The 72,089-nt window shown below is 43.4% G+C and overlaps 1 protein-coding gene across 1 annotated transcript; it reads right to left on the bottom strand.

Moving 5' to 3' along the window:
• Positions 1–26,863: 26,863 nt before the first annotated feature.
• Positions 26,864–64,713, bottom strand: CPA3 (carboxypeptidase A3). The gene is made up of 11 exons (XM_055128409.1): positions 64,606–64,713; positions 64,439–64,514; positions 58,960–59,084; positions 45,831–45,933; positions 45,578–45,679; positions 43,295–43,396; positions 39,850–39,960; positions 38,692–38,782; positions 36,532–36,734; positions 33,318–33,402; positions 26,864–27,497 (listed from the first exon to the last, which is right to left on the bottom strand). The coding sequence occupies exons 1-11, from the start codon at positions 64,671–64,673 to the stop codon at positions 27,310–27,312; spliced, it is 1,254 nt and encodes a 417-aa protein (XP_054984384.1). The 5' UTR covers positions 64,674–64,713; the 3' UTR covers positions 26,864–27,309.
• Between the last annotated feature and the right edge of the window lie 7,376 nt (positions 64,714–72,089).

Below are 72,089 nucleotides of genomic sequence, written 5' to 3'. Positions count from 1 at the left end.
CCTGAGCACCGCCAGGGGTGATTCCTGAGCCAGGAGTGACCCCTGTGCATTGATGGGTATGACCCAAAAAGCAAAAAAAAAAAAAAAAAAAAAAAAAAAAGAAACCGAGTAATTTTGCATTGTAATATTAAGTAGATCTCAGGTGTGGGCTATAGGAAATCAGTGCTCCCCCCCAACCCTTTCTACTTCACACATTGCTCATGACAATATAAATCACGACATCACAAGAACAATTAGACCATATATTGTGCAAGAAAAGTTCCTCATACTCTATCTTAGCTAAGATTCACAATTAGAGACACACAAATGCTCTTTGGAATATGACTCGTCACGGCCAGCTTACTTGTGCAGTGTCTTCCTATGTGTTTTTGTTTTTTGGGTCACACCAAAGCGGTGCTCTGGGCTTACTCCTGGTTCTGTGCTCAGGAATCAGTCTTGATGGAACTCAAGGGATGCTGGGATTTGAACCTCTGTCAGTTGTATGCAAGGCAAGCGCCTTACACTCTGCGTTATTTCTTCAGTTTCTCCAACATACTCACCATAGAGTACAGTGCAAGTGGTGGCACGCTAAACATGTATTCAAATGAATAAACTGTTGTATCAGCATGAGTTCATATAGAAAATCATGCTAAATGGAAAAAAAGTCGCAGAAGGATTTTCTGAGCTAAACTAGGATTTGGAGAAATCCTAAACACTGCACGTTATCTAATGGGGTATTCCTTGGGGTGATCACTTATGTAGTAAAATAAATAAAAATATTGGCGGATGTAATTCCGAGCAGAGAAATAAGCAAGGGTTTGGGGAAGCTGCATACAAAATTTCAACGGTCTCTTGAATGATCTTTTAGTGAAACGGGAGCTGGCTCGGGCAGGGTGGAAGAGGCGGGGCAGAGCGGTGCCCTCTAGGAGAGCCCGGGATTTGGGGTTGGCAGAGTGGCCGCAGTTCGGAGCCAGGGCAGATGGAGGGGAGGGCCAGAACGTCCCCCTACCTTCTTCTCAGCCATCAGGTTTTCTTTCCGCCCCGTGCCAGCACAGTCATGGGTCAGCGGCTTTATCTCGCAGTCCAGTTTGGGGGCTTGGCACAGACTGTCCTTTCTCCCAGATCTGGGTGATTCATGGCGAGCACTAGTTTCCATTGCCTGAGGATGCCGCCCGCTGTAAGTCCTTTTCAAGCAGTGATTATCAAGGGGGTTCACAGAGCCCCACGGTGGTGACCAGGTTATCCCAGGGAGCCCAATGGGAGGCCATGGCTAAGCCTAGAGAACCACTCGGTAAAGCAGTAGCTGGTGCCTGTCCGAGGAGGGTATTCGGGGGGCACCTTGGACGTACTGCTGGAGATGAACGCCCTGCCTTCTCCCCTTGCCTCCTACCTGTTTCTCCATCCTTTATATTTATTCTTTAAAAATGTCAGCTCACCATGCTGCCAGACCCATGCCAGACGGTTTCATTCAGGGCACCCCGGAGCGGGTCAGACCCCTCCCCGCCCCAAGGCGCCCAGCCCAGGCAGCTGAAAGCCTCCAGAACTCAACTGCTGCCATGCTCACGGCCGCTCTCCATGTTTGGGTTGAGCCTCACCCATGAGTGAATCTGCAGAAAACCCAGGTATTCGGGAGTTTGTGACTGAGAACTCTGGGTTCAACGGGACCGGGAATGGAGATCCTCCACCCATATCCCCCTGTCTCTGGCAACTCAGCAGTCACGCCTATAAGCCACCTCTGGCTGGCCCCAGGCAATCTCGTCATCAGCCGCCATCCAGATCGCATGTCCTTCTCTCCTGGAAGGGAGCATGATATGACACATGCCCGAACCATGCCAAAAATAAATAAAAATCCCAACTCATAATTTCATCCTTAATTTGTTTCTGCTTGAGTGTTCTCCCTTGCTTGAACATACCATCTCTTGCTTGCTGGTCTCTCTCTGTCTCTTTGCTTGCTTGTTTTTTTTTTCTTTCAAGTACTAATTTTCTCCCGAACTTGCATTTCTTCTGCCCACTTGCAACGTTCGAAGTAAGTTTCACATCCTCCTAATTAAGTTCAGTAACGACTATCTTGCTTCATTAAATTTTTTTTCTTCTGCTTGACTCCTCACTGTATTTTCCCCTTTACCACATTTTGATGTGTTTTCTCCTTGAAAATTATTCTGCTGATTTAAAAGTGCTCAGCTTAGATATGGTTTGCTTCTCATGGTACGAACATCCACTCGTTGCCCTTCGCAAATAGCTGCTGCTTTTGGCTTTTGGCTGCCCACCCCCGAACGGTAAAATTTGACATTGTTAGGTAGTGCGTTTGGGGGGAGGGGTAAAACTCCCTCTGTCACATGATCAGAAACGCTGTCTGGCACGTGATCAGCTCGCTGTGGGGGAGGGGAGAGCCTGGAGCAAGGGCGGAAGTGGCAGGAGGTGGGAGTCTAGGCTCCACTTGGAGGAACAGGAGAGGGAAGGCAGCTCTCTGCTCCCCAGGGAAGGCAGCTGTGGGACCTTCTCTCAGAAGCTCGAGGGTCACTCCCCACACCCTTATCTGCTTTCCCTCACTCTCACTCAGGGGCTTCCGCCAGTGATTTTCCTTTATTGAATTTCTTTTTCTTTATAGAGGTGGATCGATAGCACAGACTGGACTGGAGTGATAGCACAGTGGGTAGGGCGTTTGCCTTGCATGCGGCTGACCCGGGTTCGATTCCTCCGTCCCTCGCAGAGAGCCCTGCAAGCTACTGAGAGTCTGCCGCCCACATGGCTGAGCCTGGCAAGCTATCCCTGGTGTATTCGATATGCCAAAAACAGTAACAACAAGTCTCACAATGGAGACCTTACTGGTGCCCGCTCGAGCAAATCGATGAACAACAGGAGGAAAGTGATACAGTGCTACTTTTTTTTTTTCCTTTTTGGGTCACACCCGGCGATGCACAGGAGATACTCCTGCCTCTGCACTCAGGACTGACTCCTGGTGGTGCTTGGGGGACCATATGGGATGCTGGGGATCGAACCCAGGTCAGCCTTGTGCAGGGCAAATGCCCTCCCGCTGTGCTATCGCTCCAGCCCCTGGTGAAGGGATTTGTGGTGGAACAGTCTATGTCTTTAATTCCATCGCGAACAATCTGGGAACTTTGTAACACAGTGATTCAATAAAATAAACTTATTTTAAAAAGTGACCACCCATGCTGTGCTGTCCGTTATTAGTAGTCTTGGAAATAAAAGATCAATAAAGGGGTGGGCTCTCCAGGGGGGCAAGGTACTTGTCTTTTTTCTGGCCAACACCAGCTTGGTCCTTGGCACTGCATGGGAGAGACCCCGAGCACAGAGTTGGGAGTAGCCCCTGAGCCTCACGGGGTGTGGCCCAAGCACCACTGACCCCACCCTGCCCCTCACAGCCCCCAAGACCAAATGGAGCCTGGTGCACGTTCCCAGTTCCATATGGGGTCCCACTGCCAGCTCTTGCTCTCCCCCTCAAGCTACACTAGTTTTGTCGTCATTGTCCGTTCGTTCATTTTTACTTTCTTTCTGTCAGTTCTGTTCCCGTAAACCACACACATGGATGAAATCACCCGATACTCATCTTGTCCCTCCTGACTTATTTCTGCCTTGCAGGATCCCCTCAAGTTCCCACTGTGTGGTTACACATGTGATCTTTTCGAAGAAATTTTTGAAGAATCAAATTTAAAAATTTATTTATTTCTCAGGGCGTCCCCCAGCAGTGGTGGGGAGCCTGGGGGTCGCTCTCAGAGGTCGTTGGCCTGGGGGCAGGCTTAGGGCCACCAGGACCGGGTCTGAGGAGGGGTGGGAGCTTGAGCCTCCCACATGCCAGGCAGGTGCCACCCCTTTGGGCCGTATCCGGGCCCCTTCACCTTTCTGTTTTATGTTTTTGCTTTTTTAGGTCATACCCAGTGGTGCTTGGGGTTACTCCTGGCTCTGCACTCAGGAATTACTCCTGGCGGTGCTCGGGGGACCATATGGGATGCTGGGAATCGAACCTGGGTTGGCACGTGCAGGGGAAATGCCCTACCCGCTGTGCTATCTCAGCCCCACCTTTGTGTTTTAAAGCTGAATGTATTTCAATATACACATATTCCATCTTTACTTCTCATCCTAGTTGTTTTCCTAGTTTAGCTACTGCAGTAACACTAGTGGATGTAACTTTCACGTTGATATTTTCCTGGCCTCTGGATGGATGCCCAGAGGTGGGATGGCTGGTCAGATGGCAGCCCGGGTGCCAGTGTCCTTCGGGTCCTCCGGACTGGTTCCAGAGTCACTGAACCAGTTTACTTAAGTTCCCTTACTGTTGGTTTAAGTCCCCCCTTTGTTTCCAGCACAGAGTGACATTTAGTTTTATCTCATGATTTTATTTTTATAAAAGGTGTCTAGAGTGTGAATATAAATGTAGAATGGAAAACAGTGTTTTCAAGTTCGATGTCTATATTCACTTCTAATCTTTAGTCACACAATCTAAAGCCAAATGTTCCCTCCTTTTCCCCTCCTTCCCTCCCTCCCTCCCTTCCTTCTTTCCTCCCTACCTCCTTCTCTCCCTCCCTAGCTCCCTCCCTTCCTTTCCCCCTCCTTTCTTCCCTCCCTCCCTCACTTCCTTCTTTCCTCTGTCCCTCCTTCCCTCCCTCCCTAGCTTCCTCCCTCCCTAGCTCCCTCTCTCCCTAGCTCCCTCCTTCCCTAGCTCCCTTCCTTCCTTCCTTCCTTCCTTCCTTCCTTCCTTCCTTCCTTCCTTCCTTCCTTCCTTCCTTCCTTCCTTCCTTCCTTCCTTCCTTCCTCCCTCCCTCCCTCCCTCCCTCCCTTCCCTCCTTCCCTCCCTCCTTCCTTCCTTCCTTCCTTCCTCCCTCCCTCCTTCCCTCCTTCCTTCCTTCCTTCCTTCCTTCCTTCCTTCCTTCCTTCCTTCCTTCCTTCCTTCCTTCCTTCCTTCCTTCCTCCCTCCCTCCCTCCCTCCCTTCCCTCCTTCCCTCCTTCCTTCCTTCCTTCCTTCCTTCCTTCCTTCCTTCCTTCCTTCCTTCCTTCCTTCCTTCCTTCCTTCCTCCCTCCCTCCCTCCCTCCCTCCCTCCCTCCCTCCCTCCCTCCCTCCCTTCCTTCCTTCCTTCCTTCCTTCCTTCCTTCCTTCCTTCCTTCCTTCCTTCCTTCCTCTCCCCCCTCTTTCTCTCCTTCCTTTTTTGTTTTTGGGCCACACCCAGTGGTTCTCAGTGCTTGCTACTTGTTCTGCACACAGGACTCACTCCTGGCAGTGCTCGTGGGCCAAATGGGACAGTGGAGATTGACCCCCAGGCCAGCCACATGTGAGGCAAATTCCATCCCTACTGTAGGATATATCGCTATGGCCCCTAAAGCCAAATACTTTCTATGTTGATAATTTTTCCACCTTGTTTTATTTGAATATAATTTTTCCATTTTGTTCTTTTCATTTCTTTTAATAGAGTTCTACTGTTTATTTTTAATTATTAGATAATTTATAGAAAATTTTATACCAAAATTAACAATGTATTCCTATTGTAGAATGCTTAAATTCTTTCCAATTTTCACTGATAGAAAGGGGTATAACATCTTTTAAAATTTTTTTCTTTTGATTTATTGGTTTGTACTTTAGCCAGAGATTACAAAGTTCATGGATGCAAACACATTATGACTCTTGATAAGTATTGCCAAATTGCTCTTCAAAGAGTGATGCTATTCTTTGAATGTTTTTCTATGCACTTATTCCGATGTATACTTAATTGTATATACACAAACTTGTATATCACTTAAGACAAATGCTCTTCTGTCTTTTTACACTACTCTGATTACAATTTTTAAAGATACATTAAATTAAAATGGTGATAGACCATCTTCTTTTTTTAAAACCACTATTACTTCTAAATAGCCCTGTAAAATTCTCTTAATTCTAATTCTAATTTAAGTAATTAGGAATATAAATATAAATTAAGACAAGGGCAACATTACCCCCTCAGATTCTAGTAACACAGAGAGCATATACTACTTATATACTTGGACATCTTAGGTTTTCCAGAAAATGAGTTCTTTTAGATGTCCCTAAAAGGCACAACTTTTAAAGAAAGTGAAACCTGGGAACAATGTCCTAGGAGTTGGGTGTATTATAACCTTCAGAACTGCTGCACACCTGCTATTCCTTCGCCTTATGTGTTGTATGAAATGTGCTTATTCAGGGTTGGGAGGGGAGCCCAGGGGCCATGAATGCCTGATTTATATGACTCTCAGCAGGCCGTACCAGTCACCCCACCTCTAGAACCCGGGAGTCTAGCCCCAGAGGCTCCTGGAACTGCTTTGCAAGTCCCCTGTGTCCCCAGAATTGCTGGGCCCAGTTGAATGTCTCAGCTGGCTGAACACTGGTGACAGTGGTCCCAGCGGGCTTCTGAGCACTGCTTGGGAGCCCCTCACCCTTAAAGTGCCACTGTCACTGTCATTTCATTTTAGGAGCCATGCTTAGCACCTTGCTCCCCCTGAGTGTCCGTGAAATACTGCAGACCGGAAATCCTTCACATGGAAAGCTCCCTCTTCGCCGGGAGACCACGCTCAGGGCTCCGGCGTGGTGGGGGTCCCCCAGGGCTCGCTCTGGGCCTGGCTGCCTTCTTGCCGAATCCTTGGCACCCCCTCCCCGTCTCCGCTGTGGGAACATTAGAAGGGGCCCGGTCTCCTGAGCCTCTCTCAGTGCTGTCACAGGGTGGGGTCATGACGTGACCCTCAGTGGGCAGCGTGGGGGTGGACAGAGGCCGGGCCACACCTCCGGGCACATCTCTCAGACTCCCCGGCCGAGCTTCTGCTCACGAGACACTTCTCTGACATCTCCCAAGCGGGAGCCCAGGGACAGGAGAGGCAGGACAGGGGTCGGCCAGGCGCCTTCCAAGGTGCCAACCCCCGTGGGCTCCCCGCGCCCTTTCCCCCAAACACTGGGGTCGCTTGAACACAAAACCAGGAATAACCCCAAAAGTACCACTGGGGGCGGCCCAACAGCCCCCAATGTCCCATAAAAATAAAATAAGCAAAATATGCTATTGAATGACTTTGAAAAAATGTAAGGAAACCAGGAGAAGCCGTTGTCATGACAGCCCAGGGCTTCACGGTGATTTCGGGATATCTTAAACTGTGAGTCACGTGACTGGTGGGTGTCACGTGATTAGGTCATAGGACTAGGTCATCGGCAGAGGCTTCCTGGGTTTTGATTATTTTTTAGATTTCGTTTTAACAGGAATTCTATCTTAGGGGCCAGGAGATGGCACAGTGGTTAGGGCCAGTGCCTGACAGGCGGCTGACCCCGGGTCAGCCCCTGGCAGGACATAGTCTGGGAGCACTGCTGGTGTGACCCGGGAGGACTCCAAGCACAGCCCGGGTGCCCCGGCGATTCCCCTGCACCCCAGGACCAGACAGCATCGCATGCTCAGACCCTTGCATGGAACTGAGCACTGGGCAGAGAGTCACTGGTGGGGACACCCCTCCCCCTCCAACAAAACCTGTTTTTATTTCTCTTTATATTCTCACGTGATTATTGCCACAACTTGGTAGGGGCGTGATTTAGCTCATGTGCCCGTATTTTAGATGAAACGAAATTGAGGGGATTTGCCAGGTCACCTGGGTCGAACTGATGGAGTCCTCCCTCAGCCTTCCCGCCCGCCCTCTCGGGTTTTGCTAAGCCCCCTCCCCCCTCGTTTTTGCAATACTTCTAGACGATGTGGCTGGAGCGATGTGGCTGGACTTAGCGTGTGCCAGGGATCCAAACCAGTCTGCCGGGCTCAGGCAGCAGAGCGACAGGTCACTCGGCGTCCAGGCGCAGCACCTGGGCTTGAACGCACGGCCTCGCGCGCCAGGCAGGCCCTTCGCCAACGAGCCATCACGGACCATCTCTTTCCTTTTCTTTTCTTTTCGGTGCGGGGAGGGCACTCTAAGGGAGTGCTCTGAGACTAAACTTGGCTCAGTGCCTGGGGGTCACCCCCGGTGTTGCTCAGGGAGCAAAAGAGGGTGAGCTGAATGCAGGCGCAGCACCTAAGGCCCGGCCAGCTCCCCGGCCCCTGAGCACTGCCGACAGAATCCCATCATTAGCGTGAAGCTGCTGAGAGCTATTCACCGGCTGGACTAGGTGTTCTTCTGATCTTATGTCGGCTCGATTCTATTCTCAGAGTCCTTGAAGGGGTGCCAGGTGTGAAGGATTGTGTCGGTTCAATTCTTCCATGGGGCCCTTTGGCATTCTGTACATCTCAACTGGCGTCCCTCCCACTTCATGATCCGGCAATGCGTTAGCTGCTAATCAAGCTCAGGGGTAGAAGAGAGCTCCTATGTCTTTATTTGTAGACTTCCTTCCTTCCTTCCTTCCTTCCTTCCTTCCTTCCTTCCTTCCTTCCTTCCTTCCTTCCTTCCTTCCTTCCTTCCTTCCTTCCTTCCTTCCTTCCTTCCTTCCTTCCTTCCTTCCTTCCTTCCTCCCTCCCTCCCTCCCTCCCTCCCTCGCTCTCCCTCTCTCTCTCTTTTTCTTTCTTTCTTTCTTTCTTTCTTTCTTTCTTTCTTTCTTTCTTTCTTTCTTTCTTTCTTTCTTTCTTTCTTTCTTTCTTTCTTTCTTTCTTTCTTTCTTTCTTTCTTCCCTCCTCCCTCCCTCCTTCTTCCTCCCCTCTCCCTCTCTCCCTCCTCCCTCTCTCCTCCTTTCCTTCCTCCCTCCCTCCCTCCCTCCCTCCCTCTCCCTCCCTTCCTCCCTCCTCCCTTCCTCCCTCCTCCCTCCCTCCTTCTTCCTCCCTCTCCCTCTCTCCCTCTCTCCCTCCTCCCTCTCTCTTCCCTTCCTCCCTCCTACCTCCCTCCCTCTTCCCTCTCCCTCTCTCCCTCCTCCCTCTCTCTTCCCTTCCTCCCTCTCCCCTTCTCCCTCCCCCTCCCTCCCTCCCTCCCTTCCTCCCTCCCTTCCTCCCTCCCTCCCTCCCTCCCTTCCTTCCTTCCTTCCTTCCTTCCTTCCTTCCTTCCTTCCTTCCTTCCTTCCTTCCTTCCTTCCTTCCTTCCTTCCTTCCTTCCTTCCTTCCTTCCTTCCCTCCTTCCTGCTTTCTTTTTGAGGGGTCAGGCTTGCCTGTGGCTCCGCACCCAGGGATCATTCCTGGTGGTGCTCTGGAGACCGTATGTGGTGTCGGGGGCCAGACAGGGGTTGTCTGCATAAAGGCAAGGGCTATGTTCCCTCCCGTACCATCCCTCGGCTCCCATTTGGAATTGAAATGGAGAATACAGCCTGTGGGGTGTGTGACTGCAAGAGGGAACTGTCTGTGAGTGATCGCGCTGTATCAGCCAGTCACCGGTCATAATAAACATACCACCCTGCTGTGAGATGCTGTAGGGGAGACTGTCTTTCGGGTGGGTACAGGGTATCTATGGGAGGCCTGTGTGCTTTGCTGTGAACCTAAAGATATTCTGAGAAAAGAAGCTGGTTAAAATGAAATAAAACAGAAACATTACTCTTGGTAGTTTATCATAGTGTCACAGATTTAAGCTGCTTTTTGTGACTGGTGTCGTGATAGCATCTCTTGCTTTTTTCCCCCCCTTTTGACTAGACCCAGTGGTGTTCAGGGGCTACTTGAGTGGTACTCAGGAGACCATGCAATGCCAGGGAAGGATCTGGGGCACATTCGTGCCAAGCATATATTCTGGCCTGTTGAGTTCTCTCTCTGGCACCCATGCCATTTCTTTAGAACCATTTGCAGCACATCGCTGGAGTTTTTTAAAAAAGCATTTTCAGTTTCACTAAATAGTTTTACTAATTTCTTCCATCAAATCATTTGTTGTTGGCAGTTAAGTCACTTCTGTTTGCACTCAGCAAAATGTTTATAATAAATTGCATCTTAGGCCATTAACAATAATCCTGGGTGGTACATGAGTTAGTCACACAATCCTCTCTTTAATCTCTTCTGGTTGAGTTGGCGATTTCTCCTGCCTTCTTTTCCCTTTCTTTGTTCCTGGGAAGACAGACTAGAACAAAGCATGCAGGTGTAGGAAAGCACCAAAAATCACAACAAGGTTGGGATAGTTTCCCAGGCAAAAAAATTTAGGTAGGCTGGAGCGACAGCACAGCAGTAGGGTGTCCTCCTTTCACGTGGCCGACCCGTGTTCGATTCCTCCGCCCCTCTCAGAGAGCCCGGCAAGTTACCGAGAGTATCACACCCACACGGCAGAGCCTGGCAAGCTACCAGTGGCGTATTGGATATGCCAAAAACAATAACAATAAGTCTCATAATGAGAGACATTACTGGTGCCTGCTCAAACAAATTGATGAGCAACGGGATGACAGTGACAGTGACAATATTATCTGGACAAGCGAAAATGCACCCAGGGAAGAATAGAACGAAATAATTCAGGGTCTTCTAGATGTAGAGGACAACACAGGCAAAAATAGAATATTGTCAAGACTTTATACTTTTTTCTTTCTTTTTGGGTCACAACCGGCGATGCACAGGGGTTACTCCTGGCTCTGCACTCAGGAACCACCCCTGGCAGTGCTTAGGGGACCATACAGGATGCTGGGAATCGAACTCTGGTTGACCGCGTGCAAGACAAACGCCCTATCCACTGTTCTATTGCTCTAGCCCCAAGACTTTATACTTTAAAGGTGCCTGCTGATTGCCTATGTGAAAAATTCTTGTCTCTGCTCTTCAAGTACCCACTGAATTTCACTGTGTTTTCCTACCTCTCCTTAATGTCAACTTAAACAATAACTCACATGTTGGGAACGAGACTGGGGGGAGCGGTATTGTATGGAATCAATGGCCAGGGTGTTAGCTCACTTATGGCAACTCAAGCCGATCCCAAGGCTCCATGTATGTTTGTCTCAGTCTCTGCGACTTACCCCCCCCCCCCCCCCACTGGATGGAGGTTGAAGGTGCCAATCCTATTGTTTTTAGGCTTAAAGGCAGAGGGCATCCTTAGGAAGTTACTTCTGGAAGCAGATGGCCTTTGAGTGGCATAAACTTAGCTCCAGAGCACATTCTGAGCCCCACACCTGACTTTTTTTTTTTTTTTTTTTTTTTTTTGCTTTTTGGGTCACACCCAGCAATGCACAGGATTTACTCCTGGCTCTGCACTCAGGAATTACTCCTGGTGGTGCTCAGGGGACCATATGGGGTACTGGGAATCGAACCCGGATCGGCCATGTGCAAGGCAAACGCCTTACCCGTTGTGCTATCGCTCCAGCCACCCCACACCTGATTTTCCAAGCTTCTCAGAGGGTAGAAAAGCGAAGGGTGGCCTTATTATTTTGAATCTAAGGAAATAACAGTGAAGACGACGGAGAGATGGAGACTGGGAAATGGTTCTCATGTTGTTGTTGTTGTTGTTTCCTTTCCATGTGACTGGTTGGAACAAAATGCACACAGTGGAGATCTTTTTCAGTTGTTCTCTAAGTCTATTTGCATTTTTGCCTTTGCTCGGGTGGATGCTCTGTGTCTGTCCCAAATATCCTTTCTTTACATTCCCTGAGTCACTCCGACTCCCTCTCCACACTAAGGAAATCAATAATCTGGCGGCCTCAGCTTGAAGCCAGACCTTAGTGAATCTGTTGACATTTGTCAGAATCAGATCTCATTTTTGCTCCACCTGAATGTTGCCATCCCAGGAGGCCCTGCTGGAACAGCCCGCCAGCATGGGTGTCAACCTTCCTTACATCCTGGGTGTGCTCACACCTTGGGAAATAAAAAGGAAGTTCAAGCAGAAGTACTTTGACTGGAAGTTCAGAGGCATGGACAGGGATACCATATTTCACCATATAGCTTTTGCAGATTTTATGACTTTTATTTTTGCCAAAAAGTGAGTTGCGACTATTATGTAAAACTTAAAAAAAAGAGGGATTCTAAACACCAACCCTTTTTTTTTGGTGGCATTTGGGCCATATTGGGCAGTGCCAGAGGCTATTCCTGGTTCTGTGCTCAGGAGTGGATCCTGATGGTGCCCGAGGGACCACATAAGGGGCCAGGGATCAAACTAGAGTTCGTCATGTCTAAGGCAAGTGCTTTAGCTCCTGTACTATCTCTTTGGCCTCCATAAGCCAATTTTTTGGAATGCAAAATACAGGGTGGAAGGATCATGTGACAGTGATGATTATGTGTCGAGATATGATATCCCTATGCGAGGCGTTGTGGGCAGAAAAAAGTCTGTGCCTCTGGGAGCACAGTCTGCTGTGGAAGTCGATGTGGAGGTCTCCTGTTCAGCAGGGAGAACCTTTCATGGGGCTGAGAAGGGGACGCAGCCGAATGAACAGACACAGAGCCCGGAGGAGGGAGAAAAGGCGTTTATTCTATGGCAGTTACAGTATTTATACCTCCCTGCTGGGAGGAGGTGGTATAGTGTGCATGCCGGGACCCCCAATAGAAATGCAGGGTGTGGCATTGGCATTAGCTAGTGATAGACAAATGCTGATAAGATAAAATCAGTAAGATTAGGAGTGGCAACCTTTGCTAGGTGTGGCATGGGGTTAGCTAGTGATAAACAAATAGTGACAGGATAAGATCAGTAAGGTAAAATGGCTCCCTACAGTCTGGGAGCACTGAGCAGTGGGGAGCTTACAGAGACCCAAAGTTTTTTTAAAGATCATGTGTGTATGTGTGTGTGTGTATGTGTATATGTGTGTGTGTGGGGGGAGGGTTCACAGTTGAGCAGGAGTTTGAGCATTGGTGAGGCAGCATCTAGGCGCGCTTCTGGGACACATGGCTTTTGGGAACTGAGACTCCTGAATAAACGCCAGTGAGAAAGTGTGCTTGTGGTTCTCTTCAGTGACCACATCATCCCGTCAGTGAGGCGTCAATCAAGTGCAAGAGTAGGAGGCCCGAGTGCGGGTTTGAACCACGCAGCCAGGTTCAAACACTGTCTGCAGAGGCGGTGGGTGGCTGACACCCAGCGGTGTCCCTGGAGAGGTGCGAGGACTTCCCTGTGATCGACAGGCTTAGGTCCTGCCCTGCTGGCAGCTCTGGGGAAGAAGCAGGAGCAGTGGACCGCAAGGGGCGGGGCCGGCTCCCGGGTTGGCCACACTCACAGCTGCCCGCGGGCTTGCCCTCACTCAAGTCACTCCGCAGGTGCCAGGATTTACTGGACAGCTGTGCCTGGTGCTGGGAATGATTGCAACAAGAGGTGGCTGTCCCTGGCTGGCTGGACCAGCTCTGGGGCCTGCATTCTGGAAAAGTCTTGTCCCCTCTTTTTCACCCAGGGAAGTGCAGGTATTAGAAACAAAGTCAGTGATGGTCCATTTTCTTTTCTTTTTTTTTTTTTTTTGCTTTTTGGGTCACACCTAGCGATGCACAAGGGTTACTCCTGGCTCTGCACTCAGGAATCATCCCTGGTGGTGCTCAGGGGACCATATGGGATGCTGGGAATCGAACCCGGGTCGTCGGTGTGCAAAGCAAGCGCCCTCCCCGCTGTGCTATCGCTCCAGCCCCAGTGATGGTCCCTTTTCGAGACAAAGTGTTGACGTGGCAAATGTCAGCATGCATGCATACATCATGACTTGCTAACAGTGTTCGAACAAACAGGATAGTAAGAGGAGGTGAGTGTAGACCCTGTGGCAGGCAGGTAAAGCACAGACCCCAGGAGAGCCTTCTCACCACAGAGAACCAACCCAGATCACTAATACAACTCCAACCAGTCCCAAGGACTTCATGCATTCAAATTATCCAGTAGCGACTAGGGGACCTCCTGGAAGATCATCCACTCGACAGTGCTCAGCTAGTGAGGCAGAGGGATAGGACGTGTGTTCTCACCACTTTGGGTTGTCTTGCTCACGGTCTTGCAAGGCTGTCATCAATAGCCCCCACAGCAACCTCTTGCTCATCTTGTGTCTCGGCGCCTACATGTGTTGATTCAGGTGGGATCTTTCTCACACAGGGAGGGAAGGGGGGCTGACACCTTCCTGTTGACTCATTCCTGCGGAGCCAAGTTTATAAACTCTCCGTGGTTAGTCAGAAAACATTTGAGTTCGGTCCCAGAGGCCCGGAATGTGGCAGCAGAAGGACGTGTGCTCTCCCCTGGAAGGTGTCCTGCTTGGCTCTGCCTTCAAGTCCACAGCCTGCCCCTTGGGTGCCAACTGGCCATTTTCTTAGACATTATTTCCTCCTTTTTCACTTACCTGTCTCATTGCGTTGTCGGGAGAGAAACTAAAACTATGATGTAAAGCATCAGACACACAGCTCCGTCTGCACGCAGTCCAACATACCAGTTCTGATATCCGGAAAAAAAAAATCTTTTGATTCCAACAAAGGAATTTCAAAGGTGGAATTATAGTCTTATTTTCTAAATGCGGTTGTTTGCAGTCACTGTTTTATTCACTTTATAGGGGGAAAAATATGTCATACAGAGGAGATAGCCGCCTTGGTATAAAGGCATCTGATGAAATGCAGCTAATTAAACACATAATTTGGTACAGACAGTGTACCCAACATATTTTGGCACATAAAATATTTACTCTGATAGACTGAAGCTGCTCATCTGAACTGGGTCTGAGCTGTTATTGAGACTGAGTGTTTTTAATCTAGCAAACGATAATGACTTCATCACTTCTGACTTCGTGTGTCTGGCTTCAGCCCGGAATGAGATTTTATTGCTGTGCTCTTCGCTTTTGGTAAGAATGTTTGATAGACGATCGCAGTTGTGATCCCGGTTTTGGAAAGAACATTAAATACTTGCTAATTTATATTTATATTCAAAACTCTAAATCGAGCTGAGCATAAGTCTCCTAATTATGAATTTCACCCCCTATTTTCAGTTTTATGTGAAAGCAAAGAACTTTGGAGCAGCACAAAAGTAGATCAGCTCAGTTTTTTAGCAAAAAGCTTGAAGTTTTGCTCTCTCCTCTCAGCATCGAGAGGATGCGTTGCATCAGAAAGAGGGCAGAGCTTTGTCCGCGGTATATTTGGAGGAAAAAGACCCCGGACCTTTGTTTGAAGGAGATCTGTTTGGGTTTATTTCACTTTCAAATGTATTTGTTGTATTCAATTCCACTTCTAGAATATTTACACTTGCTACAGTTCAACTCTAGTTTCCTTTCGCAAGTCTTGGTGTGGCCTTCAAGGTTTGGGCTTCATTTGTCACTTCTCACATGAGGATCATGGCATGGGACGCTCCAGATTCCTGTGAACAGTTTTCCTGCTGCACACATCGCAGGCTCTGGAGCAGGCTTTCTGCACAGATGGAGCAATGAATATAGACCCAAGTGGCGCGAAGACCCTGCCTTCTTTATTATTATTATTGTTTTTTTTTATTGAATCACCGTGAGATACAGTTACAAAGCTTTCATGTTTGCATATCAGTCATACAATGATCAAACATCCATCCCTCCACAAGTGCATGTTTTCCACCATCAACGTCCCTAGTATCCTCCATCCCTTCACCCCAACCCTCCTCCTGTCTCTATGGCAGACAGTTTCACCCATACTCTCTCTCTATTTGGGGGCATTATGGTTTGCAATACAGATACTGAGAGGCTATCATGTTTGGTCCTTTATCTACTTCAGCACACATCTCCCATCCCGACTGATCCCTCCCTCCAACCATCACTGACTTAGTGATCCCTTCTCTGTCCCAGCTGCCTTCTCTCCCTCAGCTCATGAGGCAGGTTACTGACCATGGAGCAATATTTCTGGCCCCTGTCTCTACTGTCCTTGGGTGTCAGTCTCATATTATGCTATTTTATATTCCACAAATGAGTGCAGTACTTCTATGTCTGTCCCTCTATTTCTGACTTATTTCATTTAGCTTTCACTTAGCATGATACTCTCCATGACCATCCACTTATAAGCAAATTTCATGACTTCATCTTTTCTAATGGCTGCATAGTATTCCATTGTGTTGATGTACCAGTTTTTCTTTAACCAGTCATCTGTTCTCAGGCACTTGGGTTGTTTCCAGATTCTGGCTATTATGAACAGCGCTGCAATAAGCATACAGGTGCAAATGTCATTTCTACTGTGCTTTTCTGCTCCCTCGGGGTATATTTCTAGAAGTGAAGACCCTGGCTTCTAACAGGCTCCCTGTTGAGTGAGGCATGGAGACCCTGCCTTCTAACAGGTGGACTTGGCACAGGTGGGTGTGGCCATGTGGGCATGGCAAGAGACTCTGAAGTGAGCGTGGCAGGGGTCAGCACTGTGCTGAGAACCAGTGGGACTCAGGAGGCCAGTATGAAGGTGATTCTTTAAGTAGAAAGAGCTTTGTGCACTGAGTGACATTTTTGAATGCTTGCCCCTGAAATACCGGTTCTATTAGTTTTTGGCTCTATGACATTAAACTGACCTGGACTATGTAGTTAGCGCCCTTTGGGCATCTATCCAAACGGGAGTGATGGCGATGGCATTTCCCACCCAGGGATCGCTGAAAGAACACCAGGAAGAAGCGTTTCGCACTTAATAGCAGGGTGAGAGTTACTAGTGAATATTTAGACAAGTAGATTTAATCTAAAGAAAATGGTTCCTAGAATATCTAAAAGGAAGAGGAAGGAATCTCAATATTTCTTTGGTTTTGCTTGAGAAGCATTTCACTGTAACCAGCAGCCCCTACTCTGCTTAGATTTTCACACTGACACTCTTGCTTTTTGGGAACCCCCTCCCTTTTGAGCAAGACAGGTCACCCCTAGGTGCTTTATTTTTTTACATTTTATTTTTTATTGCTTTTTGGGTCACACCCAGCGATGCTCATGGGTTATCCTGGCTCTGCACTCAGGAATTTCTCCTGGCGGTTCTCGGGGGACCATATGGGATGCCAGGGATTGAACCTGGGTGGGTCGAGTGTAAGGCAAATGTCCTACCCAATGTACTATTGCTCTGGCCCACCCTTAGGTGCTTTATTCTCTGTGTTCAATCATCACAGTGGCATCCTGACTCTGTCCCCATCCCTGAATGTCACAGATGCCCGGTGGATGCTCAGGCTCAAGCCTCCATTCTCAACTGTCCATGAGCATCCAGAAAATATCTGTTTTTCCTCAGATGATGGTCCTGTGTTCACATTTTTCTCTTTCAGAATGCTTCTGAGAAGCACGCTCATTTTAGACCAGGAAAAAGAACACTAACCTCTAGATGGCTACTGTTATAAAAATCATTCAGTAAATCAAAATATATTAGATACTCCAAGGTCTGAGGTTTGATCCCACTGGGATCAAAGATTAGCTTGTCGTAGATAAAAATATACCAACACCATTGGGTTGGGGAGAGGACCAGGGGCGGAACATTTATTTTATTTAGTTATTGACTAATTGACTATTGATAACAGAGTTTTGGGGGCTCAGTGCTCCAACAACAAACCCACCACCAGTGTCAGCATCCTTCCGCCAATGACCCAAGGCTCCCTGCTTACACTAATGTTCAGTCTTGTTTTGATGCATATAGTGAACCTCTCCTCTACCTCACTGGAACATCCAGGACTCAAGGAAGAATATTGAAATAATCCCAGGATATAGAAGTTTGGGGACGAGACTAAGGGAAAATATGATTTTATTTTTATCTTAAAAAGAATCCCTTGATGATGATGAAGAGCCACATGTCTCATGAGTGTAAACACGTGCTTCAACACAGAGCCTTCTCTCCAGCTCCAGGAATCTGATTTTCTTCTGTGTTTCTTCTGGCCCCTCTTCCCTCCAGTGTTCTATCTAAGTGATCAGACACGTGTTCCTCCCCTTCTCTCCTTTCCTTTACTTTTGTGAAAAAAAAAAAAAAAGGAAATAGGTACAATTGATCCTTGTCAAGTGGCAACAGCAAGGGATGCTTGAACTGGGGGGAGTCCGCAGGCCCCAAAATACCCCGGCTGACTTTCATCACAGCTGAGGAGTCCTACCAGCTGGAGTGCTCCCCTTCATCTTCAGGAGACAAATGCTGTTAGCTCCAAAAAATACTTCTGTGGATCCTTTGCTCAGTTTTACCAGTACAAAAAGCTAGCTCACCATCAAAGAGATTTTGACCAGGGTTTCTGAAGTTGAATTTCCTCAGTTAAATGTAGCCTAATGAATCTGGGTCTGGGCGGAAGTCACAGTTAGCTTATGATCTAGGAGATGATTTGGATAGACCACTCAGCACGAAACTTAAATGAGTGAGGCAAGAAACTGGTAAATGTATAATTTATAAACATATAAATAAATTAATACTAATTACTTTAAAATCTATAGAAAATGGTTGTGAGCTTCACAATGGTTAGAGCCCATGTCTAGGTTGTGCCTAACCAGAGTTCAATCCCCGGCATCACATGGTCCCCCAAACATTGCTGGGTACAGCTCAGGGGGGATCCCAGCCCGGGAGGTTTCCAGCATCTCAGGGCTCAGGAATCTCTGGGTCCTTGTGTTGAACCACTGATGGGTTGGTCAAGGATCTCTGGGGACCCCAGGTGATTCCAGAGAACCACTCCCCTTCCCCCTCACACCTCCCCCCCAAATCTGTAGGAAAAAGTCAGAATTTCACAGCATGGATTCTTTCATATATTTGCATTTTTATAGAAGATAGGAATTGGAAATAGTAACTCTGTGTCACTACTCTATTAGCCTAATTTTAGTTGAAGTTATATCCCACCTTTGCAAGTCAGCTACACTGTTCAATAAAGATCACTTCAGTTACTGGGAAAATCCATGCTCAAGGAGACAGTGAAGGAGAATTTGGTTTATTCTATACTCGTGGTTCTCAAAGTATGGTTGTTAGAGCAGCAGCACTGATATGACCTAGAACGTCTTGAGGATAAAGTATTTTGGGGCCAGAGAGATTGTAGGACAGGTGGGGCACTTGCTTTGCACATGACCAAACTGGGTTCGATCCCTGACACCCCACATGGTATCCTGAGCACTACCAGGAGTAATTCCTGAGTGCAGAGCCAGGAGCAAGCCCCGAGCCTTGCCAGGTGTGGACCCCGCAAATCACAGCAGCAACAAAGTCTTGTGCTCTGCCCTATCTCTTTATTTTAGGAACTCTGGGTCAGGATTCTACAATAAGCTGCATCAGTTCCCCAGGTGATTCTGAGGAACTCCCCATCTAGTTCCAGGTCATTCATTAGGGTACATTATGGGTCTATGATGGCGTCATTTTAGCAGGGTTTAAGAGTTAGGAAGTACATTGATGACTCATAAACAAGGTAGTATTTTCTGCTCTCTCCCTCTGGAGAGGTGATACCCATTTATTTATATGAAATATAAGTCACAGCATTTTGAATCATGGTGTCTAAAATGTGAAATGGGGTAATAATAGCACCCTCAACTTGCTCTTCTAAAGTTGTTATGATCCAAGAAGGCCATGGATGGTAAGACAATCTTCTAAATTATACAGTGTCACGCCAAAGGCACTTTTCCTGTGCTCATCACTGCTATAATGATCGCCATTCTTTAAGCTGTCCCTCATCTCGTAATGGTTGTCCTGTTAAACTTTAATTGCTTCTCAAAATTTCAGTGTTTTCAAAGTAGAATTTTCAGAAATGAATCAAGGACATCAAGGACTTTTAAAATAAAACAATGCCCCATGGTGCCCCGGCCCCGTACTTGCAGTTTATTTTATATGTGAAATTATACTTTTGTATTTTTCTTTTGTTTCATGAGCCACCTTTTAAGCATTTACTCCATAATGTGCAATGAATCGATAGCAGACTTCAGTGATACCATGGCAATAATAACGCATTTGAAACATTAAGTGTCAAATTTCCCTCACATATATCAAAAATTGTTTTACGTTTTCCTGGTTTAACCTCTCCTGACACCGGTGAACTTAAGGTTTGTAATTGAAGGATAAGTGAGCAAAAAAGCAGTTCAAGTGATGATTTATCCATTTCCATTCCTATTTTCTGGACGGAGACCTTTTATGCTAAGTTCATGTGAGAGCAAATTTTTATGACAAAATTATAACCCTCAGATAGATGTTCTCAGGCAGACTGAGATCTGTCCTGGTATAATGGGTTTTTGTGACAATGAAATGCGAGATAGTCTCCCAAAAGCTCTGCCTAAGGAATTTCTGACAGTAGCCGATATGCTGCCGAAAATTTCAAGATGCCATTATGACTCATTTCTACTCGTTATAGAAAAATGGCTTGGTATTTTAATCATGAAATACGATTGTGTTGGAAAGGAGAAAGAAGTAAAAAGGCATAATCTTTGAAATATTGCCATGTATTCATATTAGCTGAACTATTTAGTAAATGCTATTGCTTTTAACGTGCTTCTGCAGAATCCACAACCTTATGATATGGAGAGTTGCATTTGCGTGTTACTCCTAATTTGAGATCCATTTGTAATTTTCTGCACATCTCCAGCTGATTGAAAAGGAGGCATCATGTACCCGAAATGCACCCATCTTCTGTGGAAAATGTTGATTCAGGTCATTCATTTTTAATTGAATTATTTTATTTTGTTATTTTTTTGAAGCAAGATCATTTTAATGAAAAGTTATTTAGAAGTATGTGAGGGGAGAGAAAGGGAGAAATTTGTGTTTCAGAGAACACAGGCTTCTCCAGAGGAAATAGGCAAGCGAAGAGACAAACATGCAAAATATGTGTCCAATAGAGAACATGGGCTTGAAATGAACAAGCCTAATTGAATTAATTTAAAAGAATTTAAAAGATAGATGAACATATATTAGAAAATTATGAGTTCCCTATTTATTTTTCATATATTCAGATACATTTTGGATGTTAATTCCTCATACATGGCTTGCAACTATTTTCTGCCACTTCCTGGTTTGCTTTTTCTCTTATTCTTCTCCTGCAATGAAGTGGTTTAGTTTACCACTCACTGGTAGACTCAGGACTTAAGCTCACACTCCCTGAAGCCTAGTCTGGGTATTGCACTTAATACTATGTGATCATCTAAGATTTCCCACCAGGGCGCATCTGAAGCTACTACATTACTCGTGAGAGACCCAGGTACCTTTTATAGTCATAGATGATAGCTCATCATCAGACTTCATAGTTGTTTGGAAGTGGAACCTTTATCTGACCATGGGCCTCTGTAGGAGACTTCCTAAAGTGAGGGAAGATGGGACTAGAGGGGCTAGCCAGCTGTTTCTCAGAGCCAGGTGGTCTGACATAGTTTTTGGATGACTTTACTTCTTTTAAATTTTATTTTTTAAACTAGAAATTAAGCTTCATATGACCCCGCAATACCACTTCTGGGAATATATCCTGAGGGTGCAAAAAACACAGTAGAAATTACATTGGCACCTGTAAGTTTATTGCAGCACTGTTCACAATAGCACTGGAAACAACCTGAGTGCAAGAGGACAGATGACTGGTTAAAAAAACTTTGGTACATCTATACAGTGGAATACTATGCATCTGCTAGGAAAGATGAAGTCATGAATTTTGCTTATAAGTGGATGGTCATGGAGAGTATCATGCTAAGTGAAATGAGTCAGAAGGAGAGGGACAGATATAGAAGGACTGCACTGATTTGTGGAATATAAAATAACAATATGAGACTGACACCCAAGGATAGTAGAGACAAGGACCAGGAATATTGCTCCGTAGTTGGAACCCTGCCTCATGAGCTGAGGGAGAAGGCAGCTGGAATGGAGAAGGGATCATTAAGTCAATGGTTGGTGGGATCAGTCGGGATGGGAGATGTGTGCTGAAAGTAGATAAAGGACCAAACGTGATGGCCTATCAGTATCTGTATTGCAAACCATAATGCCCCAAAATAAAGAGAGAATATGGGGGGAGTTTTCTACTATAGAGGCAGGGGGAGGGATGGGATGGGGGTGGGGCATGCTGGGGACATTCATTGGTGGTGGAAAATGTGCACTTGTGAAGGACGGGTGTTTGATCATTGTATGACAGAAACATGAAAGTTCAAACATGAAAGCTTTGTAACTGTATCTCATGGTGATTCAATAAAAATTTTATTTTTTACTTATACATACTTGACTTCGAATATGATGTAAACTCAAGGTATATGTCTCCATTAGACATATTCATCTATTGCAATATAGCATTAGTTAGCACCTTTATCACCTCATGATTAGCCATACTTTTAGTGATAAAGTAATTAATATCTAGTCTTTTAGCACACTATAGTATTGTCTAAAATCAGTCTGTTGTGCATTAGTCGATTGTTTATTTATGCTCAAATCATGCTCAAATAGGATTGATTACAGCTTTTGCTGCAGCAAGAGTGCAGCAAGAGGGGCTGGAGTAATAACATAGCGGGTAGGGCACTTGCCTTGCACGCAGCCGACCCAGGTTCGATTCCCAGCATCCCATATGGTCCCCTGAGCACCACTAGGAGTAATTCCTGAGTGAAGAGCCAGGAGTAACCCCTGTGCATCGCCAGGTGTGACCCAAAAAGCAAAAAAAAAAAAAAAAAAAAAGAAAGAAAACGAAAAAAGAGTGCAAGAGTCTCTTGCCCGCACACCTGGCTGTCTTCCCCGGGGCCCCTCAGAGGGGATGGGCTCCAGCTTCCCTCCCCGCCCTGAGCAGCGCTCCCGGTGGCCGAAGACTACCAGAACCTAGCTACAGCCATGCTCGAGGCCCCTCTCCACATGTTTGGACAGGTCTCACGCATGAAGGTACCGGCAGAGGAACCCAGGTGTGTGTAATCCCATCAACGGCCAACATCCAGAGACTTAAAAGCAGGCTCCCAGAAGCGCGCGGCCGCTTTGTGGCTGTGCAATATCTTGTAGCCTACTTCTCCCTCTGGGAGAAACTGGCAAGTTTCTGAGAGTTTCCTGCCCACATGGGACAGCCTTGCAAGCTTCCCATGGAGTATTCATATGCTAAATCCAGTAACAAGCTGGATCCCATTCCTCTGACCCTGAAAGAGCCCCCAGTGTGACATCCTTGGGAGGGACGAGTGGAGAGAGACTTCTAAGATCTCAGGGAAAGGACGAATTGAGTGGTTACTGAGAAATCGATGATTAATGGGATTTCATGATTCACGATTCGTGACAGCTTTTGCTGAATAGTGCTTATATCCTGGGGAGTTACATTTCTGATAACATTATGATACTTTACTATAGATTTTCTAACCAATGCTTTTTCCTCTTTCTTCTTGTTCTTTATCCTTCTCCTCTTCCTCCTCCTCCTCTTCTTAATCCTCCTCCATCTCCTCCTCTTCCTCTTTCTCCTCCTCCTCCTCTTCCTCCTCCTCCCATTCCATCTTCTCCTCTCCTTTCTCCTCCACCAGGCTCTGCTGTGCTTAGACCCTATTCTGGCTCAGAACTTGGGTTTCAGTTTTTGAGGGAGGAGAACCATATGTGGTGGCAGGGGTCAAACCCAGGTCAGTGCTTTGTCTGTTGTAATATCTCTCTGACCCACCGCATCTCCTTTATTTTAGAAAAATGGTTGCATTTACTATCACTGTCACTGTCATGCCGTTGCTCGTCGATTTGCTTGAGAGGGCACCAGTACTTGTTGTTACTTGTTGTTACTGTTTTTGGCATATCAAATATGCCACAGGGAGCTTGCCAGGCTCTGCCTTGTGGGTGGGATACTCTCGGTAGCTTGCTGGGCTCTCCGAGAGGGACAGAGGAATTGAACCGGGGTCGGCTGCGTGCAAGGCAAACGCCCTACCTGCTGGGCTATAGGGCTACCACATTTACTATATGGAAGACAAAATTATTCTAAGCAGTGAGCGGGAGAAAACATGAGAAGAGAGAGAATGTGAGAAGAGAGGACTTGGGTATTCAGTGACACACATTTCTCAGAGAATTTCTTATTTATTTCCTTATCTAAGAAAATCAGGTACAGCAGTTTGTCATGAATAAGAAATCGAGGGGGACTGGAGTGATAGTACAGCGGATAGGGCCCTTGTCATGCACACAGCCCAACTGGGTTTGATCCCCAGAATCCCATATGGTCCCCCAAGCACTGCCAGGAGTGATTCCTGAGTGCAGAGCCAGGAGTAAGCTCTGTGCACTGCCAAGTGTGACTCCAAGACCAAAAAAAAAAAAAAGTATTGATAATAAGCCTTAAAGTTTAGCCAGCCAATGAGCACTTCAGTTTTGGAATGTGTCTAGAGTACAGGACAGAGGAGGCTGTCTTGAATAAGGCATTTAAAAATCAGTTTGGGGCTGCCGAGATGTGACCCCGGGGGCCGCACGCGCGTGCGGCTCCTCCACAGCTGCACGAGCGTGAATGCAGACCCAGCTGAACCAACTTCAACATGGACTGCTCCTTGCAGATTGTCTCCAGCCAGAGAACTAAGCCGCGACCCCATGCCCGCCTAGGAGGGGAAAGGTATTTCTCTCTCTCGCCTGTCCCTTCCCGGGGATGAAGGGCGTGGGGACCGCCATATTATGACGACCACAGATGGGGTTTACCAGCTTGCAATGATCCGGAAGAAATCTCCCTGGACTTAGTTGTTAAAGTACAGAAATACAGACCTCATTTCTCTTCACAACAGGTCTGACTCTAGTGGGGTGCTCCTAATAATGGTGAGGTTTGTGTTGAAATATTGAATGTAACCAAAGTAAATAGAAAGTAAAGTGAAATTTATCAGTTACAAGGCGGGGGGGGGTGTGGGGGTGGGCGGGATGGGAGGTGTACTGTGGTTTTTTTTTTTTCCTTCGGTGGTGGGATATGGGCACTGGTGAAGGGATGGTTGTTTCAGCATTTTATGACTAAGACTTAAGCCTGACATCATTGTAATTTTCCACATGGTGATTCAATAAAATAAAATTTAAAAAATAAAAAAAATCAGTTTGGAGTCATAGTGCTCTCTCTTTGAAGATTTTTTTTTTTGCGTTAGCAAAATTATTAACACAAACAGTTGGTAAGATGTGTGTCTCAGTCACGATATCATTGCTGTAGAATAATACGACCTCAAGCTACAAAATTATCCTCCTTGTGTAATTTTTTAAAAATTTTATTATTATTATTAAAAAAATTATTATTAGTGAATCACCATGAGGTACAGTTACAAACTTATGAACTTTCATGTTTGCATTTGGTTTACATCCCTCCACCAGTGCCCATTCTTCCTTGCGTAAATTTGATAGTAAGAACACTGGAAAAGGAAGGATGATTTTCTGGTGAGATGCATCATGCCAAGCATATTTTAAGGTTCGATAGAATTAAATTTTGGGGGTCATTTTGGTTTTCAGTCGCACATGGTTGTTCTCAGGGTGACTCCAGACTCAGAACTTGAAAACAGCAAAACTTTTAAGTTGGTGACAAAGACCTCGGCTGGTCAATGACAAGTCACAGGGGAGAGTCACTGCACTTCCTTAGACCTCTCTGGAAAGAAAGTGAAGTTTTGAACAATTGAATGGAGATGTTTTCTTCATATATTTATTTTCTCAATTCATGTGAAATAAGACACAAACACACACACACACAAACAATATCCTGACATGCCATTCAAAGGTTAGTCAGTTAAGATAAGAAACTATTTCATGAGGAATTTTGATATGTTAGTCACTATTTTTTTTTAATGTGTGTGAGTAAAAGAAATATTAAACTACATTGTAGTTCAAGTTCCAGTAAAATGTGTGCTCAATGTAGTAGCTTCTGTAATCTAAATAATGGATAAACACGGGACAATATTCAGTGGTAAATGTTAAAGTTTGACTTCCTTTCAGTTCTTTCTGAGTTTAGCACATATGTACAGATGACTGTATACTTCCCATATGGCACTTGTAATGAAGCAAATTTACATTCCCATGTTAAAATGCTAGTTTGAATGCTAAATATTATTGTTTATTTTATAAAATGTTTGAATATTATATTTTTAACAAAGAGTTTGATTTTGTAACCATAATTTTATTTGTTCATTTTTTTGCTTTTTGGGTCACACCCAGTGATACACAGGGGTTACTCCTGGCTCTGCACTCAGGAATAACTCCTGGCGGTGCTCAGGGGACCATATGGGATGCTAGGAATTGAACCCGGGTCGGCTGCATGCAAGACAAACACCCTACCCACAGTGCTATCGTTCCAGCCCCCTGTAACCATAATTTTATCCTTTATACTCTTGACTCTCACATTCTCTTCTTCCACTTGTAAAGCCTTTTTTTTTCCGGTGGGGAGAGGGAGGGATTCTGGTAGTGGTTTCCCCTACTCGATTTTATCTGGGAAGCATTTGCCTACCAGAAAAATCTTCCATGGTAGATTTGAGGGCGTTCTTTGTTTCACAGAACTCTAAAAGCATTCATGAGAAGCCTCCCAGATAATTTTTTTTTTGACGTGGTTTCTCAGGATCTTTTAGAATGCTAGAAGTTTTCATCTAGAATGTTCTGAGAGATATCAAAAGAAGTCAAGGAATTCTGGCGTTCTCCCTCTGTTGGCATCTGTGCACTGTATTTCTAGACTTGAAAAGCCCACTGTGGTCATAGGGGGAGGTCCTGTGAATCCCCGTTGGGGAAAAGGTATCCTATAATACTATCTACCCCACAATATGGGCTATACGTAGTCTGGGAGTGGCAAGTTACCACTGCCTCCTGACTAATGTGAAACTCTCTTATCAACTGCTGATAACATTTCTGTCCATTGTGAGCATAGGGCTTACGTGACGGCTATGTTCGAGTTTGCTCAGAGGTGCTTTGGCAGGTACCTTACTCTCCTTATAGCAGAGAGAGCAGGCTAAATCAGACTATTTTGAATTTAATATTCCACCTGTTGTTGGGAACTGGATTGGTTGTTTAAAGTACTGAATTGCATCTCTATGTAAACTACTTCACTTTTCCTTGCAAGGATTACTTTTTGCCATGAACAAGATATAAGCCCTGAAAACTTTTATTAAAATACGTGTGTAGGAAAGATTGTGTTTTTGAAAATTCAAGCGATTTTTTAAACTATATTATTGACTATGATAAGCATTAGTGTTTGACTATGAATGCTAATGGTAATACTTGGAAAATATTAAAAGAGAAGAGACATTTTTAAAGCATGAGAATGCATTTTATTTTTATTCCCATCAGTAGATGAAATGATGAACCTACATCATAAAAATGCTGGGGAAACAGTATTTTCTCTCCCCACCCCTCACCCTGCAACTTCTTGTATATATCATCTTCCTAACTGCTCGACATAGTATGTATTAGCTTTAAACTTTAACGAGAGCAAAGAAAGGTAGTCAAAAGCTTTTCATTAAAAATATTTGCTGGGGCTGGAGCAATAGCACAGCGGGTGGGCATTTGCCTTGCACGTGGCTGACCCGGGTTCGATTCCCAGCATCCCATATGGTCCCCCGAGCACAACTAGGAGTAATTCCCGAGTTCATGAGCCAGGAGTAATCCCTGTGCATCACCAGGTGTGACCCCCCAAAAAATATTTCGCTGAGGCCTTGCCAAGAGTAGATAAAAAACAATAAAAAATAGGTAGGAGTTAAATGAGCAAAAATGGCATGGCAACCCTTCTAGGGCTAACTGAAGATTACTTTTTGGACAAAGGGGCAAAGAAGGGTTAATTCGCTCTCAAGCTGTGGGAAATCATTTAGCAAGTATTCTTGAGGACAAATTTGGCAATAAATTTGACAGCTAACATGGTCTCCTTACAAGTTGACTTTATCTGAGATTCTGGAAGCAAAAATCCGTATTTGCCTTTATCTCGGAGCTCGAAGGCAAATGTGTGTTTGATGCCCAGGTCATAAGCCCAGTCTAAGGAAGAACCTGTTGTTTTGTCTGTAAAACATAAGCAATAAATATCTAATTAGAAACAAATGCCAACATTTTTCTTGAAATGGAAATTCACTGGTATAAAATTATCAGTAAAAATAATTACGTGCACAGTTCATTGTGGTAATGAATGGGAGTAGTGGTCTGTACAGCATAGAACAAAAAGTAATCATGGCCTTGGGACTCACCATACATCTTAAATATATGCTATATCTTCAAAATTACATTTTTCTTGGGCCGGCCATTGAACTGACTTTGCTTCTTGGGCACACAGAGTGGCAGAGAGAGGAGGTCTGAGTAAGTGCTAGCAGTCAAGGAAGGAAGCGAAGACAGATCACTAGAATCGATGCATGCAAGTAAAGCAAAAGTACATTATCTCTGGTATATCAATTTTTTTTTTGCTAATCACATTGCTAGCGTTAAACTGATTTGTCATTAGAAAAACCAACCAAGGAAGCTTAAACTAGTTATGAGGATGTACCTAATCGGACTTTTTCCTGTCAGCGTTTATGAACTGTTGCTAAGAACACTATTATTTAATTTAAAAAGATTGAAAATATAAACCCATATCCATGGGTTATGAAACTTAAGATTTAGACAAGAGCATGTTGATACTATGAAATGATCTAGAAAAACCTTCTTACCAAGATGCATTTTTTAAAATTTTCTTTCTTTCTTTCTTTCTTTCTTTCTTTCTTTCTTTCTTTCTTTCTTTCTTTCTTTCTTTCTTTCTTTCTTTCTCTCTCTCTCTCTCTCTCTCTCTCTCTCTTTCTTTCTTTCTTTCTTTCTTTCTTTCTTTCTTTCTTTCTTTCTTTCTTTCTTTCTTTCTTTCTTTCTTTCTTTCTTTCTTTCTCTTCCTTCCTTCCTTCCTTCCTTCCTTCCTTCCTTCCTTCCTTCCTTCCTTCCTTCCTTCCTTCCTTCCTTCCTTCCTTCCTTCCTTCCTTCCTTCCTCCCTTCTTCCTTCCTCCCTCCCTCCCTCCCTCCCTCCCTCCCTCCCTCCCTCCCTCCCTCCTTCTCTCTCTCTCTCTCTCTCTCTCTCTTTCACCATGAGCTACAGTTACAAGCTTTCATGTTTGAGTTTCAGTCATACAATGATCAAACACCCATCCCTCCACCAGTGCACATTCTCTACCACCAATGTCCCCAGTATATATCCCCCCTTTCCAACTCTCCCCCTGCCTCCATGGCAGACATTTCCCTACTCTCTACTTTTGGGCATTATGGTTTGCAATACAGATACTGAGAGGCCATCACTTTTGGTCCTTTATCTACTTTCAGCACACATCTCCCATCCCAAATGATTCCTCCAACCATCAATGACTTAGTGATCCCTTCTCTATTCCAGCTACCTTCTCCCCCAGCTCATGAGACAGGCTTCCAACTATGGGGAAATATTCCTGGCCTATGTATTCACTGTCCTTGGGGTGTCAGTCTCATATTATGTTATTTTATAGTCCACAAATGAGTGCAGCAAGACACATTGTTTAAGACCTGTATGCTTGACAGGCTAATACTGTCTCTACTAGCATGATCAGTGGGCTAAAACGATTACCTGCTAAACGATTACCTGCTAAAATGGTTAGCTGGGTCCAGTAGATTCTATGGTTCCCACTGTTACTCAACTCGGCTGTTTAATTTCCAGGATTGCCTACATAACTGCCACTCGCCCACCTCCCCAAGTCAATTAATCTGTGAAAAGCAAAAACTTCCACTTGACCAGCTCAAATACAAATGAAAGACTCCCCCAAATTCTGGCAAATGGATCTTTATCTTTCAAGGCCTCTCCTGGGTCAGTCTGACCAGTAGGCCCCCATTTTTTCAGTTCTCTGACTCTCCTCTGCCTAACCTATCTTGCTTTTCTGGTAAATTCTCCCACCCAGCAGGGACTGTGTTGAGCCCTTCTCTATTCCTTTCAAACTATCCATATATTTATATTAGTTTGATTTGTATCATAGAGGAAACTCTTTGCTGCACAAATCATTTGTGGAGTAGAAGTAAGTTCTTGAATACAGAACAAGTTTTACAGACAAAAACATTTCAGGCTGAAATATCAGAGTGCAAAGTCCTAAGGGAAAAAGGAAAAGGAGGAAAAGGAAAGGAACGTTTTGATAGGAAGATGGAAGAGATAATGTTAAGCATTCAAGCAAGAAATATTAAAGGGCCGGAATGATAGCACTGCTGCAGTCATTCCTAAGTATTAAATATTAAAGGGCCGGAATGACTGCACTGCTGCAGTCATTCCTAAGTGCAGAGCCAGGAGTAAGTGCAGAGTCAGGAGTAACCCCTGAGCAACGCCACGTGTGGCCTCTAAATCAACCCCCCCTCCAAAAAAGAAATATTTATTAAAACTTTAATATTAACAATGCTTGTTCCTTGTCACCGAGGAGGGTGAATCAGAGTACAAAGATAAGAAAATGCTACTGAAGGTTTTGGGAATGGAGTCAAAGACATTAATCAGGAGAGAGGGCAGAATATGTAAGGGTGGGGAAGGAACCAGAGCTTACGAAGACATAAGGGGAAAAGCTCTTAGGAGGAGGATGCATTTCATCTCAATGATACTGGCTTTCACCTATAATATGGAGGTGGTATTTGAGGAGAGCCTTGACAAAAGGCTAGTGTTTTTCCAGATGGTGATGGAAGAAAGCAATCTAGTGAGTGAACTGCAAGGTAAGTCAAGACTGGAGGATTTTTCAGGCTGGTGAGGTCACAGCCATCCAGAAGACTGGAATCAAGAGTGGTGTGTTCCTGGAATGAAACAACTCAGAATAGCAGGTAAACCAGGACAAGGTGTTTCAGTTTTGTTTGTGAGGCCACAGCAGTCACTTTGGTTCTGTTCATCATTAAGGCCAGGGTTAATTTGGACAGGAGAGAGCAGAGAGCAATTGAGAGGTGTTATGAGTTGAAAGACTGAACTAGTGCAAAGTCATCATGCTGGGAGCAGAATGGAAGATGCTAGGGCAGAAATATCGCCATGGAGGAGTCACAGAATTTGATCAGCGTGACTGAGGTTTCAATCTAGATGGCTGGGGAAAATAGGATAATTGTTAATAAAGTCAGCGCTCAGGCTGGTGGGGACAGAAGGAAAGGGTGCAGGTGATCAGCAGAATATGTTTGGCCTCATTCAGACACTCAATAGAAGGAACGTGGGGTGAATTTTGAAATCTTGGCAGAAGCATTAGGTTAAAAATTGGCTCGTGCACCTTTAGGATCATTAGATGTTGTCATTTTGTCATTATTAATGTTCCTTGTCTGAAGTGAAGTTATTTGAGCCCACATTGATATTTTCTGGTATTTAATATGGCTAGGCTTTATTTGGTTGATACTTATACAACTCATCTTTCTTGTTCTTTCAATTTCAACCTCTCTGTTATCTCTGGAGTGAGTTCCTGGTAGACTTTAGATTGTTGAATCATGTGTTTGTCCTTTTATTTGTGCTCAGGGTTTGCTCCCAGCAATATTTGGGTCGTTCCAATCACTATTAAGTATGGGGGGCTGACCTCAAGCTTCTTGCATGCAGAGCCTGAAGGCTGAGATATGCTATTTTATTTATTATTTTAAAGTTACGTTTTTTTACAAAGCATTTCTTGATTGGATTTAAATCATACAGCATTCCAACACCCATCCCTCCACCAGTGTACATTTCCCAGCACCAGTGTCCCCAGGTTCCCTCCCATCACCCCCCTGCCCCCTGCCTGCCTCTAAGGCAGGTGCTTTGCTTCTCTGACATATGTTTTTTACGATCCTCTACTAATGTCTTCCAACTAAATATGTTTTAGGAAAGTTGTTGCTATGACTGAAAGATGTAATCTTATTATTTGATTTTTTATGTTTCCTGTTTTTTCTTTTCTTTATCTCACTTGTATTGCCTTCTTGACTGCATAACCATTTTTAGGGGTAGCACTGTAGCACTGTAGCATTGTTGTCCTGTTGCTCATCGATTTGCTCGAGCAGGCACCAGTCACATCTTCATGGTGAGACTTGTTGTTACTGTTTTTGGCATATCGAATATGCCACGGGTAGCCTGCCAGACTCTGCCGTGCAGGTGGGATACTCTTGGTAGCTTGCCGGGCTCTCCGAGAGGGACAGAGAAATAGAACCTGGGTAGGCCGTGTGCAAAGCAAATGCCCTACCTGCTGTACCTTTAAAATTTATCATTTTTATTATACCACTTTATGATATAGTTTTCTAACTGATTGCTCCAGATATTACAATATCTATTCATGATAATCTGATTATTGTGACTATATCTTCAGGTGTTTTATTGTGTTAGTTGAGACATTGATATCTTACTTGCCTTTATGTTTTCTTTTGTCTTCTCCCTGTTCTGTTCTGTTTTGGGGACCCCCCACTGTGCTCTGGGACTGCTTCCAGCTTGGAGCGTGACAGTTATTCCTGAAGGTTCTGGGTATCCTATTTTCAAACCTAGTCATGCCAATTTATCAGGGCTGGAGAGATAGCACAGCGGGTAGGGCATTTGCCTTGCATGCGGCCGACTGGGGTACAATTCCTCTTCCCTCTCGGAAAGCCTGGTAAGCTACCGAAAATATCTCTCTTGCATGGCAGAGTCTGACAAGCTACCCGTGACATATTCAATATGCCAAAAACAGTAACAACAAATCTCACAATGGAGACATTACTGGTGCCCGCTCGAGCAAATCGATGAGCAATGGGATGACAGTGACAGTGAAGTTCATGTCGATTAATTAATATTTGGCCTTTAGTTGCTTTTAAGTCTTGCACTGCAGTTAAATGACTGCAACAGAGGTCGTTTACTGTTTGGTCGGTTTCAGAAGCTGGCTGATTCTTGGGAGTGAGAATCAGAGACTCAGAGATCAGGAAACCAAGGCCCCAAATCAAAATCAATCAATACAAAATGAACCAAGTCTAAAAGGAGCAGAGTGGAAGAAGTGGTAAGAAGACGAAGCAAAAGCAACAGAGGTTGAACCCGGTGACTTCACCTCCTACTCCAGCATTTCAGCTGAGTTTAGGGGGAGGGACCCGGTGGGTGAGCAGACATGGTTCTACGGGATCAGTGTTGCTGACGTGGTTTCCTATTTTCCCTCCAGGAGCTATGGAAGATACTGTGCTTGCATGGGAACAAGGCCAAGGAGGAAAGAGTCCAAGTAGTTAAAAACAACTTAAGTAGTTTTTAGAGTCCAAGTTGGTAGAAAACTTAAGTACTTAAGTAGTTAAAATAACGAAAACCAAACCAACCTTCTGGACCCCATTCTAATTGGTATTAGTTCCTTTGAGGATTAAGCATTGTTGAAGAGCAGGTAGGTAGATGAATTAAACTGTAAATCTGTTTGGACTTAATTACTTCTATTGAGTTTGCAACTAGTGAAATGTCCAGTATTGGTTTCTAGAATAATCTCATCCCTTCCCCCTCCCCAGTGACCTGACTTTGACCCTTACATTTATACCATGATTTTGAATTTCCTGTGTAAAAATTGGAGTTTAAATGAACTATTCTGGATGTGCTTTCACCCTTGTGCCTGTTATACCATCCTCTTACATCACTGTCACGGTCACTGTCATCCCGTTGCTCATCGATTTGTTCGAGTGGGCACCAGTCACGTCTCTCATTCTGAGACTTGTTGTTACTGTTTTTGGCATATCCAATATGCCACGGGGAGCTTGTCAGGCTCTGCCGTGCAGGCGTGATACTCTCGGTAGCTTGCCGGGCTCTCCAAGAGGGGTGGGGGAATCAAACACGGGTGAAAGGCGAATGCCCTACCACTGTGCTATCGCTCCAGCCCTTCTCTTACATATTTATAAAAAAAAGAATTGGAGAAACTCAGCCAGTAAATATAATGGAAAACTTACAAATTGTTGATGCTATTGGGCCATAGATATAGCTGGTTCCGTATCGAGTGGCTAGAGCTTCAGTACCAATCTTTGCTACTTTGTCCTGGAGAGAAAAGAGCCATTACAGAGGAATGATGAAATATTACTTATAACATTATTTTTTTGTTGTTGTTGGGGAGAAGAGGGGGAAAACTAATAACACTAATTTATTAAATTGGATTTAATAAAATTGTACTAAATGTCAAATAAACTATCTTATTGCTTATTTGACATTTGAAGACCAAAATAAATTATTGAACGAGAAATTAATTTTCACTGAGACAACATAGCGATTCTTTTTAAGGTGAAGCAATAGTATATAGTAACACCTCATTTTGCATTTATTTATTTTTAATTTTTTTAATTTATGTATTTATTTTTGCTTTTGGCGATGCTCAGGGGTTACTCCTGTCTCATGCACTCAGGAATTACTCCTGGCAGTGCTCGGGAGGCCATGTGGGATGCTGGGAATCGAACCTGGTTAGGCCGAGTGCAAGGCAAATGCCCTACCCTCTGTGCTATCGCTCCAGCCCCAGCATTTCTTTCTTTTGCATTCTCCCCCCTCTTCCCTCCTGTCTCCTCCACCGTTCTTTCTAGAAATCATACTCTTTTTCTATCAGATTTTTCTTTTTTGAGCTTCAAATAATTGTCTTTCCAAAGTCAGTGTCTCTGATTTTCTCTTTCCTGTTTTATCATTACAGGATTTGCTCACTTGGGATCTGAGCATCTTAAGGGTTAAGAAGGGTGGTTGTCTCCCATTTAGAAACAATACCAGAGGGTCTATATGGATAAAGACTGGAAATATGGTGGGGATGTGATGACAAGGGATTCGCATTCACTGTTGGTGGCACCACCACGGGGTTCAGTCTCTCTGGAAAAATAGCTTGTAGCCACCCTAATATATTGTGAATATAACTTTTATATCACCCCAGGGAGATACCCCAAGAACAGAAAAATATCAATTCAAAAAGACGTGTACATCTGTAGTCATCTCAGCACCTCTTAAACTTGCCAACACTGGAAACCAGCGAGTGTCCAGTAATAGATGAATGGACCAGGAAAGAGTGGTCTGTAGATAGACCAATCAGCTCTAAGAAACGGTGAAATTCTGGAGCCTTCTGCAACTAGCATGGGATTGGAGGGTGTGATGCTAGGTGGTGACGTGAGTCGGAAGGAAAAGATAAATACCAGACAGCTTGGATCGTTTGTGGAGTATAAAGAAACAAAGGGATCGAATAATCTCCAGTTGAAACAAACCCTGGGATATGATCGATAGAACTGGGTCCTAGTGGGCTGGGGGTGAGGGCAGGGAAAGGGACTGTGGGATGATGGTGGAGGCATCTTGAAACACGTGTGGAGGAACTGGTGTAAGGGCCTCATAACTGTAATGACTTCAATATTATTGAATTTCTTTGTTTCTGGTTGTTCACACCCTGCAGTGCTCTGAGATTACTCCTGGCAATGCTCAGAGTGACTGTAGGTGAGTGTTCGTGAACTTCAGTACGCTGCATGCAAAGTAAGCACCTTCACTGTCACTGTCATCCCATTGCTCATCGATTTGCTCGAGCGGGCACCAGTAACGTCTCCATTGTGAGACTTCTTGTTACTGTTTTTGGCATGCTGACTATGCCACGGGGAGCTTGTCAAGCTCTGCCTTGTGGGCGAGATACTCTCGGTAGCTTGCCGGGCTCTCCGAGAGGGACAGAGAAATTGAACCTGGGTGGGCCGCATGCAAGGCAAGCACCCTACCCCACTGTGCTATCACTCCACCCCAAGCACCTTACCAGATAAACTATATTTTCCAACTCTTCAATACTCTTGTAAACTATGATATCTCAATTAAAGTATCAATGGTTTCTCAATCAGAAGTAAAAATTCAAAAAAATTTGTTAACTTAGAGTCCCTTTTCCAGAATGGCATATGAGGCTCTCTTATGATCCTTAGTGTTTTCTTTCCTGTTATGAGAATGGTTATTGGCATAAACTTTAATGAATTATAGTTACTAACAAGTTTGAAGTCTAAGTGAAGATTCTTTTAGGCCTTTATATATAATATATAAACAAATGATTTTTCTCAATTTGTTTAGTTTGTGTGTATTAACTCTTTACTCAAAATAGTTTGTTGTATATATTTGTCTATAATTTTATTGACAAATATTATGTTTTTATAGACTTTCTTTTCCTAAAGGCAGATTAAAATCAAATTGCTTCATCTTTGCATAAATTGATCAAATTCATGGATGTAGATTCTGAACTCGATTGGTTAAATAAATGAGCCATATATTACTTGTCTATTTTCTTTGTAGTATAATTATAGATGGTTTTAATGACTGGTTCAAACCTCAGCTCAACTTCAAATTAAATGCTGTTGTGTGGAATACAATTGACTGAAGTCAGAATGACAATGTGACCTTTTATTTCTTAAAAAACTGATTTTATGAAGCATTATTTGAATTACAGCTTTTACTGACTGTGTTGTTGTATTTGTCAACCACCAAGTGATGAATGTTAAACTTTTTCTGTTTTCTTTTCTTCTGCAGTAATTAAAACTATTTCCTTTGTATCCATCCATTCAGCCTGTCAGTTATTCTGAATTATTGAAACCCACATGTGGACGTTTGTCTCTCTCCCTTTTTTTTTTTTTAAATAAAACTAAGATAATAAAATTAGCTCCAAGGTAAAGAAAAGAATATTAGGGGTAATAGTCCCAGAAAACCAGTTCATTCTTATGGAGGTTTTTCAAACATAAAGTTCTTCCTTTAGACAGTAAAATAATTAATTTCATTTCCAAATGGATCAGGAAGCTAAGATTAAATTTATTTAATTAAATCTTAAGAACTATCAAAGAGATCCTGAAAAATGTCTTTAAAGTAGATACCTTTGCTCTAGGTTTTGCCATATATATAACCACGGTAAATGCTTAGCTACATCATAATCTGTGTAGTAACAGAATTTTAGCTCAGTCATATATCACTATTAGCATAATCATTTTGCATTAAAGATCTTATTGCCTCTGTACTTTTATCAAATGAAAAGTTAATCTGAAGATGATTTAAACTCTAATAAAGTGAATTTCTTCCCTTATTTTCTGAAGCATTAAAATGTGAAGTTCTCTCAGCATAACCCAAGTAGTTCATAAGGAACCAATTGAAAATGGGTGGCAAGGCATGAACCGTAGATTCCCCGCAACGTACCAGTTCCTTGTGGGTTGAGGGCAGTTCTTTGGTGTATCCGTAGGGATACATTAGCATTTGGGAGTAGGCATGGAAGGTGATGTAGGCCTTGATAGATTGCTGGTGTTTTCGGATGAAATCAGTGACGGCTTTTGTCTCTCTCTCCGATTCCGGTGCGGGCCCCCGATACACAGGAAAACAGGGGTTTTTGGTGACAGGAAAAGCTGCAGAGAACAAGGGTACATGAGAACCCCCCCCAGCTTGCATCGGCACAGTCCCTGCCTCTTCTCAGGGGGATTCCCGGAATGTTTAGAACGAGTGAGCCAGACTTAGAGTGACTGTAGGTAACTTGTAGGATAACATAGCTTCAGGTAGTTTAGGTTTATTGGGTTACTCCCATTATAGTGCTCCCACTCCTCTGTGTTTATTTGTAACTTCTTTCTTAGTGTTCTGTTGACTTGCAAATATTGTTTTTCTCTTCTCCTTGAGTCCTTTGCATAGTTTATTCAGAGCAATGTCCTTTTTGTATGGACATAGGAAGACTTAGCAAATGCTATGCTTTTGTAACCTGGGAGTCATTTGACTCTACATGATATTTTCCTCCTGGGCATCTGTTCTCTCGACCTAAGCCTCAGCTGCCCTTACTTCCTAGCACCCCCAAAGGCAGGGTCCCGACGAGGGACGAGACGGAACCAGGGCAAGTGGTGAGTTGTGTGCTACTCTGGCATCGAGATGGGCCTGGCCAAAGTGCCTAATGCTTAACTATAAGTTAAGAGCTTGGTCATGGACAAATGCTGTCATGATCCAAACAGTGATAACTAGATTCGGACCCTGCTAGGGTGAGGAATGATTAATCTGGTCTGAGTGCTGTGGTCTGAGTCTGTGGCAAGATGTTGCCAGGAGAGCTGCCTTGCAAGCCTCAATGTATCTCTTGCTCTGTCCATACAAAAATAACTAGTATTAAGATGTTAATAAGTGTTTGGACTAAAGAAAGGAAAAAAACCTTAAGAGTCAGGAAGGGCTTTGGAATGCCCTGCCCTCAGGAAGGGCTTTCTTATGTTGATTTTGCTCCCTGGCTGGGTGTAGCCTAGAGGGCAAGGTGGGAGAGACAAGTAGGAGGAGAGATGAGAGAGAGGCTAAAGTAGATCCAGAGAGAGGATGGAGCTGGGAGTGCGGGAGATGAGAAAGATGGAAGATTGAATAACGGTAACTAATCAGCAACCAGCTTGGTCCTCATTCTTCCTTCTGTCCTTGGCCAACGACTGTCCTGATCCAGCCCATACACAGCAGTTCCAGAGCACCGAACGTGGGTGGTGAGACAGAGCCGCCCAGAGAGCCCGCGAGTGCGCGTGCCCCTCGGCGTGCCTTAGTTTTTTACAGTAACTGGGTCACACAAGTCACTGCACGGCAGGCTGAGCCCTGCCAAGGTATCCTAGCTTGGCTGGCTTCCCCCTTCTAAGACTTCCCACATCACAGGAGTCACACCCAGCAGTCTGGAGTCATCTTGTTCACAGCCCAGTTGAACCTGGGCACTACTCGTGGGATGGGTGAGCATCACCTTCCCCGAGCCTGCGTCTCTCTGACCTGCCTCAGAAGGCAGCTCTCCCCACTTTGTTATCCTATTCATCACGGCAGAACAGGACTAAGAGCTGGGGTAGTAGTTAAAGAAAATTAGGCAAGGACCACCTGCATGAGTAGGACTCGTGTAATTTCTCCTGACTGGTGTGCAGGAAAATGTGCGTCAGCTGACTGTGTTTGCTCTGCTACATAGGGCATTTCCATCAGCAGGTTCTCTGTCCTAGGTATTTCTTCTCCCAAACCAGTTGAAGAATCACTTGTAGTTTGGGTTTAACCAATGGTGCTTCTCCTATTTATAAGACCAGGAAGAGGAGGAAGGGAAACCGAGATCTCACTCCAGATTATATGACGTTCTGTGCACCTGGGGTGTGACAACGTTGATATAACAAGTAAAGATGCTTGGATCCTCTTCCCATAAAACAGATCATTCAGAATCCCTCTGTGGTAGTGGTGCATGATTTTTTTTTTTTTGCAGGTAAGAGAAGTAACGTTCACTCAACTGAGATCAATCTTTGCTTCCTCAAATAAGTAGGTGGCTTAGCAAAATGCAGTGGCTAAACATGCTTTATCGCACTGTTTCTTGAAATCAAGTTTGTTACTCACCATCCCAGGAAGCATTGAAGTTCCTATTGAGGTCTGTACCGATGCAGTCTGAGTTCTTGTTCTTGGAGCGATTTTTCCTCCACATGCGATCCTGCAGTATTGAATGATGGAAGTGATTACGGTAGATACACTCACTTTTTTCAGCTTGATCATTTGTATTTTCTCAGCACGTATCTACAGCCTTTTTTTTTAAAGTCTAGTTACCTTAGGGCCCTTTATTATAAATAAAAAGTGCCTTTTAAAATTATAATTTGCACTAACTTCAGAAATTTAGTTTTTCATTAATACTCTAGGACCTTAATGAAAAAATTCTATACTTTAGAAAAAAACTGCTGGTTAGTTTTCAGCATTAAAAATAATCAACAATACTCTGAAATTGCCTGTAATTCAGTTGCTAACTTTATTACACCTTTCACTATTTAGAAATTCAGATATAATAAAGCTCAAAGAGTTGGAGCATAATTTTCATAGAATAATTTGCTATTCAATGTCTGTGTGGATGTTCATTATTAATCTTATTTATAAAACAATAAGGGGACAATAAAGGTTCCTGTTTAATAATAGATAACTGTATTAAATTTTCTGGATATAATTATTTTACCTTAAACTCTGCCCCAAATTGATAGGACACAATGACATTTCCTTTAGAATCACTGTTTATAGTCACTTTTAATTACTTGTATTTATTTATTTGTTTTTGTTTTTTGGGGGCCACATCTAATGGTGCTCAGGAGCCTTACTCCTGGTCTGTGCTCAGAGGTTAGTCATTCTTAGCATTCCTTCAGGGATGATAAGTAATGCCAGGGATCAAACCCAGGTTGTCCAATGCAAGGCAAGCTTCCTATCTGCTGTATTCTTTCTCTGGCCCATACCAATTTTTATTTATAATTTTTGTTTAATTAGCTATGTTCTATCATATCATATAAAATTACTACTTTACTTCATCTTTTTACCCCAATACTAGCTTTAGCAACAAAAATGTCATTTGATTTCAGGGACACACAGCAACCAGGTAGTCATGTTTGCCTTTGGCTGAAATTCAGATTATAAAACAATATACTCATCTGAGTTGGAATTTGCTGATTATCCAAACTTATCACACGATGATCAGTGGGCATAAAGTCAATAAATATGATCTATTTCTGAATGAAAACCTACCTGTGTCCATGACCAAATGTATCCATCAACGTTGAACACAGGAAGAACATAAAAATTCATTCGATCTAGGAGTTTGGTCATAATTTTGTTCTTCCCATAAGATTTGGCTGCCTGTAGGCATAGAAAGAAAAAACTTAAGCTATTGTTGAAGTTCTGTTACCATATAAAAAGCTTTGGTTGAAATGAAAAGCTGTTCTTATCCTACAGTTCTTTATTTTGACCAAGGCTAACAATTCGAAACATATTTTTTTCTAAATTGTACAAATGTTACTGACCAATGTAGATGACAGAAAGATATGACAATTTTTTTTCTTATTTTTTTTGCTTTTTTGGGTCACACCCGGCGATGCTCAGGGGTTACTCCTAGGTCTGCATTCAGGAATTACCCCTAATGGTGCTCAGGGGACCATATGGGATGCTAGGAATCGAACCCGGGTCAGCCACATGCAAGCAAATGCTCTACCCACTGTGCTATCACTCCAGCCCCGATATGACACTTCTTTAGACTAGCGAAAGTAATTGAATGAAACGTTCCTTCAATGATCATTGAGACTTAAAGTGCTGTAAACATTACATGGGAAATGTATTTCCTACAATCAATGGTGGTCTGAAAACAGCAGTAAAAATTAGGGAATAATTTGGTTTAATATTGTTAGGCCAATATAGACTGAGTCTGTAAATATTGGGGAAGATTTATAAGTTAGCTCTATGTAAAAATAAGGAAAGAGCTTTCTATTAAAAACTCAAGCTAGGGGCTGGAGCGATAGCACAGCGGGTTGGGCGTTTGCCTTGCACGCGGCCGACCCGGGTTCAATTCCCAGCATCCCATATGGTCTCCTGAGCACCACCAGGAGTAATTCCTGAGTGTAAAGCCAGGAGTAACCCCTGTGCACCACCAGGTGTGACCCAAAAAGCAAAAAAAAAAACCAAAAAACAAAAAACAAAACTCAAGCTATTGAAATGGACCCACCAACATTTTTCTTGCATCAAGCTGAAGCTTCTTAAGTTATTTGAACTTTCTTTCTGGCTGCCTTAAGTCTCTCATCATTCTTGAACACTTTCTTCCGAGTGATCTCGATATTGGAACCAAGAGATTTCTTGTCTGCCCTGGAATGTGTGTTCTTTTATGGGTTGAGTAAGAGGGCTCTGGCCTCTCAGCTGGAAGTGCTAAAACAACTACTGGAATAAATCAGTTCTAGTTGTAAAGCCATTCCCAGTGAAAGTATCCATGGCCAGAAAGCCATTATCATGCACATCTCATCAGTGGTGGATGCAAAAGCTGGCAGGAAGGGGATTTTGAGAGTAGAAATCAAAAATATAGTAGAAATAAAGTAAGAGGGAATAGCTAGACTATAATCAGGATTCATCTTTTATAGAACAGAGTGATTTTTCACTTGAAAAGTAAGTTTAAGTGTGTGTGGCTCAGGGACTATTTCTTTTTCTGTTTTTTACTCCTCTCTAGGTTTTTATTTCCTTATGAAATATTCCATGTCATATAAAAATTTTACTGAATAAATTTGTGTATTTATTTTTGGTTAGACACACCGGTTGAGGACCTTAGAAGGGCAGAAGGGAAACAAAATGTTTTACTTCCCCTACAGCATTAAAAATGTAAACCCTCTGGGTTTAGGTATTGAAGAAACATATAGTAGTCTCCTTTCAAATCACTTTTTTTTTAAATTAATTAATTTATTTTTAGTTAGTGAATCACCGTGAGGGCACATTTACAGATTTATACACTTTTGTGCTCATGATTCCCTCATACAAAGTTCGGGAACCTATCCCTTCACCAGTGCCCATTCTCCACCACCAGTAAACCCAGCATCCCTCCCACCCTCCCCAATCCCATCTCCCCCCACCCCACCCTGCCACTGTGGCAGGGCATTCCCTTCTGTTCTCTCTCTCTAATTAGCTGTTGTGGTTTGCAATAAAGGTGTTGAGTGGCCACTGTGCTCAGTCTCTAGCCCTCATTCAGCCCGCAACTCCCTTCCCCCACATGGCCTTCGACTACATTATAGTTGGTGATCCCTTCTCTGAGTTGCCCTTTCCCCAGAATATGAGGCCAACCTCCAAGCCATGGAGTCAACCTCCTGGTACTTATCAAATCACTTTTGTTCAGGTTTCTAACTTGCGTTTTGGCCATGAACTATTAAATTAATTAATTAATTAATTGTAATGGATTCCCATGAGGTACAGTTACAGACTTACAAACTTTCATGGTTACATTTCAGTCATTCAACGTTCGAGTACCCCTCTCTCCACCAGTACCCATTTCCCACCACCAATGATCCCAGTGTGCCTCCCCCACCCCCATCTCATTCCCCTCCCCACCCAGCCCCGATTCCTGATTCTGTGGTAGGGCATTCCCTTTTGCTCTCTCTCTCTCTCTCTCTCTCTCTCTCTCTCTCTCTCTCTCCTTTTGGGTATTGTGGTATTGTGGTTTGCAATAGAGGTATTGAGTGGCCATCTTGTTTGGCCTATAGTCTATTTTCAGCCCGCATCTCCCATCCCTAGCGGGCCCTCCAAGCACCCTTTACTTGGCGGTCCCTTCTCTAACTGAGTTGCCTTTTCCCTCAGCGTGTGAGGCCGGCTTCCAAGCTGTGGAGCAATCCTCCTTGTACTTATCTCTACTATTCTTGGGTGTTAGTCTCCCTTTCTGTTGCTTTATATTCCACACATGAGTGCAATCTTTCTATACCTATCCCTCTCTTTCTGACTCATTTCACTTAACATGATACTTTCCATGTTGACCCATCTATATGCAAATTTCATGACTTCATCTTTTCTAATAACAGCTGCATAGTATTCCATTGTATAGCTGTACCAAAGTTTCTTTAACCAATCATGTGTTTTCAGGCACTTGGGTTTTTTCCACATTCTGGCTATTGTAAACAGTGCTGCAATGAACATACAAGTGCAGATGTCATTTCAACTATACTTTTTTTTGCCTCTTTGGGATTTATTCCCAGGAGTGGTATTGCTGGGTCAAATGGGAGCTCAATTTCTAAATTTTTGAGAAGCGTCCATATTGTTTTCCCACGTCCAAAAAGAACAAAAGCAACCGGGGTTGGCGTGGATGTGGGGAGAAAGGGACCTTCCTTCACACTTGTAAGTTATATAATAGCAGATGTTCAGATTTTGCACACATAACTCTTGGAGAAACTCTCACGTAGTAGCTGTCCCTGTCTACCCCACCCCTGCCCTCGTCCAAACCCCCAAATTTCCTAATGTCTTATAAAACTGTGACAGTTTAATAAACTGTCAGCTGGAGCCCAACAAGCCCGTGGTACCGAGTGTGAAGCCGAGTCGAGTCCAGAGCGTTTCTTTCCCTCTGGCACAGAGCGTGGTTCGGCTGGTTCGGAGGACCAGCTCTCACGTGCTGCTCAGGGAAATTCCGGGGCCATGACAACCCAGGAGGACTGCGTGAGTGTGCCGGGTCACTTACCTGGTACACAAACCACTGGCAGAAAGCTGGGGAGACCCATTCTCGGGCATGAATGCCACAATCCATGAAGATAGCCTTCTTCTTTTCGTGCTTACTCCCAACCTATTGAAAAGCAAGGTGGAAATGTTGTATAGCTAGAACTCACCCCCATGTGGTCCACTAACTCTGTACCTAAAGCTTTATTCCCCTCATCTCCTGTGTAATGAGTGTGCTTGCAGAGATTCTCAGGGAAGACCATAACATCTGGAGTTTCTATATAACATTATTCATCCCACGGCAGAGCCCGGCAAGCTACCCATGGCGTATTCGATATGCCAAAAACAGTAACAATAAGTCTCACAATGAGAGACATTACTGGTGCCCACTTGAACAAATCGATGAGCAACGGGTTATTCATCCATGGATATTGCATTTTTCAAAATATTAATACTTTTTCTTGCATTAGAGTTTCTTTTAGCTTTTTTTTTTTAAAAAAAATTTTACATTGGACTGCTTTTTATCACTTTATTGCTACCGTGCAGCAAATTGTAATTTTTTCCCCCATACAATTTTCTCTTGATATTCTGGCTTCATGAGCCAGATACGGGTGGCCTGGAGTGAAGCAAAGATACTTTAACTATCTTTCGTTAGGGAGGAGGTACAGTGCCCTGATATTTAGGTTTGTTTTGAGTGGCTGGAGACAATGACGTGATGGTGATTCAAGGTAAGAAACTTCCTCCCAGTTATGCAGAGGGTGCTACCGGAAGCAGTAGCCAGGCTGCTCTTACTTGGGGCCCCCCCGGAGGGGACAGGTGAGAACCTTCCCCGTCCCAAGGGACCCAGCCCTGGCAGCCAGCCGACCTCCACTACCCAACCACCGCCATGCTCCAGGACACTTTCCGGATGCTCCGGCCAAGCTTCACGCATGAATGAAATCCCACGGAACCCAGATAATGCGGAACTTTGTGCTCTTGGACTCTGGACACCATGGGACCTGGAAGCAGAGATCCTCTGCCTGCTATCCCCCAATCTCCCGTGACCCAGGCATCACACCCATAAGCCACACCCTGCCACATCCTGCCGACACTAGATAATCTCATCGACCACCCTCCAGATCCCAATGGCTGCTCCTCCCAGGCGGGAGTATAAAATGAGGCCCCCATAGCCATGCCATCAGACTCCACGCCAGGCTGTTCTCACTCAGGGCACCCCAAGAGGGGGCCAGGTAAGAACCCTCCCTGCCCCAAGGGACCCAGCCCCACGGCCAGCCGACCTCCACTACCCAACCTCTGCCATGCTCCAGGCTGCTTTCTGGAGCTGGAGTGTGGGAGCATTATAAGGCACTTCCTACCCATTTTCCATAATGACCACACCGTATTTGATGGAGTTCAGACAGTAGGCAACAAGTCATAGAGAGTTATATATATGTATATATATATATGTGTGTGTAGATAGATAGATAGATAGATATTTGGCATATCGATTACAGCACGGGGAGTTTGTTACTGACACCTGCTTGAGTAAATTGATGAACAATGGGATGACAGTGATACAGTGATATATATATTTATATATTTAAATATATATATATATTTATATATACATATATAAATATATTTATATATATATTTATATTCCTCTCGGAGAGCCTGGCAAGCTACTCGTGGCGTATTTGATATGCCAAAAACAACAACAACGATAGGTCTCATTCCCCTGACCCTGAAAGATCCTCCAATCGTCGGGAATGATGAGTAAGGAGAGGCTGCTAAAATCTCAGGGCTGGGAGGAATAGAGACGTTACTGGTGCCCGCTCGAGCAAACCGACTAACAAGGGGATGACTGATACAGTGACAGGAAGCAGTGTTTGTACAGAAACCTAGCAGCAGCTGAGTGGCATTATTTGCTTGGCTGTAGAAGGGAATCCCCGTCAATATATGCCTGAAATGTCTCACCCTTCTGGGAGTTAGTGGTCCTGTGATTCTTTAGTTTCTCTTTTTCCTTGTGACATTTATTAGTGTTGCTGAATCTTGATCAATGGGAAATGTTTCATGTACTAGGAATATAATAAACTCTTGCATTATTTTTCTGGGTTAGCCTGCTATGTCTCATAAATGGTTTCTGAAAGAGTTTTCTTGGCTTGGACTAATACCACCTGCCCTTTCTACTCTTGAGTGGCCATCTAGAGCTTAAATACTCCTCAGCAGATAAGACTTTCTATTGTTACACAGTTTCTGTCACAGTATAACTTTCAAAAATCATCATTTCAACGGTAATACAAATCAATAGGCTCTGAATTGTTTGTACCTTTAGAACATAAAGTGGATTGTCTTCAACAGTAGTCCCAATTTTTATGCGTGAGATCATTTTGGGATGTTTATCCAACATCTTTTCCATCCAAGCAACGATCTGAAGAGCAAAACCAATTTTGAGAAACAAGAATAAGAAAAAACTTAATGACACTAAATACTGAGGGTAGATTTTTTTCTTAACGAGAGAAAACTAAATGACACCAAATATTGAAAGTAGTTTTTTGAAGTCCAGGGATTTTACACTGTACCTCGTCCCAGTTATGGTATTTTGTGTAGCTGTGTCTGCCTTTCTTCTCTTCTTTAACATCAAACTGCTTCTCAATCTCTTCCTGCAGATCATCAATCAGGATTCTGTTCAACAGAGAATGAGAAAATACACGTTTACTGGAGAGGGAAAAAATACAGATGTCTCTCATTTTCAGAAATGTTCTCACCCTCCTTCTCTACATAAATTCAGTTTGTCTTATTTTTGGATTCTTTTTTTTTCCTCCCCCACCTCATTTCAGTTTGACTTTTGAGCTCTTCTTTAATTGAGAAAATCAGTTGTCCAACATGGTCACCTCTCATTGTCACACTTTTAATAACTTAAAAAAGTCATTAAAAATTTAAAACTATTGAATGTATCATTAAAATATATATGCTAGAATTTAAAGGGTAAAAAGTCAAGTATTATACCTTATTAATGACATATTTAAATAATATTTTGAATGTACTAGGTTAAATATTATATTCTAAAATTAATTGCTCCTGCTTCCTGGTTACTAAAATATTTGAAATCATATACATGGCTTGCATCATATCATGCTTAGTCAGCACTGATATAGCCACCCCCATCTTCTCTGAAGCATACACATGCCTACACGCATTCCCCACAAGCAGCAATGGATACTGCTATGCACGGACTGACTGTGCGGAATTCCTTATCATTTCATGTTTTTTGAGAGTGGGGAGAAATTAACTACAATGACAATAGTGAGCATGAACTTATTCCTGACCATGTGCTAGGCATGATGGACAATAAATAATTTCATCTGCCCATGAGATTATGATCTTCATTTCAGGGATGGGAAAACCAAGGAACAGTGCTTAGATAGCTGCTGTGTGGGTGGTTATACAGTTGGACATGGCTAGGATAGCTTTGAAGGGGATGAAATTAGATTTGGAGTGTTGGAGAGGCTAACACTGGATGTAAAGGGCTTGCACTCTCTCCTCTTCCCTCTTCATCTTGTCCAGAGTGATCTCATTTCTTTACGTGAGATCTCCAACTCTCATACTGACCCTATTTGCATCTCTAGCTTCCTGAATCCCCTCTGCTCACATGTCTAACTCCCCACCTGACACGTTCACTCCTACATCCACTTGGTTAATCTAGGCCAGGTGCTGTGTGACCTGTTGGATTTTATTTCCTCTTGTCAATTTTCTCACTGTTTTCCCGAGGAGACTTCAAAAGTTTAAATGCTCATAAGATGCATATGGTGGAGTTGGGAATTTGAACACAATCTTGCTCACCTCAAGATTGATGTCTCACAAAAAATCCTAAACAAAACAAGGAACTAGATAGTACAGGATAATAATAAACCCTTGGCCTTGTATTTCAAAACTAATGGTGGGAGTAGGTGAGGGGATGAAGCTCAGGACAAGGGTGACAGAGGGACAGTGGTGGAGGACCCTGGGAACTTAGTGGTGGTGGGGTGCAGCAACTTTGTATATCAACACTGTGAGCTTTAACATTATTTGTAACCAGATTGCCTAAACTACGGTAATCATAAAATAATTATGCCCCCATATGGTTTTTTTTATTATAAACACAAATATTTCATTTTTAGTATCTTCTCATTGGGGTTTCTCTAAAGTCATCTTAGGAACAGTTTTCCCAATCTTGTGTAAGAACAAACCACATCTGACTTAGAACATTTTATATTTATTTATTCATTTGTTGGTCTGTTTGTGTTTTGTGGGCCACACTTAGTGGTTCTCAGGGCTTACTCCTGGATCTGTGGTCAGGGAACGTGCCTGGTGGTGGTCAGGAGACTGTCAGATGTGCTGGGTATTAGACCCGGGCTGGCCGTGTGCAAGGCAATGGTTAGATCCCTGGTTTAACACCCTAAATCTCTGGCTATAGCTACCTTTAATATAGCATAACATGTCTCCTTATACCTGTTTTCAATAGTTTCGAGTAATCCAATCTCTCTCTCTCTTTTTTTTCTTTTCAGGTCACACCCAGTGATGCTCAGGGATTGCTCCTCACTCTGCACTCAGGAATTACTCCTGGTGGTGCTTGGGGGACCACATGGGATGCCAAGGATTGAACCTGGGTCGGCTACGTGCAAGGCAAATGCCCTCCCCTCTGTACTATTGCTCTGGACCCTCCAACCTCTTTTTAATGAGGGTTTTGCCAGAATCATTAAAAATTATGAGAATTATAAGAAAGGGTAGTTTATTAGAATCATATTAAATTACACTTATTTGAGAAGTATTAAATGTTTTATAGCTGTAACTTATTTTTCAGTAAAATTTTGTGTATTTTGATTTTCTATTTATATATCTATCTATATATTTACATTTTTCCACTAAGTGTTTTTTTTTTTCTTTTTGTGTCACACTTATCGATGCACAGGGATCACTCCTGGCTCTGCACTCAGGAATTACTCTTGATGGTGCTCAGGGGACCATATGGGATGCTGGGAATCGAACCCGGGTCAGCTGCGTGCAAGGCAAACGCCCTACTCGCTGTGCTATTGCTCCAGCCCCTCCACTAAGTATTTAAACTAGTTATCATTGGGATATTAAAATCCTTATTTATTTTTATTTATTTATATTTATTTTATTAATTTAAAAGATAACTTGTAGTAACTTTTAGGCTATATTTATATTTTTATAAATAATACCTTTACAGTTTCTGTGTAGTTCTCTCTTCTTCCAAAAATAACATTTTATAATATCCTTGTTTTATTGCAATGACTAAACTCTTTTAACTTTGGAGATATATAATGGTGAGAGAGGTATCACATTTTCTCTTCTGATTTTATTATCTTTTTCAATTTCTTTTGGGTCACACCTGGCGATGCACAGGGGTTACTCCTGGCTTTGCACTCAGGAATTGCTCCTGCGGTGCTCAGGTGACTGTATGAGATGCTGGGAATCAAACCCGGGTCGGCCATGTGCAAGACAAACACCCTACCCGCTGTGCTATTGCTCCAGCCCCTCTCTTCTGATTTTAAATATGAAATCATAAAATGTTCATTGCCATTTTGAGATGAACAAGATAAAACTATTGATACGCTCAATTTTTTTTTCTTTTTGGGTCACACCCGGCGATGCACAGGGGTTCCTCCTGGCTCATGCACTCAGGAATTACTCCTGGAAGTGCTCAGGGGACCATATGGGATGCTGGGAATGGAACCCGGGTTGGCTGCATGCAAGGCAAAGGCCCTAACCCCTGTACTATCGCTCCAGCTCCAAATGTTTGTTTTTTTAAAATATGTGGCTGCATATGAATTTATTAAAACCCTTAATGTTAGCTATTCTGTTACAGCCCTAAGAATTTCATACAGCCAATCTCACAAAGACCCTCATTTCTTTTATTACAAAGCATCTTTAAAAAGTCTGCATACAACGGCCTCCATGCCCAGCCTCTGCCATCTTGATGGGTCCAACTGCACAGCTCCTGAAGTCTGCTCGCCGCCCACCTTTCCATGCAGGTTGATCTTCTGGTTGACAATTCTGAGGCTTTTACAGAACTGGGCTTACATGAGTGAGTGCAGGGTGCTGTCTGGGAAGGGCCCTTGGGACACTGGTGGCAGGAGCAGTGCTGTCTGGTGGTGGTGTGGCTTTGTAATGATATATCAATGCTAAGTATGAGCATTGTGCCTAAATAAAATGGGTTTAAAATAATAAAAGTATGCTTAACTTAGAAAAATACACTGGGCATTGTAATAGTGTCTTGCAGAAGCAAGCATGCTCTCGACAAGTGATAGAAAAAAAAGAAAGAAGATGAAAGTATCTGGCCAGAGGATTTCACAAACACAAGGTCATTGTCCTTTGACGTAGATCCAAGTGACCAAGCAAAATAAAGGGTATTTCCATAGCCATTGAGAGTATTTTTCTTTTATAGCAAAGCCTGGCAATTGCTGTCAATAATAAATAATGTCTTAACCAAAGATAAATACGTACTATCTCCTGTTTTGTAAAGTGGACAACCATGATTTATGATGAAAATATTTAATGAGATCTTAATTTTCTGAAGTTGTGCTTATCTGAATAATTTTCTTCCCTGGATGATATATATGTCATTTCCCATGGACTCTATGACAGAAGGTACTGTCCTACTTTAGAAGCTGAAATACCTCTGCACTGTCCTTTTAGCAGTGATTCCTATGTGGAAAGATGCAGTTAATTTTTTAAAAAACATTCCCAGTAGTCATTCAGCTTACGTGGGTATTTGTTGTGCGTGGTGCTGGGGGTTGAACCCAAGTCATCCGACATACAAAGCCTATGCTTGATCACTGAGCTACACCTACTGTCCCATTCTGGTCACACAGTCTGGTAGCACTCACGTTCTGTGACCCTGGCTGTCCTGTTCACTAAGGACACAGTGAGGTGACAGGAAAAGGTTCTGAGATGAGATCTTATTGGGTTCCCCCTCGAGTGTCACACCTTACTATTACGTGGTCTTGGGTGGGGTTCCTGTCTTTGAGTCTCAGCCTCTTCCTTTTTTATAAAGGGACCAAAACGGCAGCCAGGCTAGTGATGCAGTTGAAATGAAGTGGCATAAGAGAAGGGCTTGCCACACCAGAGGCACCCAGAAATCTCAGTACCACAGTGACACGCGAAGCCGCAAAATCAACAATGATCTCACAGGCTAGTGAAAAAGAGGCTTCAATGATGCGTGGCTGTTTGACTCCGGTATCTCCCATTTCGGATGCTAATGAACTATGACACTGTAGGGCCCAGACTCCTTGTCGGTTTCTTCTTGCTGATTGACTGATCTGAGTTCCCAGGCAGAGCATAAAGGAGGTATGCTCCTAATTAGAGTTTATTTAGCACATGGGACCGGAGCACCGCTCATGAATATTGATTCTCATTAACAGCACAGGCAAGCACATTATTATGCACATTATATTGAATTCACTGTACGCTTGGATTTTGACTTATGATGAATCTGGGATTTTGGAGGGCGGGGACGGGGGGGGGAGGGCGGAAACAACTCAGTGACAACAGTTTTGGAACTGCTGGGGGCGTGAAAATCACAGGGAACCTGGGTGGTCACTCCAGATCGATTAAGTTGCTTTGGGCTCTGAACGGGGGATGTGGCTTTTGCTCCACCTGCTTTCCTAGTGGCAGAATCAGGCAAAAAAAAAAAAAAAAAAGAAATTTTATGGTCCCAGAGGTTGATTCGTAACATAAGGCAGTATTAATTAGTCACAGGAAGCTTGTATCTAAGAATATTTTTAGACTTATACATATCAATTTAGCTCTTGTGGTAACAGCCGCAAAAGAAAACTGTGTGAGCTGAAATACGACCTTTGCACAAATGCAGCTGTGTGAGGACATCAGATCAGTGCCAGATTGTTGCTGATCGGGCCGAGAAATTAAGCCTAAGGCTGGAAATTAAGAACTAGGGCCAGATGTTATTTTCATTGAGCCCTTCCACGCTGCCAGCAGCCAGAGCGAAGCAGATGAAACCAAATTATTTTCTCCCCAATATTATTTTAGCCCTCCACGAATATATGTTTACTTTGTTTAAAAAAAATTCCCAAAGGTAGGCAAGAGGATAAATGTTGCTGAAGAGGGCTAATGTCCCACTGGATCTCGTGTTCCGGAAGGACACACTGTTCAGAATACGATGTCATATCTGATCGTGGAGCTGTCATATGGACTCTCTTAATTGAGTCCTGGCATCACCCCTGTATTCATAGCTTCGGGAGACTCTGAGACATCTGGTGACACACAGAAGTTGGGTTGGAAGCCCACGGTACCCTCACCCCAACATCGAGCTGGGATCCTCATCCCATGGCCTGCTGCAGGAAATGGAATCTCTGGGCTTGACATAGAGTCCCTGTCAACTTCTTCATATGCCATGGCCCTCCTATTTTGACAATTTGAAGGTACCCCCCAACCCCCACCATCTGTTTCTTTTTAGAGAACAAAAAGGAAGGCTGGAAAATGGTGGACCAATGCATGTCCTGGCCATGGATTCTGGGCTCTGTGTGTGTGTGTGTGTGTGTGTGTGTGTGTGTGTGTGTGTGTGTGTACACCTGCTGTAATGGGGAAAGATGTTTCAGGAAGGCAGAATCATGGTTGTGTCTTCAAAATTTGTCTGGACTACTCCTCATGCCTCTGGGTTAGAGGCTACTCAGAAAGCCTGATTTTAGAATTCTCACTTAAAGACATATTTGCACACTTAGGCTCATATTCACAATAACCAAACCCTGAAATTAAAAAAAGTGACCATTTACAGATGACTCGATAAAAAGCTGTTCTCTCGCTCTCCGCTGCTGCATGATCATGGCCCCAGAGGCCAGCTAAACTGCTTTGGGCACCAGCAGCTTCTTGCAGAAATAGTCTCTAGACTGTGAACTGAGCCCCAGCCGCCATCTTATGATGACCACAAAAAGGAGGTACGAGCTTGCAGTGATGCAATTTCTGGCAGAAATTTCCCTGGACTTAGTTACTAAAATACAGAAATCCAAAACCATAGCGGCCGTGCGACCTCATATCTCTTCATTGTCAGCAATGGAAAACAAATATTATCAAATGCTTCCTTTTCTTTTTTTTTTTAAATTTTTTATTGAGTCACCATGTGGAAAGTTACAAAGTTTTCAGGTTTAAATCTCAGTTATACAATGCTCGAATACCCATCCCTTCACCAGTGCTCATATTCCACCACCAAGAATCCCAGTATAGCTCCACCCCGCCCCCTCACACCCCTAACCCCCCCACGCCCCTAGCCCCCCCACCCTGAGCCCCCCCCGCCTGTGTAACTAATAAATTTCACTTTACTTTCACTTTGATTGCATACAATATTTCAACAAAACTCACTATTATTGTTTGGAGAGTCTCTCCCCTAAAGTCAGACCTGCTGAAAAGGACAAATGCTTCCTTTTCAAAAGGTCTGACTTTGGGTGGGGGGAACACTTTGAACAATAATAGTGAGTGTTTTGTTACAATATTGAATGTAGTCAAAGTAAAGAGAAAAGTAAAGTGAAATTTATCAGCTACACAGGCAGGGAAGTGGGGCGCGGGGTGGGAGGGGAGGTATACTGGGGTTTCTGGTGGTGGAATATGTGCACTGGTGAAGGGATGGGTGTTTGAGCATTGTATAACTGATACTTAAGCCTGAAAGCTTTGTAACTTTTCACATGGTGATTCAATAAAAAAATTAAAAAAAAAATAAAAAGCTGTTCTCTCTCTTTCTCTCCCTCTCCCTCTCTTCCATGAAAAGAGTACTCTTCCATGAAAAAAGATTGAAATCATGTATTTTAAGACAAAATGGATGAAACTAGAGGAGATTATGCTAAGTGAAATAAGTCAGGAATTGGAACACAGTCATGGGGTCATTTCATTCATACGTACACTGAATAAATAAAGCAAACGCATGGACATAAAACAAAGCAAACTCCTTGATTTTGGGTGTTAGGACGATGCTGCTTGGATCGTGCTTTGGTGCTTGGAATGTCTTGTGTACCCATTAAAAGTGTAAAGCTAAAACCTTGCAATTTCACAACCAATGATAAATGAGTTAGAAAACAAAACAGTGTGTTGGCGTTCCATAAGATGCCACGGTTCCTGTCAGTCCCTAGTTGAGTTGCTCCGTATTAAACCGAGCACGGATTTCACAGACATACCTCTGTGTTGGGTCATAAAACAGATTTATAAAAACAAAAACCAAACAAAAACAAACAGGATGAAACTGATATCCAAGGCCAGGGAAAATTGGTCATGAGGACTGCTCGATGACTGGAAATTACAAGTGTGTGTGGGGTAGAGGGTAGTTAAGATAGAGGAGGGTCCACTATAACAACATTGGTTGGAAATGATCACTCTGGACAAGATTTGAGTGTTGAAAGTAAGTAAAAAGATATACATGATAAACTTTCAGTATCTGTATTGCAAATCATAATGTCAAAAATGAGAGAGATAGAGAGAGAGACACAGAGAGACACAAAGAGAGAGGAACAGATATATATCTATATAGATATATAGATATATATAGATAGATAGATAGACAGACAGACAGGTAGATAGATAGACAGATAGATAGATAGATAGATAGACAGACAGATAGATAGATAGTTAGATAGATAGATAGATAGATAGATAGATAGATAGATAGATAGATAGATAGATAGATAGAAGAGGTGCTTGGAAGGGAAACTCGGGACACTTGTTTTGTGCTGGGAAATTACACAGGTGGAGGGGTGGGTGTTGGAATATTGTATTACTGAAACCCAATCATGAACAGCTCTGGAAAAACAATAAAGAAAAAACAAAAAAACCACCCCAAAGTAATATACTACATTTATAATTTATTAGGACTCAGAATAGTAATTGAATTACAACAAATTTTAAGTTGTGTTTTAATTAAACATTATATTTAAAGATTAAAAAAGTTTATTCACTAGGAGGGATTGGAGACAGCGAGTTATATACTTATCTCCCTTGACTCTGTGTGTGTCCCTGTATGTCCATGTACGTGTGTTTGTGTTTGTGTGTGTGTGTTTGTGTGTATCTGTGTGTGACCATAGAAACATGTTCATGAGGGTGAGGGGCAAGCTTTCCTCCACTTGATCGATACAAGTAACCAAGCAGAGCTTGATGGCCCTTGGCCACCCCCCAGATAACTTTCTGTTGGACTGCTTTAGAGATGAAGAAAATGGAGATGAGTTACGGGACCAGAGAAATAGGGCAGGAGTTAAAGCATCTGCCTTGCAAGTGACCATCCCTAGTTTGATCCCTGATGCCACATTTGGTTCCCTGAGCACTTCTAGGAGTGATTCATGAGCAGAGTCAGGAGTAGCCATGAATACCACTCGGTGTAGCCCAGCACCCCTTCCCTCCACCTGCCCAGAGCAGAGGGAACTGGCTAGAATCTCAATAAATTGCCAGTGTGAAAAGTCAAATGTACAACGTTTCCAGAAAGCCTACTTCCAGAACTCACTTCTGCCTCTTGCTTGGGCATCTTCCCCAGGTGCAGCAGATGTGGACCTGAGTGATTTCTTTTTGGGCAGAGGAGCCGAAGGCAAAAGGCATGAACTGCCCGACTGGAGTGATTGATTTGAGTACTTATTTGATAGGACTGAGCGGAGACTGGCACTCTGCGTTTGTGTCTGACGGAACGTTATTGGGTAATTAGACATTAATAGGAATCTTGAGTATTGCTGTGTCAGTTTGGTGTAGCTCTATTTTGCATTTTCTACATAATCGTATGTGGATCTTAATAAGGTTTTACTTAATTGTACCAGTTGGGTTTTAATATTATATTAACAATTGTTTTCTGAATTGCCTTTCATTAACAACTCTTTATTTTCTAATTTGAACTTTTGATCAAAGAAAAAGATAATGCTAAAAATTGACTATATGCAATGTAAAAAAATTAGTCACATCATTAAGGTTCTTAACTGCTGAATCTAAATCTACTATCTGCTCCTCTAGGCTCTGTCCAAATGACTGCGATTTCCTGTAGATATTGATTCACCAGTCGGTTTGGGTTTGTCAGTTAATATTTATACTATACAGAGGGCTTTGGTTTTTTTTTGAGTTGGCCTTTTACAAATTTGTAATAGTGTAAATAGAAAGGGAACAAATACACTACTTTAAAATCAAATCTGTCTTAGTAATTTAATTTTCAAAACTGAAAAATATTGCACACAGATGCTTTAAACTAAATAGTGGTTTATATGCACTGTCTAATGAAGGGTATCTAAGTAAATCATTGTGTCAAACCAGCCTCTTAGAGTTTTATTCAGCTTGGTGCCTGGGTCCATCCAGATGTCTCTGTTCTTAGAACCCTCTTCTGCTACTGACTGACACAAAGTAACACATATAATTAATATGCAAATAAAATTATCTATATAATTAGTAGTTGGAGACAGATTTTAAATCGTTCTTGTCTGCACAGATCACTTTACATATTTATATTTCTGAGGAAGGTAACTATCTAATTACGTGGCTTTCCCACAACGGTGGCTAATTTAGGCCAATTTCTAGAAATCAGGTCCTAATTAAATAAAACTCAGTTTTAGGGGTAGTTTAATGCTTCGGTTCTTGATGAAGGTAGTAAGGAAGTATCTTGGCATAAGGCAAAGTGAAAAGCGCACTCTTTGGGAGGGGCTGGGTCTACTCAGTTGGAGTCAGAACTGCTCCCTTAGGGTGTGAGAGAGAGAGAGAGAGGTGTGTGGGCAGGATCCTGAGGTGGACACATGTCAGCTACAGGTTCTACTTTCTTCTGTCACAGTGTCCACACTCAGGTTGGGCTACTAGCTCTCTGTCCACGCTATCTGGATGGTAAGGAAAACATGATACTTCATTTTTCATTCTTCTCTTCAAGCCAAACTACATGAAATTGACCTGTCACTGTCACTGTCACTGTCATCCCGTTGCTCATTGATTTGCTCGAGCGGGCACCAGTAACATCTCCATGTGAGACTTGTTGCTACTGTTTTTGGCATATCAAATACACCACAGGGGGCTTGCCAGGCTCTGCTGTGCGGGCGAGATACTCTCGGTAGCTTGCCGGGCTCTCCGAGAGGGGTAGAGGAATCGAACCTCTGTTGGCTGCGTGCAAGGTGAACGCCCTACCCACTGTGCTATCAGTGACCATCTAAAATTTATTTTAGCCTGGGGCGGTTGCTTTGTAAGTGTTTGTTGACCCCAGGAATCGATTTAGGTTTCAATAAGGGAAATGAAAAGTGTAGAGGGAGGCAGGGAGGTGTTGGAAAACCTGGCGGTGGAAAGAACAGGGAGGGGCTCACCTGGTGGCTGGGAGGGGAAAAGGGCGATTTCTTTTGGATAAACAAATCAAGATGTCATCCGAACCTTGCCATACCTAATTTATAAGGCCCTCTTCATTTCTGCAGTCTTGGAGGTATATTTATGTAGTGTCACTTCTAATTTTATGGTGCAATTATAAAAATCGCGTGCTGATATATTAATTAAAAAAGGGTTAACTGCTGGTTTAATTACTTTTTGTTTTTTGGGGTATCCCCAGTGATTCTCCGGGCTTGTTCTTGGCTTTAGTGCTCAGGGATCATTCTTGGAATCACTCAAGGGGCCACATGTGATGTTGGGGAAGAAACTGCATGCAAGGCAAGACCTTAGTACCTACACTATCTCACCAACCCCTTACTTTTAAATATTTTTTTTCCAATATTCTAACTTCTACATTTGTATCATGAACATCTTGAAATAAAAGTGAAAATGAAACAATGGTCAATAGCCTGCTAGTGTTTCAACCATTAAAGTCATAATATCTTTTGTTCACTTGTCATTTCTTAATTTCAATAGCTTATATTTATTTGTGATATTGTGGCAGTATCAATATTCATTAGACCTCATGATAAGCAGTCAGTCCTGTTCTATAATATGGCTTTCCAGACATCAATAGGATCCTGTAAATCACTCAGGGGGTATTTTGTGTTCTAGCATTAATTTTGACTTACTATTTTGCTTCAGATTGAAATAGAACAAAAAAAGTTTAGTAGTGCTTTGAGGGGGCTGGAGCAATAGCACAGCAGTTAGGAAGATTGCCTTATACACGGCTGATCCGGGTTCGATTCCTCTTCCCCTCTCAGAGAGCCTGGCAAGCTACTGAGAGTATCTCGCCTGCACGGCAGAGCCTGGCAAGCTCCCTGTGGCGTATTTGATATGCCAAAAACAGTAACAAGTCTCACAATGGAGACTTTACTGGTGCCTGCTCAAGCAAATCAATGAGCAATGGGATGACAATGACAGTGACAGTTACAGTGCTTTGAGGATGAGTCTTCATAAAAGGAACTTGGACTGGTGGGATTAAACAGAGCCGCTCAGTTTTAGATCAGGTCACCAAACATTTGAAAGAACAAAATCACATCTTTTATTCAATATTATGAAGTGATTTGTGATAATGTGGTTTTGGATTTCTGTCTTGTTCATGGCACAAAATTAAATTTTGTTTAAGCACAAAATTTCTCTTTGTTTATCTTTAGAGATGTAAGGACCCTGTGGCTGAAGCTTAGAACACTTGTAGAATTCACTTCTCTTGGATTTAGGTCTGAGTTTAATGCTTTGCTTTCACTTTTTCTAAAGAAGAATTTCTCTTACTAAAGAATGATACATCTCACTAATGGAGGGATGGGTGTTGGAACACTGTATGAAACCTAATCATGAACAACTTTGTAAGGGTCTGTCTCACAGTGATTCAAGTAAAAAATTTAAAATATAAAAAATATTTAAAAACACTGTAGCACTGTCGTCCCATTGTTCATTGATTTGCTCGAGTGGGTACCAGTAACACCTCCATTGTGAGACTTGTTGTTACTGTTTTTGGCATATCGAATATGCCACATGTAGCTTGCCAGGCTCTGCCCTGCGGGCAGGATACTCTCGGTAGCTTGCCAGGCTCTCTGAGAGAGACGGAGGAATTGAACCCAGGGTCAGCTGCATGCAAGGCAAACACCCTACTCACTGTGCTATTGCTCCACCCCATTTAAAAACAGAAATTAAAAAGTAGATAACGGAACAAACATGATGACCTCTCAGTGTATGTGTTGCAAGCCATAATGCCCAAAAGTAGAGAGAGAGTATGGGGAATATTGTCTGCCATGGAGGCAGGGGGAGGGTAGGGAAGGGGATATTGGTGGTGGGGAATGTGCACTGGTGGATGGATGGGTGTTTGATCATTGTGTGATTGTAACCAAACATGAAACCTTGTAACCATATCATGGTGATTCAATAAAATTTAATAAAATAGAAATAAAAAATAAAATAAGATAAGAGTGATACATGTTCCCACATTGCTGGCTTTGGGTAAGCCCTGGTTGGGGCATGTCTCCTTTTATGCACTGGGATAATACAGAATACAAGAGTGTGGTACCAGTGGTCACCAGTATGTTTTGGAGTGGGCTACTGCAGGCAATTGCAGATCAGAGGAAGAATTAGAAGGAAGGAGAGTTAAGCAGTTTTGGCCTTATTCTCCCTGGAAGCAACCTCAAGATTTTGTTTGAAAAAAATGTAAGTTTTTAATCTACAGTTAGATTTTATATAAAGTCATAGATTTTATCATAAAGATTAAGTTTTTGTTTCAGGTGGTCTAATGATAAAAACAGTATTTCCCTCTCAATTTCAAGGTGTCCCAAATATTCTCCACTAAACACATTTGAATATTCGATGAGGTCTTACTTGTAATGCATTTCGTTTTGGTCCAAGGCTTTCAGGATGAACTGAGATTCCTTTTCACCAACTTGAAAATCAACCGTCATGTTCGAAGTGATGTAATATGCAGTGTCTGGGTACCAGAAACCAAGCTGTAGGGATGAAGTCAGTGTTAGCGATGGGTGTTTAGTTGCTCACCCACCACATCATAATTAAGAAGTGAGTATGACGCAGACATCATGAGAGGAATTTGGTGCTCAACATGACTAAAGTATGGACTCTTTTTGCAAAGTCATGAGATTTTTGTAGAATATGAAATAACTTCACTATTAAGGAATGGAAAGAAACCATTTCCACTGATGATTATTTTTTTTTCAAGTATCCCTGAGTTTTAAAAATTTGCTGTATACGACCCCATTTTTTTTTTTTTACAAAAGTCTTATGTTAGTACTTATTTTTTTTCCAACTAAAAAGATCTGAAGAGGACTTTTGCTTTATGACAAAAGTGGCAACTGCCTTCAGCATTAGCTCTACGAAAGCACATCTAGAGGTAGTAGACGCCCCCAAGTATTAGTGGGGCCCAGGAAAGTCTTTGCCTGGAATTACTGTTCCAGGTAAAGATCAGTTATGCTTTTCATATATGTAAATGCAATGTTTCTATATTATTTGATATTATTTGGTAGGTTATATTTTTGATTTTGGAATACAAAATTTTTGTTTTTGTAGAAAGAAATGGTAATTGCTTCTTCATTTTTCACCACTTTGACTTATGAAAGATTTAAAGTGAATACTCCATGTTCAGATAGTAAAGAGAAAAATGCATGTCTTCAGAAATCCAAAGGAATGGATAAAAAGTTTTGGTTCATCTCTATGCTTCTACCATTCGGGGTTTGAGTCGAGCTGTTTTATAGTTGACTTAGTCACAACATCTGTCTCTCACTGGGAATATAGATGAACTCTATGACCTTTTCCCCAATCAGACCTCAAAACAGATGCCCCATGTAAACTGTGAAATTACTGGAAATCTTGATTCCAACAGAAAGTTGGATCTTTCGCCATTTTTCTTGTAACATATCTTAGGGCAGCTGACTCTGAGTTTCAGGCCCTTCCCTTAAAAGAGGACTGAGGGACTGAGATGGCATATGCCTTAAGGGGCATGTCTTACATGTGGTCAACCCTGGTGTTATCCTCAGCATGATAATCTGCCCTCCCCGACCCACTACGTGTGTGCACAGTCCTGGATACCTCAGAGTCCCTGAGATGGCGCCAGCCTGAACAGCACCATGTCCTCGGGCTCTTGCACTGAATCACTCTCCCAGAGACTGAGAATCCCCAGGAAGAAATTCCAGGCCTCCTGAGCACTACTGTGAAATGAGCCAGAGTCTGGAACACGCAGACATTTAACAACTGTCTGTTCCTTCTCTTTATTCTCCTAGCTGAGAATTTCAGAAATTTGGCACTTAAGCCCAGGAGGATAGCACTGAGATAAAATAACTAGAGAAGATTCCAATTCTTATAGGTCTTCAGAATTACGCTGCATTGGGAAACCAAATGAAATATGATTCACCAGCTTTGGAGATGTGAAGGAGAGGTTCCATTTATACTAATTACTTGACACTGTAGCATATCCTTGTCTGCCTGACTATTTCATAGTTGAATTCCATGCTAAACCAGATAGTTATGTGGGAATGCATGACTCCAATGACCTAACCAGTATTTACTGGTGTATTTTGCTTAAAAATCCACAGCGTGGCTAGCATACGGAGAATGCAACATGATTGAACTAGGCAGGGGCATATCACTACAATAAGACTTTATCTGTTCTAACAGACTCAGAGAGCTTTCACAAACTTTTACTAGGCAGCTGGCACAAGCTGGATGCGATGGTTATAAGCCTTAATATACGAATTAAGAGAAGGAAAAGGTTAGTGAGGAGAGAAAGTCACTTGTTTCTAACATGCTCATCAATGCCAGTCATGGTCATAAGAAGAATTTTTTTTCCTCCATCTTTTTTCAATTTTTGGTTTTTGGGTCACACCCGGCAATTCTCAGGTGTTATTCTTGGCTCTAAACTCAGGAATTACTCCTGGTAGTGCTCAGGAACCATATGGGATGCTGGGGATCGAACCCAGGTTGGCCACATGCAAGACAGGTCCCTACCCACTGTACTATCACTCTGACCCCACTGTTCTATACTATACTGTACTGTACTGTACCGTCATCCTGTTGTTCATTGATTTGCTTGAGCGGGCACCAGTAATGTCTCCATTGTGAGATTTGTTACTGATTTTGGCATATTGAATATGCCACAGGTAGCTTTCCAGGCTCTGCCATGTGGCAGAATACTCTCGATAACTTGCCAGGCTCTTTGAGAGGGACAGAAGAATCAAACCCAGGTTGGCCACGTGCAAGGCAAACGCCCTACCCTCTGTGCTATCACTCCAGTCTTCTGACCCCCAAGGAGAAATTTTAATTGGGTCATGAGAGTAAATGGACAAAACCTCCTGTAAAAGATTATTCCCAGGCTGGGAGTTGGAGAGTAAGTATGAGTTGGAAGTAATGAAGGAAACATGTTTCTCATGGGAAAAGGTGTATCGTGGTGAAGATGGCACGTAGGAGACAGCAGAGGCTGTCTGTCTGGGAGACACCAACCCCAACAGAAAATGATTTTATAATACAGAGAATGGCCACACCTGTTTCTGAGATGGATCCAAACATCTTTTCAATAGCGCTCACATAGTCTTTACAATAATCATAGAGAGTTGATGTGATTATTGTTCCTGTTTGGCAGAGGGGAAACTGAGGACAGAGATTAAGTCACTTGCCTAAGAGCCCAGGGCTGAGATTTGGACCTCTGAAGACTGTTTCCATTGTAGAGTGCTTTCTAAAGCCACACAGCCTTCAAAAATGAGGAAAATAAACACTCAGACTCACAGAGCAGAAGTAACAGAGAGGTGAGGAAGAGAATGGCTGAAAGGTAAAGAGGATTCAATGGAGTTGACAGAGGGTTGCTGATACTTTGTTATAGGCATAGTGTAGTACCACTTATGCCTGGAACACACACACATCGACAGTTTACTAAATCAGTGTTACTTCATTGAAGAACAAAGCAGAAATGCCATAAGGTCTAATGATACCACTCTTAGGCACATATTTAAAGGATAAGAAAATACTAATTTGAAAGACTATTTGCTCCTCTAAGCTCATAGCAGCACTACTCACAGTTAGCCCAAACATAGTTACAACCTAAATACTAACAACAAATGAACAAAAAAGCTGTGGTACACATTCTCAATGGAATACTACTGTGCCATTAAAAAGATGAACTTATGCCTTTGGGGAATAATATGCATAGGACTTCAAGGGTTGATGCTAAATGAATTAAGGAGGTACAAGATGGTTTCACTCATTTCAAGAAGATAGCACAAATGAATCAGCCCCAAGCATGAAACTTGGTGCAGACTAAGGTCAGAGGGAACGTGGTGGAGAGAGTGGGAAGAAAGCTCTTTCTGGTATTGCAAGCTGTTGGAAATGTGGTGATGAGCCTTAGACACGTGTCCAGGTGCAAAGTTGTTGGGAGCCTGTGCTAGTTAATATTAAGAAAGTTCTTGTCCTGGGGACATGTTGTCTAAAGGCTGGTTTATTAGAAACCCTTGTCTTGGGTTACACAATCTAAGGGCTGACTTTCTTGGTTTTCTAGCTGGCTCTTTCCTAGTTCTATGGCAGAACATGTTGGAGCGATAGCACAGCGGTTGGGCGTTCACCTTTCACTCGGCCAACCCGAGTTCGATTCCTCCGCCCCTCTCGGAGAGCCCGGCAAGCTACCGAGAGTATCGAGCCCACACGGCAGAGCCTGGCAAGCTCCCAGTGTGTATTGGATATGCCAAAAACAGTAACAGTAAAGTCTCTCAATGAGAGACATTACTGGTGCCCGCTCGAACAAATCGATGAACAACGGGATGACAGTGATCAAAATATAACCAAAGAAAATATCATTGAAACGATGTAATTATAGAAAACCATTATTGATGTCTAGAAGCCCCGTACATTCTATACTTATGTATCCTGAACATTCCTGCATATTTTTTCCAATGTCTCTTTCCTTCTAGAGACCTATAAAAGTCTGTTGCTTGTTCAATAAAGACGCTGCATGAGCATTGCTTGTCCAGCCCTCTTTACCCCACTGCCCTTCTCCCTCCGCCTCGGGGACCCTGTTCAACGCGGGGAAGCAGCATAAAGCTGTACTTCTAAAATTATGTAATATCGGCAACCATTCAAAAAGTCAAAACCATTCAAAAAGTTAAAATAGCCAAAGCAAAACAGAACAAGCTGACACCAACGCTTTAAATGGGAGATGCGACCATCACGCATCAGAAAGACAGTTGAGGTTGCAGTGCAGGTGTGACTTTGGGGGAGGCAGAGCTTGAACCGTGCACCCCAGTTCAGGGCTGTTGAGGTTGCCCTGCTCTGCAGGAGTCTGGACGTGACTTGCCAGTGGCCAGTGGCGGAGCAGAGAACCAAGTAATGGCTTGAAATACTCAGTACTTTGCATTGTCCTGATGTAGAGACAAGGGGGTCTGTGACTAGACTAAGTCCCGGGTTTGGTTCTGGGGTTTAAATCTGATGTCCTCTTGGCCACATAACATTGATTCTCTTAGCACCCGAGTTCTGTTTCCGACAAGTTCACCATGACACTGAGGATGTGCCAGACAGTTTGAAGCGATGTATTCAGGAGCCAGCCACATGCAGCATGCCTAGGGGAGTCACCTGAGAGACCCGAAACTTTATAAGATAGGTCCTTATCTCACAATTTCACTCAAAGCTATGGCCTGAAAAGCTTTGTTTGTTTTTGGACCACACCCCGTGGTGCTCAGGGATTAATCCTGGATCTGCACTCAGGGATCACTCCTGGCAGGCTCGTGGACCATTTGGGGGTGCCTGGGATTGAACCTGAGTCAGCTGCATGCAAGGCAAGTGCCCTACCTGCTGTACTATTGCTCCAGACCCAGTCTGCAAAGCTTCGAGAAAGAAGAATTAAAAAATAAATTTGGGGGCAAAATAACCACAGATGAGTGAATAACTAGGCTGGAGTGATAGCACAGCGGTAGGGCATTTGCCTTACACATGGTCGACCCGGGTTTGATTCTTCTGCTCCTTTCGGAGAGCCTGGCAAGTTACTGAGAGTATCTCACTACACGGCAGAGCCTGGCAAGTTCCCCATGGCGTATTTGATATGCCAAAAACAGTAACAAGTCTCACAATGGAGATGTTACTGGTGCCCGCTCGAGCAAATCAATGAGCAATGGGATGACAATGACAGTGACAGTGAGTGAATTACCCAAATAGTTCCTGTCACTTCCTCTGAGTTCTGTCTTTGGTAGCATCATGTGCAGGAAATGTTAAAGCAGAGAGAAGCAGCTTTTAGAGACCAGGCAGGAAAGATACACACACACACACACACACACACACACACACACACTCACAAATGGTCCATTAAAGGCTTTACCTGGTAGGTTTGGGCCAAGTCCTTTAGGAGGCTTGCTTGTTTCTCATCCTGGGGACTCACCCGGAGTACTTTGTCCCTGTAAGGAAGCAAAAGAGGTTAACGGGATCGTCAGGAAGGGCACTGGGTCCTCTTCTCTTGCAGACGGGACCCCGGGCACGGGATTGTACCTATCGTAGCGGACGGGCGTGATGCCGTGGCTGGTAGCGAGCAGAACTGCAGGCAGGATGAACCACATGGTTCCACTGGGCTGGCCTGACACCCAGCGCCCTTTTATGTCTCAGCCCTGGCTGACCCTACACCCCCGCACCCTTTTATGACTCAGTTCTTATCTGGGGGAGCAGCTGATTTCCTCTTAGGGTTCTGCTGGACCAAATATCCTCTCCCGGCATGTTCTAGTTGGGGACGGTGCAACCCAGTGGCAGCTCTGGCACCAGCTGCTCGTTTGGTGGCTATCCCAAAGTCGTGGCTACTGTGATGCCTTCAAAGACAGTTGGAAACGCCCATTGTGCAAATACAGGATGGAGAGGCCAGTGCCCAGGTTGGCTGATAACTTCCGCAAGGTGCAGAGAGCATCTGTTTACTGAGCTGAGACTTGAGCTACCTCTCTGGTGTAATCGAGTGAGAGAGCGATCAGCTTAAATTTATACTCTCAGGCTGAAAGGACTTTGGATCAAGGGTGAATGATTCTTAATCGCATAAACTGTCATTTTAAGGCTGTAGGGGAATCATTGAAAACATTAAAACCACAAAATATTTTTAATGCATTAAAAAATGCTGTGATCTGGAAAAAATATGTGTTCACCATCTCGATTCTAGGACAGAGTCCCTAGTATTTGCTCTGTGCCTCTTTGTGAAGCGTTGAATGGACAGAAAGAGTCACAGCATCCACAAAGCCACTGTCTTCCCTCTGTCATCCTTTGTTCACAGAAAATGAAACATTTTTGTTCTTTTTTCTAAAGCAACTAGGGATCTTGTACAGTATAAGAGCTAACCCTGGTGTTTCAAATTCTCACCTAATACCACTTAGGTTTTATAAAAACTTACCATTAGTTGTTTTCTCAAGCCAAAAGAAAGCCCAAGCGGACTTTTGTTTTTACAAGAAGTGACAATAGCATTCAGCATTCGTTTTGCAACAGCTGTTCTACAAGAATACTTAAGTGTTACTGCTATTACTATCATCTCAGGGAACCACGTCTGATGATGCTGGGGATCAAACCCAGGACCTTACACATGCAAGAACTGTGATCTCCCCTGGACCCACATTTGCACCCGCACAGCCACGGTTCTTTGTGGTAGCTGCACTTCCAAACTCCAAGCAACAAGTGGTCCTACAAAGCTCCTTCCCCGGAAACTACTTTATGCCAGTGAGATCTTTATCGAATCCCCATTCTTTCTCGATGGGAGCATTATTTTAGGTGTTATCTGTGATGATTTGCTAGGTTCTGTTTATGGTATGAAAATGTTTTGCTCATACTGATATGTAGGGTAGTGAATTCTTCACTTTAATGCCACTTTAGCTTGTGAGAGGTTTCTCTGGAGCACCTTACTTTTGAATAATGAGGGGCCCTGAAAGTCAGTTGTTTAAATATTCACTCGTCAGCTTCTGCCTTCAGGGTTTGGATGATTGTAGACGCCCAAGGATGCTTTTTTGAAAACAGAATCAGTGAAGATCACTTAGAGAACACTGGAAACAGTGTCTGGGTTTGAGAAAAGGCAATGCCTTCACCCTGAATCCTAGGTAATTCAGCTAGTGAATTTTATTTATTTTGGGTCTCTAATACAGTGCTTAGGGGGTCCCCGTGAGCCACTCTGTGGGCTTCTTCGCCAAGTAGGTTGGCAGTCACTGTGAGAGCACGAGGGTGTGATGCTAGTGAGACTTGGAAGACTTGAGACGGGGATTGAACCTGGGTTGGACATATATAGGCTCATAAACCTACAAAACCTGTGTCATGTTCTCAGCCATTCATATTTTTTCTTAAGTTTTGAGTCACTCCAAGTAGTGCCCCTGGTGATGCTCAGGGGAAGCATATGTGGTGCCAAGAATCAACCACGTGCAAAGCAAGTGACTTATTCCTTTATACTGTCTCTCTGGGATGTGGAAGACTTACTTTTATTTTATTTTATTTTATTTTATTTTATTTTTTGGGCTGAGGTGATAGCACAGCGGGTAGGGTATTTGCTTTGCATGCGGCTGACCCAGGTTCAATTCCTCCATCCCTCTCAGAGAGCCTGGCAAGCTACCATGGCATATTCGATATGCCAACAACAGTAACAAGTATCACAATGGAGACGTTACTGGTGCCCGCTCGAGCAAATCGATAAGCAACGGAATGATAGTGATACAGTGATTGGACTACACCCAGTGATGCTCAGGAGCTACTCCTGACTCTGTACTCAGGGGAACTCTCCTGGCAGTGCTCAAAGGACTGTATGGGATGCCAAGGATCAAACCCAGGTCGATTGCATGCAAGGCAGATGTCCTACTCTCTGAACTATCACTCAGACTCCTACTTTCTTAATATCATATCATCATCATCATCATCATCATCATCATCATCATCATCATTATTGTTGTGGCGGTGGTGGTGGTAACATTGGTTTACATCATAATATTTTTCACCCTGTTACTCCTTTGCAAAGTAACTTGTCACATTAGCCCCTCCACCAAATTGCTGGAATCGCACCACTACTGTCTGTCGGGTCCCTCCTTACTTTCTGCCCCCTGATTCCCTTCTCCTGTGGCAGCCTCAGTTCTGGGGTCGGAATCCAAGGGCAGTTTTGATTTAGCTCTGTGTCTGTTTACGTGCTTTGTTTCCTCATGACCCACATATGAACAAGAGTGCCAAATGTTTTTCTTTCTTCTTTTTGACTTATTTGCTTATTTGGAGCGAATCGGTCTCCTTTTAGCTTCTCAGTTCATTGGACACTGTCCAGTGAAGTTCCATTTAAAAACAAACTCTCCACATGGGCAAACCTGATAGATGGCCGTATGTAAGACCCTGGGCATTATGCTTTCATGTGTTTGGTATCAAAAAAGTGTCTTTGGGGAGATGCCCTGTCTCGGGTGAAGCCTCCCTCCCGCCTCTCCATTTCATTAGTCTGCCATGTAATGCCGGCGTTTTCATTGTTTCCCCTACAGGGCTGCCTTTCCCCAACCCCAGAGACCAGGGAGAGGAGACTCGTGGAAACGCCTTCATGTGCTTGATGAGGAAAAAACTTACCAGCACCCGAGACCCCTAAAGCTCCTGCCTTTGAAGGAGCACTTGGCAGGGCTGAGAGAAAAAGCACGAGCTTGATTTTGCTTAAGACAGACGTAAACGTAAGCATAGTCTCCTCATACAAGACCCTTCACCCCCAGCAGGCTGCCTTTTCATTTTGACACTGGTTTGCTCATGTGTGAAACAGACATGCCAAGAGAGTGTGGCATCGAGGGCTAAATGAGATGGCATATGTAGGGATACAGGTGGATGGTAGTCACTCAAAGCATCCTAGTAGCACTTGCCAGGCTCTGCAGATTGGCATTCTATTGGCCGCTGTTAGAATTGCGTGCCAGTAATGGATCTTGTGTTTGATAAGTTCTGCTGAACATTTAGGCATGTAGCGTCTCTGTCTTGGTTTTCCTGGGGTTTACCTCATGAGCACAATCTTATGTGTTGCTTTTGGGAGTTTTATTTTCTGGTTGTAAAAGTAATAGGTGACCACTGAAAACAATTCAACAAAGACTGAAAAACGGAGAAAGAAAAATATACATATTGCCTCAGTCTCTTGCTCTGATAAATATTTTTTTTTGGAAGTCTTTTTCTGTGTGATGAGTTTCAGAACTCTGTGAGGCGGTTTCTAGTCGGGGGGCGTGGGGGGAATCTGAATCAATGCTTGCTGGATTCTGCTGTCTCTCAGGGGCAGGTGCAGATGAGAAATGCATCTTTGACTTTATAATATCTGTTGCTTATTGACAGTTCGCTATTTCTGGATCAGGATATAGACACACGATGCTCTTAAAGTCATCTTAAGACTTTCCTCCCCTCTCCAATTATTTAGACTCTGAGGAACAGCACAATAGATGCATTTCAAGAATATTCTGGAGCTTTTTTTCTCAGAACTGATGTCTTGGCAGGCAGACCTCACTACAACCATATATTACTGCATCAAGATTTAGAAAAGGTCTTGGCGTGTATGGTGTTAGCTGAATAGTTGTTGGACACCATATCATTTGAGGATTGACTATTTAAGACGTTTCATAGGTTAAATTAATCTCCTTAGAAAGAGATTTAAAGTTGACTGCTTCCCCTGGCAATAATTTTCCATCATTCTGGATGTTTGCACTTCTGAGATTTCTTGTGGTACTGTGTGTCTAATCTTGGTTTAAAATGCAGCTTTATCGTTGAAGCCACGTTTTCCTGTATATTTTTCAATCCTTGGTAGTATAAAGGAAATGCCTAGAAAATGGAAGCAAACATTCTCTGTCAATTTTCTAGGATTGTTCCAGTAATTTTCTGTATTCAGATTCAATCTGTTCAATATCTAGAATAGCTTGGGGTTTTCCTAAGGGCTTGGCTGAAAGCAGAATCCCTTGCTTTTTGTCGTGGATATTGGATTTGTTTGGAGAGGTTTGTAACAGAAACATCGTGCAAAATACTTGCAGAGACACCTGCTTCCAGGTGTTGCCGCCAGGGTGCTCTTTTGGGACAGGTATGTGGGTGTGTGATTCAGGCCATGTCAGACCTGGTTAGGAGCAGAGGGATGCCCTCCCTGACCCGGAAGAGGGTGGAGGAGACACACCCAAACTCAGGTGCTCAAATCTCCTCATCAACCTCAACCTCAACCTCCTCTGCCTTCTCTGCTTGTACTTTTCCCTTGAGCCGGTTCAAATCAGTTATTTGGCCTAGGAGGTGATGATAAAGGACGCGACTCTAGGTGTGCAGAACCTCAGTAATACAGCCGGGAAACCCAGTCTTGCCGTCTGGAAGCCACGCCGTTTGGGAAAGGGAAGTCTCCATGCCATCGGCCACTTGCTGGTTTGGGCAGTTGAGAGCTGGAGCCTGAGAGAGAGACTCAGACTCAGAGCCTGATCAGGGCGCCAAGGAGAGAGGGGAGGTTTTCTCTCAGCTCCACCGGCCAGGAGGGCAGAGACCCCCAGCCACATCTGTGTGCCCAGCCAAGGCCCACCTGGTTTGCTCTGAATTTAGTCCAGGCAGGTAGTTCTCATGGAGCGTGAACAAGTTCTTGTCCCTCCGTCAGGCTCAGGGTTCCAGTGAATTCTGGGTAGCCTTGGAGATCCCTGGGCATCCTTGTGTCCATCTGCATGAGCTCATGGAGGTTCCTTCTCTCTCAGCTACAGAGGAGCCCTCTAGTCTGCCCCACTCTGGGGCTTTGGAACAGCAAGGCAGGAGAAATGTTTCTGTGATGAAGAACTAAGGACCGGAGTGATAGCACAGAGGGTAGAGCATTTGCCTGCACGTGGCCGACTGGGGTTCGATTCCTCCGTCTCTCTCAGAAAGCCCGGCAAGCTACCGAGAGTATTCCACCCGCACGGTAGAGCCTGACAAGCTACTCGTGGTATTCGATATGCCCAAAAGAGTAACAACAAGTCTCACAATGGAGATGTTACTGGTGCCCGCTTGAGCAAATCGATGAACAACAGGATGACAGTGCTATAGTGCTTAAGGAAACTCATTTATTTCTTGCCAGACATTGTTCCAGTTGCTCTATACATATTATTTCATATAACCTTTACAAATCCACGGTAATCAATTCTTATATTGGCATTATAGATGAGGCAAAGCAATTCTTATTATTGGCATTATAGATAAGGCAATATGGACTTATGTAAGTCAAGTAATATGCACAGATTCAGTCAACAAATGAATAGAGGAATCAAAATTTGAATTGGGATTATCAATCCTAGATACAAACATTGAATCAGCGTGAGTGTGAACTATTGCCTGTGCACCTGCTGAAAAAGTAGCAGAAATATTTGTGCTGAGGGGAATCATGACGACATTCCTGGACTTTCAGGAGAAAATTTTCCATTCGCTTCTCATTCCTCTTCTTAAAAAGATCCTTGTCGTTTAGGAAAAGACCGTCTATATTTCTAATTTTGACTTTAAAACACCCAGTTTATGGAACTGGAAGCTTCTTTATTGCTTCGCCAAATAACTTTGAGTCACAAGGAATCTTAGTTCAAGTGCAGGTCAGTTTCCTGAGGTGGGTCAAGCTTTGTGCTGAGGCGGTATCAGGAAGTGAATGATAAGCCCAAAGCACGGTGCCCACTCAGTTAGGTACACAGAGTGCCTGCTCCATCTCACAATATAGATATGATTTAAATAAAAAGGGGCGATTTTCTCTGCCTATTTAAATGATGTATTAAATTATTTTGAGGATTGCGTGACAAAGTGTAGTGGCAACACTGCCGCCATCTACTGGTCAATTAATGCAATTCATCATCCTTGAGCTAATGTCAGAACGGTGATGATTTCAGAGGATTCTGGTTTTGGATTACTATAGGTATTTTAATATATTATTTTAGATACAAGTTTATTCAAGCCTATTTTTCTTGAATCCATATAAAATCAATTAGATAATATTTTTTGTGATTGGAAAGAGATGTTTCTTTCATGTAACCTTCATCATATCATTTTGAAGTTTTAGTTCTATATTGTGTTTGCATGTTACTATATTTTAGGATGTCAATATGGTTCCCCTCCAACCTTAGCAGGTTCAGTTATAATTATGATGTGTGATGAACAATGCATGAACTGATATCTTGCTTTCCTTCATTCTCCTTGGAAACACACTCCCTCTTGTTTCATTTCCAGCATGTCTGGTGAACCTGACTGGTGTTTTAAAAACTCCACGTTGGAGGTTAATGCCTTCAGGGTGACTTCCTGTTGTTCTTCATCCAAGCTCTAAACCCTCTACCGGACATCTGAGCTTCGCCTGCCTGAGGCAAGGTCCCCCTCCTCCAGTGTCAGCCGCCTTTCAAAGCCCACTGGCAATCTTTTTTTTTTTTTGAGAGGGCGTGGCCTGGGGTGGCTCAATGTTTTAAAAAAAATTTTGTTTTTTATTTTTAATGAATCACCATGGGGTACAGTTACAGACTTACAAATTTTCGTGCTTATGTTTCAGTCATACAATGATCGAGTGCCCATCCCTCTGCCAGTGCCCATTCTCCACCACCAATGGTCCCAGTATCCCTCCCATCCCCCCAGTCCCCCCTACTCTGCCCTCTCCCCTCCACCTCTGTGACAGGCACATTTCCTTTTACTCTCTCTCTCTCCTTTAGGGTTTTGTGCTCTGCAACGCAAGTATTGAGTGTCCATCATGTTCGGTCTACAGTCTACTTTCGGCACGCATCTCTCATCCCGAGCGGGCCCTCTAAACACCCCTTCCTTGGTGGTCCCTTCTCTGTCTGAGCTGTCTTTACCCCAGCAAATGAGGCTGGCTTCCAAGCCATGGAGCAAACCTCCTTGTACTTATCGCTACCATCTTTAGGTGTTAGTCTCCCATGTTGTTACGACTCATTCTTTAGGATTTGGCTAGAGAAAGCCTGGCTGGGAGGCCTGTCAGGGTGATTTTCCTGTGGTCTGCCAGCACTTTTTGTTCTTATGTAAATGAAAACACCCTGTTTGAATAATTAGCGAACAAAGGGTGT

Source organism: Sorex araneus, chromosome 2, assembly GCF_027595985.1.
Source record: "Sorex araneus isolate mSorAra2 chromosome 2, mSorAra2.pri, whole genome shotgun sequence".
Lineage (NCBI taxonomy): Eukaryota > Metazoa > Chordata > Mammalia > Eulipotyphla > Soricidae > Sorex > Sorex araneus.
The sequence above is the reverse complement of the archived record's forward strand: the minus strand, read 5'-3'. Positions and strand labels throughout refer to the sequence as shown.

What these genes read in the sequence shown, in the direction of transcription:
- CPA3 (XM_055128409.1), bottom strand. Translation starts at nt 64,673, where the DNA reads ATGTGGTTCATCCTGCCTGCAGTTCTGCTCGCTACCAGCCACGGCATC. An exon ending in ACATTTGGTCATGGACACAG is followed by an intron (nt 38,783 to 39,849) that starts GTAGGTTTTCAT and finishes TCAATACTGCAG; the next exon opens with GATCGCATGTGGAGGAAAAA. An exon ending in CCCAATAGCATCAACAATTT is followed by an intron (nt 27,498 to 33,317) that starts GTAAGTTTTCCA and finishes TATGTTTTACAG; the next exon opens with ACAAAACAACAGGTTCTTCC.